Here is a 63,042-nt window from a genome sequence, read left to right as displayed (position 1 = left end):
TTTTTTGTTTTTCGAGACAGAGTTTCTCTGTGGTTTTGGAGCCTGTCCTGGAACTAGCTCTTGTAGACCAGGCTGGTCTCGAACTCACAGAGATCCGCCTGCCTCTGCCTCCCAAGTGCTGGGATTAAAGGCGTGCACCACCACCACCCGTTAAATTTAAATTTTTATAAGTGTATGGATGTTTTGCGTGCCTGTAAGTCTGTACACCACATGCATGCAATACCAGAGATAGCCAGAAGAGGGCACTAGATCCTCTAGAACTGAAGTTAAAATCTGAGCTGTCCTGTAGGTATAGGGACCGGTATGCAGATCCTCTTAACAGCTGAGCCATCTTCTACCCCTTATTTTATTTATTATTGTGTGTTTTGTACATGAGTGTGCCTGCCATGGCTTGCGTGTGGAGGTCAGGATAATTTGTGGAGTCTGTGCTCTCCTTTTACCTTCATGTGGGTCTCAGGGATAGAATTCAGATTGCCAGGTTTCATGGCTCATCTTTACCAGCTGAGCCTTCTCATTGGCATTGTTTCTACTTAAAGAAAGATTTATTTGTGCCCAGCATGGTGGCACACACTTTAATCCCAGCCCTTGGGAGGCAAATGCAAGTGGATGTCTGTGAGTTAGGCTAGCCATGGCTACAGAGTAAGATCCTGTCTCCACAGAATTTTTGTTTGTTTGTTTATGTGTGAGAGGGTACAGGTGTGCTACACAATCCAGGATGGAAGTCAGTTCTCACCCTGCCCCTTGCTAAGCTAGGGCCTCTGCTGTTTCCGGTGCTGTGATGTGTTTTCCGGGCTAGGTGGCCTGAAAGCTGGGAACTGTGTCTCTACATCCAGTCTTGCTTAGAAGTGCTGAAACTACAGATACATACAACCATGTTGGGCTTTTTTGTTTGTTTGTTGTTTTATTTTTATTTAGTTATTTATTTTGAGACAGGATTTCTCTGTGTGTTCCTGGCTGTCCTGGAACTCTCTCATTAGACCAGGCTAGCCTCAAACTCACAGAGATCCACCTGCCTCTGCCTCCCGAGTGCTGGGATTAAAGGCCTGTGTCACCACCGCCTGGCAGCATTGTTTTTTTTTTAGGTGGATTCTGGGAACAGAAAGTTGTTCTCTGCGCTCCACAGTGAGGCCATGGTATGCTCACGCGGCTAGAGCTCCGATCTGCTGAGCCATCTCCCTAACCTGGCTTGATTTAACCTCTTCCGTAGGACTCAGCATTGCTGCAGATTGGGGGTGGAACCTGGAAACTTTCTGACCGCAGCTTCATCCCTGCCCACTTGCCTCCAGCCTGGCCACCTCCGGTGCACACTGGCTTCTACCTCTCCTTCCCCACAGTCAGTTTCTTACCGCGCAGGAGAGAAAGCAAGCTTCCTGACTCACCATGATCCCTGCCTCTCTTCTTCTAGGATACGTGGCAACATCTTCGCCTTCCGTACAGTGCCCAGCAGAAACTCTGGTAGTCTGCGCATGCCCAGGCTCTGTAGCCTCTTCTGGCTGCCATTGTGCTGCTCCTGTTTCTCTGTCTGTCCTTTATTGCACAGGGACAGAGCCTACTGCATGCCAACACTTGGCCGGCTGGGAAGGACGATGTGGCTTGCCAGACGGGATCATTTATGCCGCTATGACTCACATTCTGGCAGAGGAGCATCGCGAGGCAAACAGTGACAAGGAGGTGCTTGGGGTCCTAGGGTGATCCAGGACACCGGGGGCTTAGGAAGCCTCCTAAAGGAAGGGTGAGTTAAGATCTGAGCCAAGCACCGGGGACAGACAGGTGGTGTCCAGTTACAGGGACAGCAAAGGTTTGGAGACTTGGAGGGGAGTCTTTGTGAGCATATGAAGTGTGTGCATATGTGTGTGCAGACACACGCTGTAGCACGTGTGGAGGTCATTTCTTTTTTTCTTTTTTCTTTTTTTTTTTGGTTTTTCGAGACAGAGTTTCTCTGTGGTTTTGGAGCCTGTCCTGGAACTAGCTCTTGTAGACCAGGCTGGTCTCGAACTCACAGAGATCCACCTGCCTTTGCCTCCCGAGTGCTGGGATTGGAGGTCATTTCTTATTGTTCACTTTGTTTGAGACAGGGTCCCTTCCTTGTTCATTCCTGCATATTCCAGAGTAGCTGGTTGGCCGTGAGTTTCCAGGGACCTTCCTGTCTCGGCCTCCACTCTTACCATAAAAGCATTATGATTTTAAATGGATGTTCTACTGTGTTCAGCCTTAGTATGGATTCTGGGGCTTTGAACTCTAGTATCTGATGCTTTCAGGGCAAGCACTTTGCCCATTGAGCTATTGTCCCAGTCCCTGTCCAGGGATCTTGAGTGCAGCATGGTGGGAACACAGGTAAGAAGCCCAAGGATGCTACTCCATCATGCCAGCCTTTTATTCTGAGGGCAGTGAGGATTGTGGGAGGAACCTAAGGAGTGACCCCAGGCATCCTGTGGACGTAGTGCAGAGGCTAGACTGGAGAAGGCCTGGAGCTCTTTCTAGGATGGTAGAATGATGGGTTAGGTGATGACCTCGGAGACAGACTCAGAGCTGAGGTGACACAGGAACAAGGGTGATCCCCTAATCCGGCTTGGGTGGCTAGTGACTTCTGGTCCTGTTCTCTGGAAGGGACTTTCTAAGTTCAGACTTGAGTTAAGGGTTCTGGAAAGACATTCAAGTCAGCCTTTAACCCCAGCACTAGGGAGGCAGAGGCAGGCCAATGTCTAAATCTAAGGCTGGCATGGTCTACATAGTGAGTTCCGGGGTTCCAGGATAGCCAGGAATACACAAAGAAACCATACATCCAGCAGGTAGAGATAACCTATTATATGGACTGGGAATTTTGGGGGGCGGGGTACAGTTGAGACAGAGCCTCAATTGTGGGGCCTGAAATGCTCTTTGTAGACCAGGCTGTCCTGAACTTGCAGAGATCTATTTGCTTCTGTCTCCCGAGTGCTGGGACTAAAGGCGTGTACCACAGTACCTGCCTGGCCTGTTCTTATACAATGGGATTCTATTTGTGGGCTGGTGATATGGCTCAGCAGCTAAAAATGCTCGCTGAGTAAGCCTGGCGACCTCAGTTTGATCCTCAGAATCCATGTAAAGACGAGAAGAATTTTCTTCTCATAAAAGTTCTCTGCCCTTTGTACATGTCTTGGAAAATGTGAATGCTCATGTATGTGTGGCACACACACACAAGTAATAAGCAATTTTTGTTTTGTTTTGTTTTTTTAAGATAGGCTTTCTCTGTGTAGCCCTGGCTGTCCTGGAACACACTCTGTAAACTGGGCTGGCTTTGAACTCACAGAGACCTGCCTGTTCCACAAGGTAAGTTCCAGGGTAGGCTCCAAAACTAAGGAACTCTGTCTCGAAAAAAACTACAGTCAGTATAGCCCAGCCAGGCAGTGGTGGCGCACGCCTTTAATCCCAGCACCTGGGAAGTAGAGGCAGGTGGATCTCTGTTGAGGCTAGCCTGGTCTACAGAGGGAGTTCCAGAACTGGCTCCATAACTGGGAAACCTTGTCTCAAAAAAAAAAAAAAAACCCAAAACAACAAAAAAACCCAAAAACATCCAGGTGGTGGTGGCTCACACCTTTAATCCCAACACTCGGGAGGCAGGGGCAGGCGGATCTCTGTGAGTTCGAGGCCAGCCTGGGCTACAGAGTGAGTGCCAGGACAGGCACCAAAGCTACAGAGAAAAGAAAGAAAGAAAGAAAGAAAGAAAGAAAGAAAGAAAGAAAGAAAGAGAAAAAGCAAAAAACAAAAACAAACAAACAAAAACCCACAGTACAACAAAACAGAGTGAGTTGCTTCTTTGTGCCCAGTGGAGTATCTGTCAGTATTAAGTGGGTTTACAGGGATATGCAAAGGTTAGTGCCTTTGCCCATTGCCAGAGTAGGAGTATAAAGTGTCACAGTTGCTATGCAAAAGGGTACGGCAGTTCCCCAATACATTAAAAATAGAATTGCCATATGATTCAGTAATTCCACTGTTGGATGTATGCCCAAAAGACCTGAAGATCAAGGACTCAAACAGACTCGGGTACCCACGTTCCCAGCTGCACTGTTCTCAGCAGCCAAAGGGGAGGAACAATCCTGTCCACAGAGGAAAGGGAGAGCAAGATGCTACCTCACACCTGAAAAGACTTAAAGAGGAAGGAAATTCCAATATAAGTTACAATATGGCCAAAGTGTGAGCATATTATCCTAAGTGAAATTAACCAGTCAATCTACTTGTCTAAGAAGCCGGAGTTGTCAGGCGGTGGCAGCGCACACCTTTAATCCCAGCACTGGGAAGGCAGAGGCAGGTAATCTCCGAGTTTGAGGCAGCCTGGTCTACAGAGCAAGTTCCAGAACAGTCAAGGTTCCATAGAGAGAGCATGTCTGAAAGACAAAACAAAATAAAAGAAACAACAAAAACGATGGGAAGCTATAGAGGAGACACACGATGTTCTCTGCACTTCTGAACATGTGCCCATGCAGATACATGTACATGTGTGCGAGCACACACACACACACACACAGAGAGAGAGAGAGAGAGAGAGAGAGAGAGAGAGAGAGAGAGAGAGAGAGAGAGAGAGAGAGAGAGAGAGAAAGAGAGAAATCCCCTCCAAAATAAAAAATACAACTACCCCCCCCCCCCAGAAAAAGTTGGGCGTTGGTGGCGCACGCCTTTAATCCCAGTACTCAGGAGGCAGAGGCAGATGGATCTCAGTGAGGCCAGCCTGGTCTACAGTGCGAGTTCCAGGACAGCAGAACTATTACACAGAGAAACCCTGTCTCAAAAAACTAAAGGAAAAGGAATACAACTACCATACGATCTAGCTACACCACTCCTGAGTACAGACACAGGATTCTTGAGTCACACACGGACGGATTTCCACATTCATGTCCTCGCTGCCTTACTCACAAGAGCTAGAAAATGGAGCCAGCCCTGGTGACATCAGCGGATAAAAGGCTGAAGAAAGTGTGGTGCTGGGGCTGGAGAGATGGCTCAGTGGTTAGAGCACTGACTGCCCTTCCAGAGGACGTGGGTTCGCTTCCCAGTACACACATGGCTCAATGTGGTTGCAGACAGTTGTGTGCTGCGTGCAACTCCAGTTCCAAGGGACCTGGTATCCTCATCCATACATGCAAGCAAAACACCAACGCACATAAAACAAAAATAATAAACTTTTGAAAAAAGTGTGGTGCATGGGGAGAGACAGCTCAATAGTTAAGAGTCCTCGCTACTTTTGCAGAGGCCTGGAGGTCACTTGCCAGCCAGCATTCACAAAGAGGCTCACAACTGTTTATAACTCCAGTCCCGGGAATCTGACACCCTTTTCTGACCTCCGAGGGGACCAGGCACACATGGAGGCAAAACACTCATACACAAAAATATTTTTTTAAAAATCGAAATAAAAAGTAAAGATACCACCACCTATCTTTTTAGACAAGTCTTGTATAGCCATGTAGCAGAGGATGATCCCAAGTGCTGAGATTATAGGCATGTATTAATTATCATGCCCAGTTTACGTAGTACTGGGGATCGAACCCGGGGCTTCCTAAGTACTCACTCTATCAGTCCAACCACTTCCCGAGTCCCTCATTGAATCAATCAGGCTTATATAGATACAGGTCAATAGATATTTTCAGCTGGGGAATATAGAAAGGTTGGATGGTGCTCATAGTTGCCCAACAATATGAATACACTTAATGCCAATGGATATACACTCCAAAAATAGTTCAAATGCCAGGCGGTGGTGGCACACGCCTTTAATCCTAGCACTTGGAAGACACAAGCAGGTGAATCTCTGTGAGTTCGAGCCCAGTCTGGTCTACAAAGTGAGTTCCAGGACAGGCTTCAAAGCTACACAGAGGGGGCTGGAGAGATGGCTCAGTGGTTAAGAGCATTGCCTGCTCTTCCAAAGGTCCTGAGTTCAATTCCCGGCAACCACATGGTGGCTCACAACCATCTGTAAAAAGGTCTGGTGCCCTTTTCTGGCTGCAGACATATACACACAGACAGAATATTGTATACATAATAAATAAATAAATATTAAAAAAAAAAAAAGCTACACAGAGAAACCCTGTCTCGAAAAACAAATAGCCAATGGAAAACAACAAAAAGTTCAAACGAGCCAGGCTTGATGGCACAGGCCTTTAATTCCAAGAGACAGCCAGTTCTCTGTGAATTTGAGGTCAGCCTGGTCTATATAGTGATTTCCAGGACAGCCAGGGCTACACAGAGAGACCCTGTCTAAAATAACAAACAAAACAAAAAACAGAAACAAAAAACCTAGGTGTGGTGGTATAAACACAACACTCAGTCATCGGAGGCTGGAGCATCAGAGGTCAGAGGTCATTCCTCGCTATATACTGAGTTCAAACCCAGCCTGGTCTATAAGAGCACCTGTCTGAAACAAAAAAACTCTTATGTAGTTATGTAACTCCATGTAATAAAATAAAAAAGTGAGATAGTTAAGATGAACTCAATATTGTGGCTCACATCTGTAATCCAAGCACTCAGGAGGCAGAGGCAGGAGGATTGTGAGTTTGAGGCCAGCCCATTCTATAGTATATCAAGATATTAGCCTAAAGGTTGGAGGAAAAAAATGATAAAATTGATGTTATGTACTTTTTTTTTCTCATTTGCCACGCTAGAAATGGGACCCAGGACCTCGTGTTGGGTACATACTCTACAGCTAATCTATACCCCAGACAGATAGCTTGTTTAATTTTTGTTCTTTTCTGAGGTCTAGCTATGTAGTCTAGGCTGGCCTTGAACTCACAATTGTGCCTCAACCTCCTGAGTTCTGGGATCACAAACGTGAACCACTGTAACAAAGAACATACCCGAATTTAAAGACATTATTTGGGACAGAGGTGTGAATGGAACACATCTGTAAGTTCAGCTCTTGGGAAAGCAGAAAGATTTCAAATCCAAGATCAAGTTGTGCTACACAGTTAGATTCTGCCTCAAACAAAACAACCAAGGGCTTCGGATGCAGCTCAGTTGAAGAATACACACACACACACACACACACACACACACACACACACACTCCAAATAACATCTTTTTTAAAAGTACTTATTTACGCAGAGTGTGTTATCCCAGCACTTGGGTGGTGGTAGGCCGAGGGAAAGATCAGCAGATCTCTGGGAGTTTGAGGCTAGCCTAGTCTACATAGCAAATTCCATGTTAGCCAGAGCTGCTTACAGTTAGACTGCCTCAAAAAACCAAAACCAGCTAGGTGGTGGTAATGCATGCTTTTAATCCCAGTACTTGGGAGGCAGAGGCAGGCGGATCTCTGTGAGTCTGAGGCCAACTTGGTCTACAGAGTGAGTTCTGGAACAGCCTGGGCTGTTACAGAGAAAAACACTATCTCAAAAAAAAAAAAAGTTTTCCAGACAACTTGTTACTGTTGAGCTGTAGTAACATATAAGTAAGCTTTAAATTAATACGTGTCATTTGAAATGAAAACATTTTAGCTCTCATCCCCTCATGCTGTCCCTGTTTACTCTGAATGACTGTTTAACCTCCGGTGGAAAAGCCAGGTGAGCTCAAAGCGCTCAAATGATTCTAAACGACTGAGATTACTTTGGAAGCAGGAGCTGGGGGCTGGGGAGAGGCTTAGCAGGTACAGGTGTTTTCTGTGCAAGCATGAGGACCTGCGTTCATCCTCAGCACCTCTGTGTGAGGCTGTGGCTGTGCTCACCAGCACCTCCAGCATGGAGAGGTGGCGAAGCGGAGGCAAACAGGTCCTCTGGCCAGTCAGACCAGCCGGGAGGCAAACTCCACATTCAGTGCAGAGGCCCAGATCCCAGAGCTGACTTTTGTCCTTCGTACCTGTACACACAAAGTGTAGACGCGCATAACAGACAGAAACACACACACACACCAATTTCTAAAGCCATTTAGAACCCAGAGCAATAAAATATTCTTTTCAGAGAGAAATAGTTTTATTATTTTATTTACTTATCTTTTGAGATAGTCCCATGTAGACTGGCTTTGTAGTCACGGATGACCTTGAACTCCTGATTCTCTTGCCTCTACCTCCTGAATGTTGGGTTACAGGTGTGTATCCCACACTCATTTCATGTGGTATCGGGGACCAAATCCAGGTCTTCACGTGTACTAGCAAACATTATATCAAGGGAGTTACATCGTCAGCACTTAGGAAGGTATTTTAAAACTGTTTTTATTTTATTTTTTGAAATACAGATCTATGAGTTCAAGGCTAGCTTAGTATACAAAGGGAGCTCCAGGAGGCCAGGGCTCTGCAGAGAAACCCAGTCTCAAAAAACAAAACAATGGGGGGGGAGTGGGGGGGGAGGAAGAGTAGGTGAAGGGAATGGGAGAAGGGGAGAGAGTGGGAACTGGGATTGGTATGTAAAATGAAAAAAAGATAGTTTGTTTTCTTTTTTAAAAAAATAAAATAAAGTGAAAACCACAAAACACCCCAAATTACAAAACCGACACTTATTTATAGACTAGTTCCAGGTGATCATCAAAAAGGGAAGGTAACAGGAGGCTGGAGAGATGGCTCAGCGGTTAAGAGCATTGCCTGCTCTTCCAAAGGTTCTGAGTTCAATTCCCAGCAACCACATGGTGGCTCACAACCATCTGTAATGAGGTCTGGTGCCCTCTTCTGGCCTGAAGACATATACATAGACAGAATATTGTATACATAATAAATAAATATTTAAAAAAAAAGGGAAGGTAACATTTAGGTTTCTGTTTCATTTTGTTTTTGATTTTTGTTTTTCAAGATAGTGTTTCTCTGTATAGCGCTGGCTGTCCTGGAACTCGTTTTGTAGACCAGGCTGGCCTCGAACTCAGCTCAGAGATCTGCCTGCCTCTGCCTACTGGGTGCTGGGATTAAAGGAGTGCGCCACTACTGCCCAGCAATTTAGCAATTTTTATATATGTTCTTTTAATAATTTATTTATTTTATGTACATTGATTATTGACTTGCATGTATGTCTTTGTGAGGGGGTTGGATTCACTAGGATTGGGGTTACAGACAGTTGTGAGCTGCTATGTGGATGCTTGGAATTGAACCCAGGTCCTCTGGAAGGGCAGCTGAGCCATCTCTCCAACCTCCTATATATGTTCTTTTTTACAAAATATTTTTATTATTTGTGTGTGTTTCCCTGAAGAGGACAGAGGCGTCCCCTGGAGCTGGAGTTAGAAGCAGTAATGTCTTACCCCGAGCCGCCATCTCTCCAGCCCCTTGTGTGTGTTCTCAAATTCTAAGGCTATCCTTTCACCACCAATGCCCAGGGCTGACTTTGCCCTTTATCTTATCCTTGGGAGGCACCACTAGCAGCTTGGGATCTAATATGTCCTGGAAACTGCAGACGGGAACTGAACGGCTGAATTCGTCCCCTGGAAAGCATTCAAGTCCTCAGCTCTTGGTTCAAAGTACTTTTTCAGACTCCAATAGGAGGGAGGCCTGTGCCAATCTCCCCTCGGGAATCTGGATAACTGCTCTTCTTTTAGATCCTAGAATACCTCTTGCCTAGTTTTGTTACCAACCCGTCACATCCTAGCATTATATGTTTCTTTCCATTTCTAGGCAGCAAATGAAGTCAAGAACCTGGTCCTACTAATGACAGATTTATGCTCAATGTTCTGGCCAATCAGGGCATTTCTAGTATGGCTGCCCAAGGTCGAGTGATCTGGAGAAGGGGCTGGTGGTACTCAGAGGGGTTGAGGATGTCATGGCCCCTAAAGGTGGGGAGAGGCTTTACAACTAACCAGGGTCACGTGTAGCCCAGGCTGACCTTGAACTCACGAGATCAGCGGTGGTTCATCTTGCACCACAACCCCCAAGGTTGTAGGCATGTGCCACCACACTCAGCTTGCCTCTCAAGGTTTCTACGTATTAGTTCAAGGATGGCTTTCTCCATCACAAGCCCTTATCTGCAGACGAGAAAACAAGCTGACAAAACTAGGGCGCTAGTCTAAAATATCCTGGCAAGAACCTGGATGGTAGGGGCTGGAGAGGTGGCCCAGTGCTTAGAAGCACTGCAGCTCTTCCAGAGGACCTGAGTTCAATTCCCAACACCCATATGGCAGCTCACAACTGTCTGTAACGCCAGTTCCGGGGGATCTGACACCTTCACAACAATGTATATAAAATAAAGTTAAATAAATTATTTTTTTAAAAAAAGAACCTGGATTGGATGGTAGTGTCTGCCACTGTCAATGCTTCCGGCTGTACAAGCATATTTGACCACCAGGAGGCGCCAGGTGCCCATTGATAGGGAGACTCGGGTACCAGCCAAAGGGTTACTGTGAATGTTCTTTTGAGAGCTGCTCGGGGTGGGAGGGCACATCTAGCGAGCCTGGGGAACCCGGGAGCCGCGGCACAGGAAGAGTGTAAGGGTTGGGGGAGGTGTTGTAAGAGAGCCAGGGTTCAGGAACGTTGGCGGCTGGAAGGGGAGCCAAAGGCGTTTTGTGGTCCCTGGCTCTGCCTTGTTCGGCCCTGTTGGAGGAAAAGGGCTGCACCAAGGAAAAGGAGGGTTCTCTAAAGGGGTGGGCCCCTGCTTCCACCTCCCATCTCCTCCGAGGAGCTCAGAGCCTGGAAGAGACCGGACATTCCTAAGTTTTCTGGCAAGGAAACCAGGAAATCAGACCTCGAAGTCAGCCTCCTTTTAGGCCCAGCCAGTTCTGTCGACTAGACCCTTGCCCCAGGACTTCCCGGAAAAGCTCGGCTGTGCCAGGGGAGCCACCCTCAGGCTCCCGAGGAGTCTGCTGCCTCTATGTACCGCGGTGTTGTTCCTCTCCCTGGCTATGGGTCAGATGCATCTTCTAAGCTTGGGTCCTATACAGTGAATGGTTCTCTGTGGGGCACATTTGTGTATCTCTCTAAGCCCTCTTCCAGGTCCATCTTCATGAATGGTTGGATTTGAAAAGTTTGTAATCATCGTTAATCCCCCTGTTCCTTCTTCATTCCCCATGCCCAGTGAGCTAGCGTTTCCACTTCTTGGCTTCCACCACGCCACTGGGCAAAGGGCCCAGCATCTCTTCGCCAGGATCGTTGCTACCAGCTGATGAAGCCCCACTGTCAGCCTCCAATACCTTTTCCAGGTGACTGTCTTGATAACCAGGGTATGTTCCTTACCTGCTGAACCTGTCCAGTAGCTTTCCGGGGTTTCTTTTTAATAAAAAATAAGTTGTTATTATTTCTGCGGAGGGCACACACGTGGTGAGGGCAGAGGCAGCTTCTGGGGTCTGTTCTTTCCTTGCACCTTTACGTGGGTCCTGGGGATTTAGTCCATCAAATTCACACCACAAGTGTTTTACCATCACGCAGTCTCATCCCCGGGGGCTTGACTTCTTCTCCCTGCCCCCCCCATGTTTTTTTTTTTTTAAAAGACAGAGTTTCTCTGTACCTTTGGGGCCTATCCTGAAACTTACTCTGTAGACCAGGCTGGCCTTGAACTCACAGATGTCTGCACGTCTCTGCCTCCTGAGTGCTGGGATTAAGGGCGTGTACCACCACAGCCCTGTGGGGGTTTATTTTTGATTTTTTTTTTTTTCCTTTGAGACAGGGCTTCTTTGAGTAGCCTTGGCTGTCCTGGAACTTGCTCTGTAGACCAGGCTAGCCTCGAACTCACAGAGTTCCAGCTGCCTCTGCCTCTAGAATGCTAGGATTAAAGGTGTGCCACCACCGCCAGCTACTTTTTGGGTTCTTTGAGACAGAGTCTCACTGAGTAGCCAAGGCTGGCCTCGGATTTCTGATTCTTCTGCTTGCCTGCCCCGTGCTGGGATTGTGGGATCATGGGTATGAACCGCCACACAGTGCTTCCATTGTGTTTGCAATAAACATCAGAGTCCTGCATGGCAGGTTTCCTGAATGGGCTGCCCTTCCTAGCTCTGTGGGGCCATGTCCCTCACTTTCTAGGCACCATCTACACTGACCATGCTCACTTCAGGGCCTTTGCCTGGTTTCCTCTACTTGGAACCCCATGCCTTTGCGCTAGGACTCTCCAGGGTCTGAGCTCCAGCACTCCCTTCTCGGGATGCCCTAATTCGTCTTCATGACTAGGTCAGATCCCTTACTCATTTTCTAGTGCCCCATACTTAGCTGCTTACGGGCTGTGAGCTGTAATTATGTGTTTGTTTGTAACTATTTATTAATAGACCTCTGTTAAGGTAAGGACCACATCAAGCTTTGCCCACTTAAAAACCACCTCTGGGGCAGGTGAGGTGAGTGACTTACTTGGTGGGTCATGTGCTGGGGTCTAAACTTGGGGCCCCACGTTTGCAAGGCTAGTGCTTCACCATCGCCCCAGCTCGCACCCAGGCGGTGGTGGCGCATGCCTTTAATCCCAGCGCTTGGGAGGCAGAGGTAGGTGGATCTATGAATTCGAGGCCAGCCTGGTTGACAAGAGCTAGTTCCAGGAAAGGCTCTAAAGCTACAGAGAAACCCTGTCTTGAAAAAACAAACAAACAAAAAAAGTGTCCTAATGGATCTCCAATCTCATCACGTCACCATCCTATTTAACAGTCTTCAGTTCCCCAGGGCCCTGAGAATAGAACCCAAGCTTCCAAGCATGGCCTTCCAAGGCCTTGCCTGTGTGGTTCCCCTCATGCAAACGGTTTCCAGGACCTTGTCTAACTCAACAAAGAGCCAGTGCCTGTTCTGCTGGGCAGTGGGCACCGCTTTCAACCCCAGACTCCTCCATATGTATCCTCCATCTTCTGGATACGGGACACAGCTGTTCCCCACACGGCCCTTCTGGCCTTGCCTACAAAGTACATCATTCTCCTGTCCACCCTCCTGACCTTGCCCAGTCAACACTACCTGCTCACACTCCTGGGACACGCCCTGATGCTGGAGCTCTCACGGCCCCTGAGCACATGCCGTACTCTCACATCTGCTTGTGTGGCTGGTGTCCACCTTCGCTCTCAGGGGCTCAGGAGTGTCGGAGCTTGGTTTCTGCTCACCAGTGTATCCCCCAGGCACTTAGCGGGTACTCCACAGACAATTTATTGACTGAACGAATGAGTAAATGCTTTGCCAAGAGCCCTCAGAGGACACTGAGATGTTGAGGCCTCTGCCTCAGCTGAGAGGGGTGGGGGTGGGAAGCATGTGTGAAGGAGCTTCAATTGTGGCCCAGAATGGCTCACCTCTCCCTGGTCTCCCCAGTCATGACATGCCCGTGACTTGCATCTTGCATCCTGTCGCACCTCCCCAGTCCCTTGCACCTACCCTCTGAAGTACTGTTCACAGTTCCAACAAACCAGCTCCTGCAGGTACCCATGGGGCTTCCCCCACGCGCTGACTCCTTTGACACTCTCCCCTAGGTAGACCATGCCTGCCTTGACCTTCTAAGCCTCCCTCCTCAGCTCCCCTAAGTGCTAGGATTAAGGCCATGCCAACATGTCCAGAACTCATTTCCTCTCCTGTTTCTCAAAAGGGAAACAAATTCATGCATTTATTGTCTGTGTCCCCAGAAAAGTTAGAAGCTTTGGGCCACACAGAAAACTCAGTTTGCCTTGGCCTAAACAATAAGGGGAGTTCGGAGACTGGCTTGCTTAAAAATGTTTTGGCTTTGAATGTATTATTGTGTGTGAGTGCGCACGATGTATGTGTGGGCGGGCATGCGGAGGTCAGAGGGCAGCTTTGTAGAGCCAGTTCTCCCCTGTCAAGCTTGTACTGCAAGCGCATTTGACCAGTGAGCCACTTCATCAGCCTGAGCTAGGCCTGTGTTATGGTCGCTTAATCCAGTGGTGTGCTCAAGGACTGAGATTTGGGGGCTGTAAACTCAGCAGTGGAGCACTTGAACTTAATGTGCATGAAGGGGGCCCAGGTCCAATCCCCAGTACTGCAAAACATAAAAAACACCCGCCGGGCGCTGGTGGCGCACGCCTTTAATCCCAGCACTGGGAGGCAGAGGCAGGCGGATCTCTGTGAGTTCGAGACCAGCCTGATCTACAGAACAAGTTCCAGGACAGGCTCCAAAGCTACAGAGAAACCCTGTCTCAAAAAACCAAAACAAAACAAAACAAAAAAGAAACCCTCAAAACAGCCCTAGCATTCAAGGTTCTCAACACTGCCATCCTTGCTGTGGGCTTTGTTTCCAGGCTGGTTAGTGGGGTGTGTGCTGACTCCAGGCACGACCGTGCAACTTTACATAAGCAGGTTTCTCTCCTCGCGCCACTATTGCAGTGTGGCAAAGAACCACAAAACTCAGCAATTTAAAGCATTATCTCAGTTTTTGGAGGTGGCTAAACTGGCTGGTTCTAGTTCTAGGTGTCCCATAAGGTGATAAGTCACACTGTCAGCCAGGCCTAAAGTGGTCTGAAGGCTGGCCTGGGGCTGAAGCGCCTGTGTCCAAGTTTAGTCTCGTAACTGCTGGCAGCATTTCCAAGTTTAGTCTCATAACTGTTGGCAGGAAGCTTCAGTTTCTGGGTACACAGGTCTTTCACAAGGACTCTTATTTTTACCCAGCCTTCCTCCAACCTGCATGACCCAAAAACAAGACAGAAACCAAGACAACAGCCTCAACTGAGGGAAACACCGTTCTTTCTGCTGTATTCTACTGGCTACTCAGTCTAACCCATTTACAACACTCAGGGCATGCTGGGAGGGCATCTCAAAAACTATCTGCCACACAGGGTTTCTTTTTTAAAAGTGAGACAGCCTTTTCCAGAAGTTTCCAGGAGGCTTCCCTTCACACCTGCCGGCTAGAACTGTGTTACATGTGTGCGCGCACGTACACACACACACACACACACACACACACACACACACACGGCAATCAGTCACTCACAGGGGATGCAGCAGGACCATCATTTTTGGCTCATCACAATCATGATTTACCGCCCCTGCGGCTAGGAGCCACCGCTGCTGAGGTGTGAGTTAGTGCTCGCAGCCTGGTTACCTAGACAGATTCTAGGTAACCTAGCGATTCTGTCAGGAATGTGGAAGCCGTGACAGGGAGCACACAGTCCAGTGTCTATGATGCTCACTGCCTGAGTAGAAACTCCTCAAGCACAAAGTCTATGTGTCTATGTCTTTTCCTACTACTCTACTTCCAGAGTAAAGCCCAGGGACTGTACAGGTTACACGCAGAAATTAATGTCCATTGAAAGAATAAATGAGGCCGGGCAGTGGTGGCGCACACCTTTAATCCCAGCACTCGGGAGGCAGAGGCAGGCGGATCTCTGGGAGTTCGAGGCCAGCCTGGTCTACAAGAGCTAGTTCCGGGACGGGCACCAAAGCTACAGAGAAACCATGTCTCGAAAAACCAAAAAAAAAAAAAAAAAAAAAGAAAGAATAAATGAATTCATAATAAACTAGAAGACCATAGGACAGGGAATCCAGGACTACAACCACCAGTTAGGGGTATACAGCCCCAAGCCCGAGGCTCCTTAAGATCTCAGAACTCAGGTCACCTCCTCCTACCCTCACCCCCAACTCCAAGGAAACACAGATTTGGCAGAATTATTCTCACTTTATTTCCGGAGAAGTTTGATCAGATGGAATAACACTGATTCCAGGCGAGGACAGGGGCCATTACCCCTCAAGCAACCAGTATTCTGTAGCCCAAGGTGTTCCCCCTCTTCCCAGACCTGGGTTCCCCCTCGGTTACAGTTAAATAGAGGAAGACCTTCCCAGGGAGCCTTGGGAAGAGGGACTGCCTCCTGTCCCCGCCTCCTCCACGTAGAGGTGTCTGAACACGGCTATTTACATATTCACATCCACCGTACCCCACCAAACCAAGGCAAATACTATAAGTGGTCCCTCCCCAGGGGAGGCCAGAGAGCTATGAGTGTATGTGTGTATGGGTAAGATGGGTGTCTGAGTGTGTGGCACACGGGTGCACTGAGCGGCAGGGTCTGCTTCCCGCCAGAGACATATCAGTCTATAAGGTGCAGATTAAAAACAACAGTGAGGACCCACCCCCGGGGCCCAGGCCACGTCCATCTTTGTTCTGTCTCTTTCTCTTCCAGACACCCAAGAGCTGATGCAAAGAAACGTTCGCAGTTGCACCCGGGTCCAAGGCAATTGCTTAAAGGACTTCTGAGGGAAAGGAGAGGGGAAAAGGTCAGGGCTGAGAAGTCCCAGCAGGGATGGGTGGGGTACAGCCGGTCCAAGAGCCAGAGTTCCCATAGTCCCTACCTGTGACCTGTGGGGGCTGCACCACTGCTTTCTTGAGGAAGGCTTCTGCCTCTGCAAATGGGAGGAGTCCCTCTGGTGTTCGACCCAGACCTTTATCTCCAGCGGTTCCCTTTGGGGAGAAGCCGTTCTCCTGGTGCGCTGGGAGAGGCTGCAGGCCATTTACCAGGGACCCTGGCATCTCCTTGCTTGGCAGACTGTGGATGTAGGGGTCCAGGGTTAGTAATTCACCTCCCTGAGAAGCCCATAGTCCATAGCTCCAGCCGACAGCTGCCTGCCTGGCTCAGAGTCCCTGGGGTTGGGAGCTGGTACCTCCACTGTGGCTCCTGAGGGGCCAGCTCCTCTTTCTGGACAGAATCCTTCTGTAGCCCGGAGGGCCGGTTCTCTGCAGCTTTCACAGGGTCTATCACAGCGAAGAAATGGCCATCAGTTAGGGGCGGATGAAGGGTGGGGCTGGAGCTCAGGGGTGACCAGAGCAAAGGAAGTGAGAAGAGCGGGGGCGTTACCTGGGCCGGAATTGTTGACCGTGGGCTCCTTTCCATCCCGCTTCTGTTTGAAAGGGAAGCGCTGTCAGGGCTACGTGGACCCATTCTACTGCTCTGCCCTCCCTGCCCAGACACAGACAAGCCTCCCTACCACACTCTTCCTCGACTCTGGAGGCTTTTCGGTAACCTCCTTTCCCCAACGCTCACTCCCCAACCTGAGAATCCTGACCTTGGTTTCAGCAGCTTCTGACTTCCGGGTCCTCTTCATTATCTCCTCCAGCCGCTGTGAGGAGATCCCACAGTAGTTAGCCCACAAACCTCACCCTCAACTTCTCACCAGCTGGCCCTATTCTAGGGCTGGTAGCTCTCAGCTCTGACCAGTTCTTCCTTGTTCTATCTTCTACAAATTCAAGCCCAGGTCTGGGCTACCATTTGCAGGAACTGAGGCCAGCCCCAGGCCCCGCCCCATGAAGGCCCCGCCCCAGACCCCGACCCCGCCCCAGACCCCACTGGCACTACACACCTTTCTTCGCTCTTGTCTCTCCTGCTCCTCCTTCTGGAAGTGCTTTTCCCGCTCCAGGCGCTGGCGCTCAGCTTCTTCCCGGGACCGAGCTTCGGCTTCCTCTTTCTACCAAAGATCACCATAGCTTTGGGTTCCCTCCTGCCCAAACCCACTCAGAGCCAGCCAAGATCAGCCCTCCGACCGGCCTGGGCACCTGCTTCTGCAGCCGCTCCTGCTCCTCCTGCTCAGCCTGCGCCTTCTCTCGAGCCTCCTGCTCCTCCCGTCTCCGGGCCTCAGCCTCGCGTTCAGCCCGGGCCTCCGCCTCCCGTGCCAGCTGCTCCTCCCGCATTCGTCTGGAGAATTCAGAAAATTCAAGCCTGGTTTTCACCTTTTTGGATGCTACAAGGGCCCTCATAGTCCCTGAGGTCACACTTACTTGTCCCTTTCAGCCTGCAGCTTCCGCTCCTGTTCTTCGCGTTCCCTCTGTTCCCGAGCCTGGCGCCGCTTCTCAGCCAGGAGCCGAGTGGCTTCTTCCCGGTCTGTGGTGCCGGCCATAGGTTTGCTAGGGGTCACCGGGGGAGCAGTGGTAGGAGGGGCAGTCTGGACAGTGGTATCTGGAGGAAGATCAAGACCAGGAGTCAGCACACACGGGTGCAGGCACCTCCATCACCCCTGTATACCCATATGCTTTCAGGACCTCAGTGACCCACTCATTCAACCCAATTGCTGCCATCACTGTCTGAGACTTGGCCTGTTACGGGCAGGAGATCCCCCTTCCTGTCCCTCTGCACTAGTGTCTGACACAGGAAAAGATGGCACCTCTGCCCCGCCCACCCTCTCTCTGTGCACCTGCAGGGATCTCTGTTGAGGGCTGCTCCTTCTGAGGCTGGGCTGGGGTCGGGGAGGGCACTGGGGAGGGCGCTGGTGAAGCTGGGGCCGCTGGCTCCTTCTCCTCAATGGTTCTGCTCTTGCTGCGGTTCTTGTCCTCAGGCCCTGATGGGCTGGGGCTCTCTTTTGCCTCCTCCTTCCTCCGAACCCGCCCCTTGGGTGATGCGGTGGTGCTTCGGGGGGATGGTGGTTTTGGAGGAAGGGCATGGCCTGGTCCTGGGCTGGGGCAGGGGGAGGCAGGTCTGTGCCAGGTTGTAGAGGGAGAAGATGGCCGGGCCTTGGACTTAGGGCTAAGAGAGAAGAAAGGGGTTAGAATGGGAGGCAAAGCACCTGGGCGGGCACTCCCTCCCCCAGCATGTCACTTCTTTGGTGACGTATTCCCTTAAAAAAAAGAAAAAGATTACTTGTTGTTATTGTGTGGGGCATGCATGTGTGAGCATGCATGTGTGAGCGTGCTTGTGGAAGTCAGAAGGCAGCTGTGAGGTGGTTCTTTCTTTGCATCTTTCCATGGATTCCAGGGATTTAACTCAGCTCATAATGCTTGCATAGCAAAGGCCTTTACTCATTGCGCCATCTTACCAGCCTCCAATATTACTTTCTGTGGGCTGGGCTGCATCCCCTCCTATCCACTCACAGTGCTATCCTTTCTTCTTAGTGCCTATATCCCAGTTTGCAATTATAAATTCATTGTGAGAGCTTTGCCTAACATCTGCCTCCCCAGCAGCATGCACACTTAGTAGGCCTGGTTTAGCTCAGTGTTCTCAGCACCCAGAACACCACAGGGTAAGTCGGTCACTGATCAAGTACGTTCTGAATTGCTTATCGGGTGCTACTGTCTTAGAAATTGGGGGTGGGGGTGCATGTCCATAATCAAAAAAAGAAAAGAGAGAGAAAAAGGGGGAGGGGGAATAGAGGATAACGGAAATAAAGAAGAGAAAAAGTGAAAGTCCAGGGCAGGAAGACAGCCAGGGGTTTGTGGCCAGCCCAGGCTATACCATTAGTTCAAGGGCAACCTGAGCTACATAAGGAGACCCTGCCTCATAAAAACAAAACAAACAAACCAAGGGGTGGGTGGGTAGAACTCTTGCTGAGCGTGCACACGGCCCTTTAACGCCAGCACGTGAGCGGTGGGGGCAGAGGCTCATAAGTTCAAGGTCATCGTTGGCTATCGAGCTAATTAGAGGTCAGTCTTGGACACATGATGTTCTTGCCCGACAAACAAAAGGGACCAGTGAGATGGCTCAGCAGGCAAAGGGGCTTGCCACCAAGCCTGACAACCTGAGCGCAACTCCTGCAACCTACATGGTTGAGTGAGAACTGATTTCCAAGAGTGGGCTTCTGACACGTGCGCGCACACGCGCACACATATACACACATTGGGAAGGTATGATGGCACAGGTTTGATATAACCCTGGCTACTTTAGAAGAATCACAGGTTCAAGGTTGGGCAACTTAGTGAAACACTGTCTTAAACAAACTACGAAAAAGACTCAGTGATGGGGTGCTTGCCTAGCATGCAGGAGGCTGAGGATTCTATTCCCAGTACTCAGTTTATGAAGTAAGAGTCTGGGGTAGGAGGGTCAAGAGTTGGAGCTTTGTCTCAAAAAAAAAAAAAAAGTGTGTCGGGGCGCGGGAGAGCAAAGAGAAAAGGAAAAACGGGGGGCAAGAAAATGGAAAACCTGCCCTTTAGTAACTTCAAGTATTTGGGAATGATTGACAGAGCGAATGGCCAGGTGAGGCGCGGAGCCCCGCCCACCTGAGCTCAGCACCGGCGGCTGCGGAGAGCCTGGGTCGCACAGAGGCTGGTAGCGATTGCCGCTTCTTGAGGCGCTCCCGGGCTAGGGCGCTCTTTTCTTTCTCGTTTTCCCGCTCCTTGTCCTTCTTCTCCTTTTTCTGCACCTGGAGGCGCGGGATAGGAGCGAGGAGGAGGAGGAGGAGGAGAGGTCAGCCGCGGTCGCGCTCCAGCCCAATCGCGCCTGTCCCCACCGTGAGCTGCGGGCTACTCACCGGTGTGGCTTCCAACCGGCGGCGGGCCAATGCGGGGCTGCCGCCGGCACCGGACTTGCGTCGCTCCGCGCGCTCCCCAGACGGGGTGCAGCGGTGCGCGCTCCGAGGGGCGCTACAAGGCGTTAGCGGGCTGGCGGAGGCTGAGCGAGGGCACACTGGCACGGCTGCAGAGGGATGAGTGCGGTCGGAGTGTGGCCCAGGCGCGAGGCTGGCCCCTGCCCGGCCCCTTGTGGGGCGTCTCCCAGCGCTGCTGCCCCTACCCTGGTCCCGGCCGTTTCTGGGCAGTGTAACCGCGCTGCGACTCCGAGCCAGGAAGGAGAGGGTGGGCGTCATCAGACGATCCACAATGCTGCTCTCCCAAGCGCTCAGCTGCAGGCTGCGATCTGGGGGGGGGGAGAACCACGCAGAGCAGGTCAAGGCAGGCGGAGGCACAGGTGGGGACTAGGAACTGAACCCAAGAAGAGCCCAAGGATTCTCAAGAGGACTGTCAGCCCCACCCCAAGTCACGCAGGGCCACACATTTCTTCCTGAGAAGTGGTCCTCCTTTTGCAGACACAGGCAACAACACACTGAGCAAGGGACTGGGAATATATCTCAGAGGAAGAGCGCTTGGCTGTCATGCAAGAGGCCCTAGGTTCAATTCCCAAAACCGGTGGGGGAGGGGGTCCTAGCCAACGCCCTGCCCTGCATCACTTTAGGAGAGCCACCTACCCTTCTCCCCAGGTGAGAGGGCTCAAAACTGTGAGCAAAGGAAGGAGCCATAGCAGGATCTAGGGACGACCCCGCTGCCCTCTCCCAGGTCCCACAGCAGGGCCTGCCTCTCCTGATCTCATCATGCTGGCCTGGGGGAGGCATGCTTCCTGGATTTGGGGGAGTGAGGGTCCTTGTGCTCCTCCAACCAGCCGTTAGGAGTGTGCCAGAGAGGCTGCTGGAGGGCCCGGTTGCCCTAGGCCACCCTGCTCTGTCCCTTCAGCTGCTGGGTTATTTTTAAGCTTCAGTCAGGTGGGGTTGGTGCAGCAGCTGATTTGGTTGCTAGGCGACAGAACAACCAAATAAAAGCTAGAGAAACTTATAAATAACTTTAGCCATGGTTCTTTCAGATGGAAGCACCAGAGCATGGTGGGAACGCAGGAGCTGTGCCACCTTGGTGGGTCCCTACTTTGGACCCATCCAAGGACAAAGCAGGTGTTCTAGAGGCAGAGATGGCAGGGTTGCATGGCCCTCCAGGGTGGAGCCAGAACAGCCCCACCTTAGTATCCAGGCTAGCCTGACACATGGGGGCAAAGCCACCTGCCTAAGGCTGGCCCCGGCCAGCTGGCTGTGGTTAGAGATGAAGCTGACTGCCCACTGCCACCCCAGCCCTTAGCCCCTGCCAGGCTTTCAGCCCTCTAGGCCATAATCCTTTGTGTCTGTTCTCCTATCCTACAGGACACTACTATGTCCTGGGGTCCAGACCCAAATGCCGGCTCCTCCAAAGGGCACAGAGCCCCGGGTGGGATACAGTAGGGCTGGACCTGGAGTATGAGCGCTCCAGGGATGAGCTCTGGAGGGGGCTGGCTGGCTACAAGGGGCTCTGGAGGGGGAAGGCTGAGCCTCCTCTTACTTCTACTGGGGGAGTTCCAGAGCGTGGCAGAGGACTTTGAGAGCCGCTTGTTGATTATAGAGTCCACGTGTTTGGGCAGGTTTACTGCCGACACGGAGCACCTGCTCCCACCTGGAGGGGAAAAGACACGGCATTAGGGCCGGGCCAGAAGGGAGCCAGGGGGGGCACTGAGGCCTTCCATGCAGGATGCTCTGAGGGCGGGGTGGGAGAGGAAGGAGCGGGCAGGCTAGGATGGATGGGGAAGAGGAGGCTTGACTTGGCCCTGGGAGGGAGAGGGGACAAGGGAGGTGATAGAAACAACCTTGATTGGGGGAGCCAATGAAGATGGAGCAGAGGGAAGAAATGGTGGAAAACTAGAACTACAGCCTTTCTGGCCAGACCAAGGGAAGCCATTGCCTTGGGCTGGGTGCTGCAACCCCTCCCCACAACCACCCAACACTGGCACTTGCTGACACTGCCCAGCCAAGGCGCTATGGATACAACACCCACATCCTGGGACAATGCAAAGACGTTCCTAAACAGAAGACCTACACAGTTTAGAGTTCCACATATTTCTCCAGACACACAAAGACATGCAAACACGGGCATATAGAGAGGTGAATACTTATTCATGCACGTATGTATGTAGACATGCACAGACAGAGGAACACATGTAAGATGCACACAGGCAGAAACAAAATGAAGTGACCTAGCCATGACAGTTATGACAGCTTACCATGGGCCAGGCACTGTGCTGGGCACCACATACATGTTACCTCACTTGATCCTCCAAACATCTACCCACAACCTTGGAGGCCAAGCAGTGCTGTTATCCCCATTTTACACATGAAGAAAGTGAGATTTGACAAGTTAAAGGTCACACAAGTATCAGAGTTTGAACCTAAATCTGACTAAGGAGCCTCCCGGAGGCACACAACCTAAAACACAGCCTCACAGAGTGGGCTACACGCACTTCTATGGGCACACACACTAGGTGAGATACATGAGCTATGGACCTTGTCATTGCATAGACGTCCAAGCGCAGTGGTATGTGCATGCCAGCAAGGAATCCGACCAAAATCCACCACGCGCCTATGCAAAGAAAACTCAGACAAAACTACCTTCCAAACAGAGGATGACAGTTTTTTTTTAAAAGCATCCAGGATCTACAGGGTATTAAAGTCCTCTTTCTACACATCATCAACTAACAGTAATTGGTAGGAGGAAGGCATGTTAAGCAACTCCTAAGATGACACAGGTTTGAGGAGCAAACCCAGGTGACACATTGGGTGGCTTACAGGCCATTCTGGAAGACACATGAAGCAAGACACACCTGCTGCAGGGAATAGCGAGCACCTTGTGTGTAAAATGTTCCTCCCCCATCTCAGCAGGCCCCAGCTCTGCCCAGCCACCCGCCAGCACTTCCAGCCCACTCACTAGTCTTACGTCCAGGGGAGCTGTGGTGCAGGGCCCCTGCCCAGGACCAGCGCTGCTGCCGGATTTCAGCCCAGGTCTTCTTCACTGACCGTTGGATGGCTGCTTCATAGCGTTCCTGGGAGCCAATGAGGAAAAGAGAGGTCTGGACTCAGGATCGGCCACCATATCTGGGAGAAAGTCCTCCCCCATCCTAAGTTCTCCCTGACTCACTGCAGGTAACCAAGGTTACTGACTCTGTCGTGATTCAAGCCCATGTGCAATAGACAGATCCTCTCCACAGTTCTTGAAGAGCTTTTCTTGGCCTTGAGTCACTTCCTGAGATGGGTGGGACTCTCCTTGCCTGGGGTTCCTGGGCAGGGGTTATGTCTCCCTAGCATTGGGGATCTTGATCTTAGATCTGTCCCCCCCCCTTTTTTTTTGTTGGCTGAGGCTACCAGACAGGCTAGGCTCTCGTATCCTTCATAGCCTCAACAATGCTCAAACTAGACTCTACCCATGTGACGGAAGTAGGATTGTTCCCAGACACACATCTCCATACGTAGACCAGAGCCTTGGGCCTGTCACAAACACATGTGGGAGCCAGCGCAACTGCATGGACACACGGGGGCAGGGCCACAGAGGTGGATGCAGAAGGGACTGCCTAGGCACAGAGCACATGGGGACATGTGTGGATGTGTGGATGTACTTTTCTACTACACAGACCACCAGAGGACATACATCTATGCAGACCTGCGGATCTGTGTGAACTCTGTTGGGCCTGCCAAGAACAAACCTTGTTTTTCTCAAGCTTCTGCCTCTGCCGCTCCTCCAGGGCAGCCCGGCGCTGCTCGGCTTTAAGCCGCTGCTCCTCCAATCGTCGTCGGCGCTCCTGGAGCTGCTTCTCCCGAAGCGCCTTGGCCTTCTCCTCCTTCTCCAGCCACACTGCCTTCTTGGCCGCTGGGGTAGAGATGAGGGGGCATGACCTAGGGGGTTCTGCGGCAGGCCTGAGCCTGAAGCAGCTCCCAGCAGCAGTCTGCCACCCCAGTCCTGGACCATCCCTTTTCAGCCTGCCTCTATGAAGTTCCCTTCGTAGTTCAGAGCTTCCTGAAGGCAGGTCTAGGGAAACCTGCTGCCCCCACTGAACTCACATCTCTCAGGCTGGAGGGCAAGGGAGTCCACCAGCGTGAGACTCTCCTGCACATGACTTGGGGGCTACTAGACAGATTTCAGCACATGATAGTATATTCAGAGCAGCGGTTCTCAACCTTCCTAAGGTTGTGACCCTTGAATACAGTGCCTCATCCTATGGTGAGCCTCAACCACACAATTATTTTGTCACTATTTCATAACTGTAATTTTGCTACAGTCATGAATCATAATAGAAATATTTGATATGCAGGATATCAGATATACGACCCCATGGGGGTCATGGCCCACAGGTTGAGATCTACTGTAAGATACAGGGTCTGTCTGGGTCTGATCTCAACTACCCACTAGCTCTCAGGCAAGTGATGTCATCTCTTCAAACCTGATTCCTCCTCAAACTATGCTGAGGATTTCGTGAGGCCAGCACACACACAGTATTCTAGAAGGGTCTGTAGTATTTATTCACAGGAGGCTGGGGAATGTCGATGAAGATGATAATGCTACCCAAACACTCACCCAGGTACTTGGCCCGCTCTTCTCGTCGCTCTTTGGCAAGCTTGTGTCTCTCTCCTGCCTTCTTTACATCTGAGCAGAGGGAAGAACAGAGAGGGTCAGATGGTTTCCTGGGGCAAATGGCTTCAGTGTTCCCTCTGGCCCCACCTCATCTTCCTGGCCTCATCCTGCATGGCAAAGAAGACTCCAGATGACCAACCCACGGCTCAGCACTAGGGACATCACAAATACCTTGCTTGGTGGGAGGGCTGTCAGAGGCTGGTACTGCTGTTGGGGATGGCTGGCTACTTCTTCGAGAAGGCCTGGCGTCCCGTGGGCCTGAGGCTGGTGGGGTGGGTCCCCTGCTCTTTGCTTCTGAGGATGGGGAGTCTTCCTGTGGAGGAGCTGGCCGAGGCGAGATCTGCCCGGTGGGAGTCTCTGGTTCCAATGGGAGCTGCTTAGGACTAGTGGCATTCTTCAAGGCAGGAGGGGTGTCTGGGGGAGTGTCAGGAACCAAGGCTGACATCGGTGTTGGTGGTGGTGGAGGGGAGGGGTCGCCTTCTGGAGAAGGTCTTGGCTCTGCGGGAATCCTGGCTATCATAGCTGAAAGATCATAAGAGAGAGGAAAGGAGGGTCAGACTGAACACATGTACTGATGATCGCACAGCAATCTCTCCGATGGATTTATTCATTCATTCGTGGATATTCGATCCATGTGCCAGGCCTACTATCCCAGATATTAATGACATAATGGTGAGGGGACAGCCAGGATTTCTGCCCCTAGGGAGCTCACCCTCCAGTAGGGCAGACAGACAAATGCCAGCAGAGAGGAAGTACCGCGTCCAGCACCGCACAGCAGCCATGGTTAACCTACACATGGAGAAATGATCTGAAGGATAAGCAGGAGTTGGCAAAGCAAAGAAAGGGTCTGGCAGGGAAGAGCAGGCTGCAAAGGGGCAGATGGAGCACGGTATGCTGGGAGACTGAGAAGAAATTTGTAGCACCAAATGGTGATCACTGGCTCCTATGTCTGTCTCCCTTACCTCCTTTTCTTCCCTTTAAAAAAAAATTACATTTATTCACCTACGTGTATGTGGGTGTGTGTATGTATGGGAGGACACATGCCACGGTGTATATGTGAATGTCAGAGAACTTGTGAGAACTGGCTCTCTCCTTTCACCATGCAGATCCTGGGGACAGAACTCAGGTCATCAGGCTCCGAGGCTGATGATTTACCCGTTGAGACGCCCTGCTGCCCCTTCATCATCTTTCTGCTCTGCCTCTGGTCACACTGTCCAACCCAAAGGCTGGTTGGTTCACAGAGTACGTCAGGGCTGGGCACATGGGGCCAACCAAGAGGAAGGGCAACAGCATGGTACCTCTAGGATATCTGCATGGCCAAAGGCATCAGTGAGATAGGTAACCATCTATAGACTGTCGGTGTGTAACCCTTAGACTTAGTCTTTAAAGCTATGAATATCAGCGGCTAGAGAGATAGCTCAATGGCTAAGAGCACTTATTATTGCAGAGGACCTGGTTCAGTTCCTAGCACTCTCATGGTAGCCCACAATCATATGTAATGCCAGTCTCTGACACCCTCTTCTGGTTTCTTCTGCCATTAGACAAGCATGTGTTGCACATAGACAAAATACTCACACACAGACACATGTATATATAAATGAATCTTTTTAAAAAGTATGAATATTGCTAGACGTGGTGGTGGCACACACCTCTAGTTTTAGCCCTAGGAGAGCTAAGACAGGAGGACTGCTGTGAGTTTAAGGCCAGTCGGACGCTGTAACAAGTCTGAAGTAAGACAATGCGCCCCCCTCCCAGCATAACTATTCATCCATGCATGGTGGTACACACTTGTTAATTTCAGCACTTGGGAGGCTGAGGGAGAAGGAGTGCTGTGAGTTCGAGGTCAACCTAGCTACACAACAAATTCTAGACCAGCTTGTCACAAAAAAGAGAACGTGTATGCATTCACATGTGCATGTCACACCAAAGGACAGATTAAAACCAGACATCAGGCTAATGGCCTGTTCTAATTGTGCTGTCTCAGGACAGGGAGGCAAGCCACTCAAATCCAAACTTCTGTTTTCTCACGTGTGGAATGGGTACAACGAACCTAGTGTCGCACTTCTACCTCCCTTTCCCTGCAGGACTTGGGTCAACTGCTCTCCTAGAGAGAATTCTTCTCATGGTGAGCCCTTATGCCATCTGCAGGGGACCTCTGGCCACTTAGGGAGTCAGTGAGGACACAGCACTGATAGATAGGACTAGGCAGTATCATGGGTAACATTTTCACTCTTCCTGGGGCCCTCTGCCATGTTGAGTCCTCTGTTCTGGGAACTCTGGCTCTCTCAGGACACACAAACTCCCCATTCCTGGGAAAGGTTTTGTGTGCAGGGAGGAGACACCCAGGGAACTGTCTTTGGTTCTCTAAAGACCCTCTTCTGGGAGGAAGGCTTCTGATGGTTTGGGCTCAAAGCCCGACGACGATGCAAGCATGGATCCCAGCCTCCCTGCAGACTGAGTGACCTTGGACAATTGTAGACCTGCTCTGTGCTACAGCTGCTCATACTACCTACGACACAGCATTGTGAGATTAGATATAGCCACTGACGTTCGCACATGCATGAAGACTGGCTCTCTATGCAGCCCTAGCTGTCCTAGAACTGCTATGTAGATCAGGCTGTCCCCAATCGGACAAGAGACCCAGCTGCCTCTGCCTCCCAGGTGCTAAGACTAAAGGCAGGCACCGCCACCGACACTCGTATTTTACTGAGTGCTCCCTACATGTAAAGCCAAATGCTCTAGTTCTATCCTCGTTGTTTATGAAGGAGACGTTATAAAGACATACTACACATAGAAAAGACATATAAAGACGTGTTCATAAAGACAAGAAAGTAAAGCACAGCCAGGTGGTGATGGCATTCACCTTTAATCCCAGCCTTGGGAGGCAGAGGCAGGTGGATCTCTGTGAATTTGAGGCCAGCCTGGTCTACAGAGCAAGTTCCAGGACACGCTCTAAAGCTACACAGAGAAACCCTGTAGTGGCATTTTACTTGTATTTTAATAAGTTAAACTTGCCTGAGGATCAGAAAAGTAAAACAGCCACACTGGTCACCCTTATAGACCAGGCAGTGGTGACACACACCTTTAATCCCAGTAGCCACACTAATTTGCCATAGAAACCAGGCAGTAGTGGCACATGCCTTTAATCCCAGAACTAGAGAGGATTATAAAACAGAAGGAGACAGCTCTCAGACATAGTCTCATTCTGAGATTTCTGGAGGCAGGATTGCCATTTCAGACTGAGGTAGAGGTAAGAGCCAGTGACTGGCTGCTTTGCCTTTTGGATCTTCAGGTTGAACCCCAATTTCTCTCCCTGAGTTTTTATTAATCGTGCCTCAAAACCCTGTCTTTAAAAAAAAATCAGAAAAGAAAGTAAAGAGACGGACAGACTAGGGGGAGTCCTTTTTGTTTCCTCTGAGACAAGGACTCACTATGAGGGCTAGCCTGGCCTGGGAGAACTGGTGTGCTCTTGCCTCCTTCTGAGTGCTAGGATTCTGAGCACCTGCCACCACACCCAGCTTGAGAATATGAGGCTAGGAAGTGACCCAACCTGGATTTGAACCCGGTATCATCAGCAGAGTCTAGGCTAGTGGTTCTCAGCAAGTGAGTCACAAACCCACACAGGGGTCGCATATCAGACATTTACATTACGATTCACAATAGTAGCAAAATTAAAGTTGTGAAGTAGCAATGGTATAATCTAGCTGGGGTCTGTATGAGGAACTGTATTAAAGGCTCACAGCACAGGAAAGCTGAGAACCAAGGCTCTAGGCCCTTCTCCACAGACTCTAGCATCAAGGTAAACAGTGTGGACGTTAGGCAATTACACCACCCCAGGTTTTTACTTTTACTCCTTCCTGTCCCAGCTTCCTGGGCTGCAGGCAAGAGCCCAAGCTGAGGCCTTGTCTTCTCTCATGACCCTCAACCCTGACAGCTCCTTAACAGGTGACCCAGCTCTTCATACCAGCCAGAGCTGTGCCTAGTCACCTCCCAGCCAGGTGCAAATTCCTGAACTGACTTCGCCAGGCAACACTAGTGGCAGCCACTGAGTGAAGGCCTGCTATTCACTGGGGGATACCATCTTCCCCCATTCCACAGACGAGGCAAACAAAGCTCATTCCATGAAAGGATTTGTTCAGGGTTATAAAAAACAGTATTTGGTGGAACGGGATTTGAACCCAAGTTGCCTGAGTCCAAAATTTAGGTGTGTAAAGTCTTATTTTAAAAGCTGAGGGCGAGGCTTTGTGTGGTGCCCTTCCTCAAGCACCTGTGTGTGCTAACAGGTGTTGCAAGGAAACTGGTAGGCGGGTGTTTGTCTACACCCAGGCAAATCACACCCACCAGGTAAGACGGTGAGTGTCTAAGTAGGGCTCGACTACCGAGACGGAGAGAAGCTGGGAGGAGCGGGGCATATGGCATCAGATGTTGTCAAGGCCTGGCTGTGGCGATGACACCATCACAGACACAGATGGTTACTGGGGACACCATCACTGGCCTCCTCGAGCAGCACCCGTCCTGAAGAAGCCATCCACACCCCCTCTGCCAGACCTCCTCCAGGTCAGCAGGGCCCCCAGGACGTTAATCTCGGAGCTGGCTATTCGTTTCGTGCTTACCTGACCCACCAGCCACACTGACACGGCCGGCCCTGGGATGCTTTGCTCCGCTTTGGAGAAGACAGACTTCAGGTGGGGCTTCCCTTCTGCTTTGCCGGCTGGGACTTGTGTCGCTCTGCCACCCCTCCCTGACTTCCTAACCTCTCCACAGTGCTGTGTGCCCCAGGGCTGCCAGGAGTTCACTTCTTCTCTGGCCCCACATTCCGTGGTGACGTCACCCAGACTCACAGCCCTAAAAACCATCCCTGTGCTGACAGCAACCAAATTTGTTTCTCCAGCCCAGACTTCTCCCTGGAGGACCAGTTTCACCCCTGTACCTCCCTACCTGACACCCCAGATGTCTCATAGATGTCACAAAGGTAACCACTCCTCCTGCTTCAGTTTTTCCCAGCACAGCTGTGGCAACTTCCCAGACCTCGGAGTCATTTCGGATCGGCTAATCTGAGCCAATCTTCTGGGATTTTTTTTTTTCACGACGTACCCCAAATCCAATCACTTTTCACTACTTCCATTTCTCTCTCTTTCTCCCTCCCTCCCTCCCTTCCTTCCTTCCTTTTTTGAGACAGGACTTCTCTGTAGACCAGGCTGGCCTCAATTTAGAGAGATCCACCTGCCTCCGCCTCCCGAGTGCTGGGATTAAAGGCATGCGCCTCCACCGCCCAGCACTACCTCAGTTCCCATCACCTTGGCCCACCCCTTTCCATTTCTTGCCCTGGTCCCTTGCTCTTTTCTCAACGCAGCAGCTGGAGGGATCAATTAACAATGAGTCACACCACGTCATTCTTTCCTGAAATCCCCGGAACATACCCCCATCTCATGAAGATGAAACCCAAAGAGGCCACAATGGAGCACAGACTCTCCAGCCTGTAACTTCTCAGACATCATCTTCCCAATTCCCTTTCTCCGGAGTTCAGCCCCTCCAGCCACCCTCCCTAGGTCCCTCCGCATTGGGCTGCAACTTGCAAGTCCTGTAGGAATATCTTTGTCCCCAGCTTCAGCCAGGCTCACTCCCTCACCCCCTGCAGGTCTCGTTTCTCAGTGAGGCCTGCCTTGATTTAAAACTACAAACTGGAGTGCCAGTGAGATGGCTCAGTGCGTAAAAACACTTGCTGTGCAAGCCTGATAACCTGAATCTATCCCTGGATCCCACACCATGCTGTGTCGGTGCACACCTGTACACACACACATACACACACCACATATAACAGTAAATTTAAAACCAAAGACCATAATTAAATCTCCCTCTCCTCTGTTCTATTGTCCTTTACCAGTCACTCTAGATAAGCACCAACCTCATTTTTGTTTGCTTTTCAGTACTAGGGCTGGGCTTGACCCCAGAGCCTCTGACATCCTAAGCCAATACCAATATTCTACCACCGAGCTGTAACCTCAGCTTTTGCCACTTTTATGCCCGCCCTGACTCAGGACTCACTCTAGAGTCCAGCCAGGCCTTGAAACCTCAGTCCTCCTGTCCCACCTGGCTGAGCAGCTGGGCTTACCAAGCTTTTCTTCATTTCCTTTTTGAGATCTCTCTTTCGTTTATGGTGTGTGTGTGCACTTGCGCCACGTGTCCATAGGCCGTAGAGGGCACTGGATCCCCTGGAGCTCCCTGGAGCTGGAGTTCCTGGCAACTGCAGGCCAGCTGACGTGGGTACTGGGAACCAAACTCTGGTCCTCCAGAAGAGCAGCACGGGGAATTTTCCCCTGTGCAATCTCTTCAGCCCTTTGTTTTCTTTATTTATATTTGTCTAATGTTTAGTGGTAAAATCACTTATTTGGAGGCTTGACGTTGGAGGGGGCAGAGGCCAATGGAATCTGACATCACTGGCAAAGCAGCACCTTCTAGAACTGGTCACCACCAAAGCCTCTTTTTAGAAACAGGGTTCTGATATGTTGCCTAGGCTGTGTCAACTCCTAGAGCTCCAGCTATTCTCCTGAAAACCTGGGGTGACAGCTGTGTGCCACCACGTTTGGTTCACAAATCCCATCTTACAGTGTCCCCACTGTTAGCCTATGGTCCCCAGGGCTACAACTGTTCCTCTCATTTTATCCTTAGCACCAACAGAGATGGGGACATAAATGCCCCATAAATAAGTACCTGGGAAATGAAGCCCCACCCTGGCAGAGAGCATCACCATTCCTTACCTGGAGGACTTCAGAGTCCTGCTCTGCCACACCCAATTCCTACTCTGCTCTCCACTGAAACCTGAAACTTCGATGGTGTCATCTGCTCTGAGGACAGAACTGAGACACCAGAGCTGAGGTCCCAGCTCTGGCATAGGCTAAAGGCCCGGTCTCCCTTCACCACTTGTCTTCAATCTCTACCTTCCCTGATCCCTGCTTGTCCCCTGAACTCTAACTCTCCCGACCTTCCTTTCCATTCTGATAACTACCCAAGCTCCTCTTGCCACAGGGCCTTTGCTCATGCTCTTTCCCTTCTTCTCTTCGCTAACTCTTCCTTCTCCTCTGGTTTAGTCACCTTTTCCTCAGACAGGCATTCCTTGGCTTCTCCAATTGTCACAAAATTCTTTATGATACACAGTTGTTGCTCCAGGAGCTTCTCTTGGGAGCACTGTCCTAGACTGTCAAGCTTCTCTGTGTCGTTCCTTCCTCCTCGACAGTGAGAAACAGTGAGGAAGCCCTCCAAGGGCTGGGTCATCACATCTGCTCGGCTCAGCTCTGCCTCAGCAGCAGCTACCACAATGCCACGCCACATCCACGTCCAAGGAGACAGTCAAAAAGTACTGACAAGAGAATGCCACGCAGTGAAGCCACCCTAGCCTGAAGCAGGTGTATAGGAAGGAAAAAGTTTCCTCTCATAAAGAACAGATCTGTTGGGTGTGGTGCCACAGGCCTTTAATCCGTCACTAGGGAGGATTTCTGTGAGTTCGAGGCCAACCTGGTGGTCTACATAGAGAAGTCAGGACTACACAGCAAGTTCAGGACAGTCAGAGCTATATAACAGAGAGATCCTGTTGAGAGAGAGAGAGAGACAGAGACAGAGAGAGAGAGACAAAGAGAGAGAGAGAAACTGCGTGGCTATGTATTCTGAAGTGCTAAACACTTGAAAGGAAGAAAGGACCTCCATCTCAGCGGAGTTTGGGTGGGACCCTGGACAAAGGTACTCAGGTAGACATTAATAAAAACAATAATGAGTGTTTGCTCCAGCAGCTGAACAAGAAAAATTTCTCAAGAGGCAAACAGGACGCTTGGAACTACTTTTGTGACCTGGCAGGCTACTGACCCTGAACACAAATATTCCCTCAGAATTACGCCAACGCTGACAAAATGCCATCAGGATGGCATTACCTGAGACAGCTTGTGTTAATCCAAATGAATTCCCAGCTTAATTCTCTATACAAATATGGTTGATTCTTTTCTGATTATTCAACTCAGTCAAATATGATCCTTAGCTTACTTAATTTTATCTTGCTTTTGGACTGTGCCAGACTGGGAGGGTTTACCCGCTGCCAGTTTTCTTCTGCTATGTTGCTGTCCAGCAGAAGTGTTTGCTAAGAACTGGATAAGCAGAGATAATTTGTATTTATTCCTTGGCACGAAGAACACTTGCAGGGCAAAGGTGCAGGAACTGGTTACGAGGTAGTGTCGCAAAGTCCTGCCTTTTCAAGAGCTCTTAAAAGGCCTGCATCTGGGGTCTGCTAAGGGAAGGGGGCCAAGCCCCTCCATGAGCCTGCCACACGGCTGCTGTCTCCTGGCAGTCCTTACATGCAGGTTTCTCTCTTCTGCCGCCCCAGCTCCTACTGGGCCAGTGGCCCCTCACAGCACTGATAATTTGCCCGCCATGCCGCCCCATGGAAAAACTATCACTAAGAGAAGAAATCAGGCCTTAGTCTTTTCTGTAGCACACACAGACCATGCTCACAGTAGAAACCTATGTCTGATCAGTGAATACCTAAGTAGATGGATGGATAGATAGACAGACATGGAAAACCACTTATATAGTGTGTTGTAAGCTAGGCATGATGGTATACACCATGTTCCGGTACTTGATAGGTGAAGGCAGGAGAATCAAGTTCAAGGCTAGCCTCAGCTACATGAAATCCTACCTTAAAAAACAAAGAAAAAGAGAGAGTACATAGTAGGACCTCCAAAGTGCTCCCAGGCATGGCTGTTTCTTTAAATTTGAAATGTCATGACTGTACCAAGACCCTGCTGTCCTCTGCCAACTCCTAAGCCATGTCCTCGCATGTCACTCGATTCTGATAACCACCCTAAAGGGAAAGTATCATACATCCCCCCCCCCCCCCCCCCCCCCGCCTCCTTCACAGGTAAGATAACTGTTACTCACATTAATAGACTGTTCAAGCCAGGGGCGGGGTTTGAACCCCAGTGTTGCTTGATGACAAAATCTTATGTCATGCTGTTCCTGTCAGCTGTACGTCATCATTCCCTCAGGCTCCCACCAGTGCCTTAAGAAGGAAGTGATTCGGTGGCTCCCCCAGGGTGGTTCCCCACAAAAGTGAAGGGTGCAGGTGGGGCAGACAGGCCTTGAGCTAAGAGCTCAGGAATGCAGGATAGGCAGGCTCCTGCCCAGGCTGGCCAACAGGCGGCCGGAAGGGAGGTCCATCTCCAAGGCAGAGCTGAGTCTCTCCAGGTGGGAGCTCAGGGGAGCAGCAGGGACGCAGAGGCGTGATACAGACAGGACACAGGACAGATAAGTACCTCCGTTCTTGCTATGGCACCTGAGGTGTCAACATTAGACCACAGAGAAGACAGGAGGACAGACGTATGGAGACAGAGAGGTACACATCAGAGAGAGACCAAAAGCGAGCACCCGAGAGCGGAAGCAGACAACATAGACAAGAGCACGCACAATGAGACAGGACATTCTTGTGTCTCCCTCACGGAATAGACTTGGATTGATACCACACATGCACAGAAACACAGATACTCAAACAGACAGAAGTACCCACATAGGCACGCCCACAAGCAGCCAGGTCCTCCCTCTGAACCACAGCAAACAGAGAGCCAGTTTCCCCTGCATACTTCTCTAGCCTTGTCCCCGTGGCTTCTGCTCTCCCCCCTCAGGGCATTCCTTTACCTGGGGCTAGAGGAAGTCTGATTCATAACAGCAGCTAAGGCTTCTGGCTGGCCCAGCTAAGTATATAACCTCATTAGTTCATTCAATCTTTGATACGATCCTAAGGGGGGGGGATACTGTTACCCCACTTTACAAATCAGGAAAACAAATTCTGAGATGGAGACACTTGCTAAAGCCACACAGCTAGGGAAGGGTAAAGGTGGGGTTTGGACAGGCTCAGCTTAAAGTCTCCATGACCCTCACTCTGCTATCAGATGGGTCTGCCTGGGTCTCTTCGCCTGGAGAGATCTGGGCTGGGAGAATGAGGATGGTTAGGAAGGACAAAGCCCGAGGGATGCCTGACCGGGCCAGGACAGGTGTTTCTTGATGTTTCCTAAAAGCAGCATTAGGTCTGACCTGGAGGAACTTAGCAGTCATAATAAGCAGTGCACTGAGAAAGGCCAGCCTCCCAGGAGGTAGGAGGCAGGGTCCTGAAGCTAGGCTGAAGCTTCCGTAGTCCTAGGGAGACAGGCTCTGAAGGAGCTCCCTGGCAGGACCAGCGGCCATTGTTTCCTAGCCTCCAATCAGGAGCACCCACTTCCTGTTATTTTAGGCGGCAGGAAATGACCCCATCCCGCAGCTCAGGCTCCACCAGGTCCCTCCCTCAGCCGCAGCCCAATGTCTGAGGAATGGGCATTTAGCTAGGCTGTCGTCACCACGAGAGTCCAATGTGCTTGGTTCCCAGCTGATGGTCTTCACAGGGAACCCAAGGGCTAGCTGCCTCTACCAGTGTCTTCAAGAAAACATGACCGGGGTCCCCTGAACCACGATGACCACTGAAGTAAATTTTGGGAACGTGGCGGTCCAGACCCTGTCACTGGCTTGCTTGGTCATAATTCTGTAGAAAGATTTGGTGCCTAAGCTTCAAATCTTGCCTCTGCCAGCTCCTAGCTGTGTGGCTTTAGGCAAGCAACCTTGCCTCTCTGGGTCTCATTCATAAAATGGGCAGAGAATTAGTCCCTACTCATGGGATTGTCATGAGGAGCAAATGAGAGAGTACACGTGATATACTGCCTGCCACGGTGAAGGCCATGAACAAATGGCAGGTTCGGGGGACAATAACAATAAATTTGGAGAGCCAAGGAATCACTTCCTTCCCCAGGTCTCCTCTGACAGCTGGGGAGGAACAGCAATATCAGCTTCCTACCCCAAGCTCCCACTCCCCTGGGGAAGAGCTGCAGCTGAGAGGTGATGTTGGACGCTGTGCCCAGGGGGTGCCAGGCAGAGCCACCACCAGTCAACAAAGCTGCATTATTTAAGCCTGCCTCTCTGACTCCCTCCCTGTCCCAGAGGGGACCCAAGGACATGATTCCCAGCTGCTTATGACCTCTGGTCTAGCTCAGTCAGATTTGAGACCTGCTCCAACAGCCCTCAAAGGCCACCACTCTAGTCTAGAGCCCTGCTTTCGGCTTCCTGCTCCTTTCTTCACCTCTGTCCCACAATAGCCAGCGGGCGTCCTTAGTGGGAAAAGGGCTAAGCTGGCCTAGCGCCCTTACTCATTTGCATATGCGTGACTGCACATTAGAGGCTCATTAAAGGCCTCAAACTGAGCCCACCAGTCCAGGGAGGGGGAACTGTCAGTAGGAGGTGTCAGTCAAGCAGGCTGCTGCACATACACCTGTGGCCCATTGGGCCAGTCTCCCCAATTTCTACTTAGTGTTTTAGGTCCGTCCACTCCAGGGCTTCCTCCTGCTCTGTGAGGCGGTCCACAAACAAATCCCATGCTCTGCAGCACTCTGCGGGCTGGCACACACCCCTTCAGAGAACACATCTGCCTTCTTCCTCACTAAATCGGTAGGTAGCGGTCAATGTTTACCGCCTCAGCACCACCAGCACCATGCTGTCATGGTGGGGCCACCGGACAATCTGTTTTCTCTCCTGTCACTGCCTTATATCGCGTCTGGCAACCCACCTTCCCTCCTCCAGATACACTCCAGCTCCCTCACAGCTCTCTAGAAGTCCCGAAGTCCCTCCTCTGGTATTCTGCCCTGCTCACCCTCACACCATTCTAATGGTGCTCCGTCTCTGGGCCTCAGACTCCTGACAGAATTAGGAATGATATCAGAAATAAACAAACCTAATCCAGGCACTGGTGGCCTTTAATCCCCGCACTCAGGAGGCAGAGGCAGGCCGATCTCTGTGAGTTAGAAGCCAGCCTGGTCTACAGAGTGAGTTCCAGGGCAGCCAAGGCTACACAAAGAAACCCGGTTTCTAAAACCAAAACCAACCAACCTAGGCTGGTACCAGGGGCTAAGAGTGTATGTGTGCATCTCTTTTGAAGAGTCTGATACCTCTGAGGGATCATTTCTAGCAGATGGGAAAGCGTGAGAGTCGGGTTTAGAAATGCCCCCATCACACAGTGGAGGTCATGACATAGAGCTCGAACTGACTCTGGAGTCTAGGCTCTAAGCTGCTTCCCAGTTCCCGCCCTGCCCTCCGCCATAGTTCACGCCTCCCTGCTGGCACCAGTTCTAATGAGCCTAACCACAATCACGGTGATCACACTTTATTGAGGGTGTCTGGTGCCTGCGTGCCAGGTTCCTTCGGTTCAGCATCTCTGCCCCTCACATCAACCTCATGAGGCTCACAGGCAAACCCTGTCCCCTGTTTTCCAGGGGCGGAATACTGGCTCCACCGCAGGAGCCAGGAAACAGCTGCCTGCGATTTCCATCCAGGTCCTCTGACTCTGACGTGGGTGCCACCCTTGTCCCCTGCCCCATGCTGTCTGCCGTTTGTTACTGCTCACCATACAAGTACACAAAAGGTACCTGAAGTCAGCAGGGTCATGTCACCAACGTTCAGAAGACAGGCTACTGTCCCAAACTCTCCGGTACACACTATGGGCACATCATTTACTCCCAAGACGTCATTGGTCCGGTCACTTTTAGATTCTCACTAAGTAGGGACAAGCCACCATCCCGACCCAGCTTCTCATGTAACTCCATCTAGACTCTTGTGAGTAGAAGAGTCGTCCCAACCCAGGCCCCTGCAGGTGACCCTCCACCCTCAGCTAGGCCCTCACTAAAGCCACGCATCCCACCCCTGCCCTCATACTCAGTCTGGGTCACCCATCCAAGTGCCCTAATTATAAACCATCCAGTGCTGAGGCTGTGTTACTGCCCTGGTTCAGGCTTTTGTGCACCAAGTGCCAAGGACTCTCAGGTGCAGAATGCCAGTAAGCAGATGGATAGACCAGGCTGGGCCTCCCTAGGTGGTCCCTCTCAGGCTCTATGGAGCCAGGACAAACCCCTCCACCCTTGTTGCCAACACAGTCTTTAAACCTCCAGAAACCCACCACTCTTCTGTCCTCTTAGGCCATCATCGGTCCCCTCCAAGTACCCACGCTGACACGGGGAGGAGCCCACCCACGGCCAAGCAACCCCACCTCATCCCGGGTGCTCTCCACACCCATAGCCACTCTTTCATCCTGGGTCCACACCCCAGAGGGGCAGGGAGGTGGCAGGATTAGTCTAGGGACTTGCTGGGGGTGTGGGTGGGAGATGGGGCCACCTCCCCCCAACTGCGTCAGTGGGTCAGGAATTGGGTCCTCAGTGTTCATGTTTTTTCCCTCCCCTTCCAGGAAGAAAGAGTCCTGCCTTCAACACCAGGCCCAACCAGAATTCTGTCCCCACCCCCTCATCAGCTGCTCCCAGATCGAATGGGATTTGCAGAAGTTCAGGGCACTGGTGGTTGGTGGGGTGAGGGGTGAAAAGGAGAGCTTTGGTGTCCAGGGCCTGGAAGTTGTGTGTGTGTGTGTGTGTGTGTGTTAGCATCCAAAAACCTCAGTCTGGGGAATGATGTGGCATGCCGGGAGTGCCATCCCTGAGCCTTCGCCTCATTCTACAGTACGACTCTCGCCCCAAAGAAGTGAAGTGGTGCCGGCAGGGCCAGCAGATCTACCTCTGTCACTCCTGTCCCAAATCGGACTGGGTGGGCTTCCAAGTAGGCCTGGCTTCAGGGAAGGCGGCCCACTCCCCAGCTCCCGCCCGCGCCCCAAACAATACCGCCTCCCCCTCCCCCTCGCCTTTATCCGGCGGGTTACTTGGCAGCCACTGCTAAAGACCTCCCCCTCGTCTCCCTCCCCTCCTGGTCGGCCGGCAACAGCAGCAGGCCCTTTGCGCGGCAGCTGGACGGATGGGGTGGGGGCGAGGTCTGGGCCAGGGCCTGGGCGTGGGGGTACAGGGGCCTAGCTTCGGCATGTAGGGTTCCAGACCTGAGAATCTGAGCCCCCCAACACACACATTCAGGCTAAGGTCACACGTGCCCATGGAGGATGGAGAGAGGGACAGCAGCTCCAGCTCAGTAAAAGAGGATCTTCAGAGTCTGGGGTGGATCTCCAAGGAGAGTGGGGGTGGGGAAGAGAGGATGGCACCGGGCTGCGGCAGAAGGGTCACCCCATCGATTCCCTAGCCGGGTCCCCACGGATCCCGATGCCCTGTGCGTCCCGGCGCCGAGGTTGGGGGAGGAGGCAGCTGTCAGAAGATGCGTCCGTGGCCCAGAGCCGCGGCCGCCGCAGCCTTTATTTTTAAACTTCTAAGTGGTCAGAGGGCGCGGCGGGGGAGGGGTCCCCGCCCAGCCGCCAGCCTCATCCTTGGCCGCCCCGAGGCTGCTCGGCCTCCCTCCGGGCTCTCTCTTGCGTGGCTCCCGGCTTACCTGCGGGTGCTCCCGGCCCGGGCTCTGCACGCGGGCCGTTCTCCATGGTTGTGGCGTCAATGGAGGTTTTGGGGGGTCTCAGCGGCGGCGGCGGCGACGGCCCGAGGCCAGGACGGGGGTCCCGCGGCGCATCCCGCCCGGCCCGCCCGGCGGGCAACGACTTAGAGGCGGCCGCGCTCGGTGTGGAAGAGGTCGAAGCTGGTGGCCAGTGAAGCTATGAGTTGCCGGCTACCCGTTGTCGGTCCTCCGCAATCGCGATCCTGCTCCTTTGCCCCGCGCCGGCCCAGTCCTGGTCGCGGCCCAACCCTATTGTACAGCCCGGGCTGGGCCTGGCCTCTCCGCACGTACCAAGTGCGCGGGGGACGTCCACCCCCGCTGTGATGGAGTACGGAGCCACCTCGGGCACAACCCGAGGGCCCCGACCCCGCCCTGCAGTGCAATAAGGCTAACCACACTATGCTCCTCCTGTACCCGCGGCAGAGCGGACGCCGAGCTGGGAGACCGATGCCGGTTACGCTGTCTCCCCCTGTGGCCGCGCGATGGTACGCGCCGCGCGCCTGAAGACTATGTAGGGAGCTCTGGGGTGACTCACCCGCCGCTGGAACTGGGGGAGTGGGGAGCGGGGTTGGGATCCCCCATTCCCACCCTGGATGCTGAAGGCTCCGGGCATCAAGTCTAAATTCTCTCCCAAGCCTGCTTCAGACAAAATCTTCCTAGGGAACGTTGCAGGGTCTGAAGAACGGTTTCAAGGAAACCCCTCAAAGGGCTATCCTTTCTCTATTCTGGTGATGGCTGCGAAGGCGCCTTTCCATTTGCACCCTAGGGTTGATGTCTTCTCCGCTTCTCTGGGGTAATTACAGCCCTGCAGGGCTGCTTTACTCAGGTCTCTAATCTACTGGGGCCCTCCCAGGTCCAAACTGGGTGGTCCTAGCCTTGAACCTCCCCTCCCCTCCCTTCATCAGAAGACCCCTACCCCTTTGCATCTCTCCAAAAGGACCCCCCCTCCCCCATGGCATGTCGCGTTAAAGGGTAGTAAGCCTCTCTTCACCCTCCTCCCCCCAAATGTCCCTGCCCAACGCTCTGGAGTGGACTGTCCTATCCCCTGGTTCATGCCAGCTGAGATGAGGGCCTCAAGCCAAGCCAGGCCTGGCCTGGGACAGGGTGCAGAGAACTTGCTGGGAAAGTGGATCGATACTGGCGGTGCAGCAGCTGCAGGGAGGACCAGTCTGGAGGGAGGGGCAGCTGGGCTCTGCCTACCCTGGCCCTGCTCTTTGTCCTGACCTGGAGGTCAGTTCTCTAGTTCTCTAGTTGTTCACAGATTAGGGCCAGTGAGGCACTGTCTTCCCTTCCCCTCCTTCTCCTCCCCACGTGACCCTCCTTCCTTATAGCAGCTCCTCCACGGAGCAGTCATTCAAAGAGAGAGGGTGTGTGAACAAGATGAGATGGTAGAGGTTTTAGGCAACCTAGGAGCGGTGGCCTCTAGAACTGTATCGTGCCTGGAGCCTTGAACCCTGTGTGTGTGTGTGTACCCGAGACTGAGAGTGACCTTCGGAAAGGATGATGCTCAGGCTGACAGCTAGAGCTAATCTTAACTAAGTGACAACTTTGCTGAAACCCTGAAGTCAAGAAAATAATAGTCGTGGGGCTTGGGGTGTAGCTGAGTTGACAGTGTCTGCCTAGCATGCACAAAGCCCTGGGTTTGACCTACAGCATCGTATAAACCACGTAGGATGGCACGGGCCTGAAATCTCAGCACTTGGAAGGTGGACGCAGGAGGATCAGAAGTCCTGGATCTGCTTCTGGGAGATGCTCCGTAGGTAAACGCTCTTTCAGCCAGTCCTGAAGGTCTGAATTGGATCCCTGGGACCCACGTGGTAGAAGAAGAGAACCAATTTCTGAGAGTTGTTTTCTGATCTCTACACTCGTATGTGGGAATATGTTGGAGACAGCGTCTTACTATGTAGCCCTGACTGGCTTGGAACTCACTACGTAGACTTGGCTGGCCTTGAAATGCACAGAGATCTCCACCTTCCTCTTAGTGCTGGGGTTAGAGGCATATGACACCAATTTTTTAAAAGTATGGAGCATAATAAAGAAAAGTTCCTTCAAACAGCATTATAATAGCAGGCAGTGGTGGCGCACACCTTTAATTCCAGGACTCTGGAGGCAGAGGCAGGAGGATCTCTGTGAGTTTGAGGCCAGCCTGGTCTACAGAGCAAGTTCCAGGACAGCTGGGGCTACACAGAGAAATTCGGCCTCAAAAAAAAAAAAAAAAAAAGCATTATAATAAATAAAAATCCCTGGCTAGGGGCAACTTTGAGGACAGCTTGGGATGCATGAGATTTGCTTCACTAAAAATAAATAATTAAAAAAAAACAGTGACATGAGGTGTTTTGGAGGTCATTTTAAGAATTAGATAAGACTAAACAAATGAAATCATATTTAACAAAGAGCCTGGTATCTAGGAAGTGCTGAGTAAATATGATGGTAATGATGATGGTTTTGATGATGAGGGGAATTCAAATGTAAAAGAGAATTAGAAAAACCTCCACATTTGCCGCTAGTCATCCCATCTGGGGGAGAAGATGACCATATGGATGATGGAATCCATGACTATCCTTTCTGAGGTCAGAGGTCTAAAGGTCGCCATCATCCAGTGCTGGACCTAGGCCTGCACTGAGCCCTGCAGAGTTTATACTGAATAATTCAGGAGCAGAACCCAGCAAGGGACCAAACCCCCGGGTGGTTCTTCTACCTCTCAACCCAGGGCCTGAGGTTATTACTTGAATAAAGGTGGGCGTAGTGCCAGGCAGTAGTGGCACACGCCTGCAATCCCATCACTCAAGAGGGGAAGCAGAGGCAGGGGGATCTCTGTGAGTTCGAGACCAGCCTGATCTACAGAGTGAGTTCCAGGACAGCCAAGGTTACACAGAGAAATCCTGTCTCAAAAAACCACCACTACCAAGAACAAAATAAAGTTAGGAGTGGTAAAATTCTCACAGTGGTAAGAGTTCCAGAATAAAGGAGGGGACGATGGACTCAAATGGGGTGGGGGGAGGTCATAAATGCCACTGACTTGCAGATACAGATCTTGGGGAGCTGTTGGAGATCAAGAGATTCTAAGCTGGGGAAAGATATGAGAACTGGGAATCTGCAGCTGTATCTAACCATCTAGGATTGACATTGGGAAGTTCTGTGAATCGGGCCGCTCTGGTGCCTGGTGGCCTGGCATTAGAGACTACATCAATGGTCCTCCACCAAAGGCAGCTTTGCATGCACACAGACGCTCTAGAGCCATTTGTCAATGTTTAATGACATTTGGTTGTTACAACTGAGGGTGCTACTTGCATCCAGTGAATGGAATACAAGAATATGACTTAACCATTTTATAGCACACAGTCTGTCACTTGCAACAAAAAGTTGCAACAGAATGTTCAGGGTACCAAAGTTGAGGAGCCCTTGACTTCCAGATTCCCTATTCCTGTACCCCTACACAATCTTTGGTACTTCGGACTAGCAGGGTATCTGGGAGTTAGGCAATGGGAGGGGCAGGTTTCCTGGCTAGGGTTTCTGACACTGCTGATGGGCCCATGGGGAGCCTGGGGGGATGCCTTGCAGGAACCAGAGCAGAGCTGCTTATTGCATTGCAGTTGGGGTAGGCAAGTGGCGTAGACATTTCTCTTTTCCCCCTGTGTGACTGATCAGGATCCCAAGTCCAGCAACTGAGGATTAGCGATGCTTTATTTATTTATTTGTTAAATAAAGACTTGCTGGACCTGGTAGCATATGCCTTTAATCTCAGCATTTGGGAGGCGGAGGCAGGCGAATCTCTGAGTTTAAGGCCAGCCTGGTCTCCAAAGCTAATTCCAGGACAATCAGAATTGTTAAATAGAGGAACCTTGTCTCACAAATAAAGACTGATATCTTGATGTTTGGGGTTAGGTGTCTGGGGGGTTTCACATGCCTTCTGGGAGAAGCAGCAAGGGTGGGTATGTGTAACATCTAGGGCTGAAGCCCCAAGAGGATACCCTGCCCATTCAGCGAGGGGCAGGGGACTTAGTCCTCCCTGCTGCCCAGGACAGTCTCCTCCCTCTCCACGGAAACAGGCAAGAGTGAGTGAGTCTTTATTATCTCCACAAGGCCGGGCTGGGGTGAGTCTGATTGGAGATCGGGACGATGTCCCCTTGCAGAGCGTCCATCGTTGCGGGAAGCTGGAGCAAAAGCATCCCGATCTCCTAAGTTTGCCAGGGCAGAGCCCAGGATGAACCCACTGAGCACTGAAGAAAATGGCTGGGAGATTTGACTCAGAGACACAAATCTCAGGACAGAGGCCTGGGACTTTACCTCCACCCCCACAAAATAGGAAGTGGGAGGAGCTTTTTGGGGGCCAGCGGAAAGTACAGCCACCAGATTCTCACTCCCACTCCACCCCCCACTTCACACCACAAAGAAGAGGAGGGGCTGTAGAAGTTAGTTTAGACTGCCTCTCCAAGGGAGCCTCCAGGGCCTGGGCCTGGGAAATGTCCTTCAGGGTAGTGGTGACCAGCTGCCTCTCTCCCTTCAGTTCTGGAGGAGGAGAAAGAGCAGAGGTTTGGAGACAGGAGGAACTAAACTTCAGTACTACAGAGGTCAAGCTTTTGGGTGCCTTGGAGGAAGTCTTTCTTCAAAGCTCCTAGTAGGGATAAGAAATCGGCCCTGGCCTGAAGCCTTGTCCTGTCCTTCCACTTACTTACTTACTTTCTTTCTTTCTTTCTTTCTTTCTTTCTTTCTTTCTTTCTTTCTTTCTTTCTCTTTTCTTTTTTCTTTTTCTTTCTTTCTTTCTTTCTTTCTTTCTTTTTTTTCTTTTTTTTTTTTTTTTTTGAGGCAGGGTTTCTCTGAAGCTTTGGAGCCTGTTCTGGAACTCGCTCTGAAGACCAGGCTGGCTTAGAACTCAAAGAGATCTACCTGTCTCTGTCTCCTGAGTATGCCACCACTGCCTGGCCCTGGCTCTCTCTCTCTCTCTCTCTTTTTTTTTCTCAAGACAGGGCCTCTTGTAGCCCAGGTTGGCCTTGAACACACTGTGTAGCTGAGGATGGCCTTGAGTTCCTTATATTCCTGCTGCCTCCTTTTCTATGGACCAGGAGATGAGGATAGGGAAGGGCTGTCTGGTTTCCCAAATGTCTTACTCCCTAGAGGCGATGGGGAGGGGATGAAGTTCAAGAATAATAGAAACAGTACTGAGAACTTGGGGCCTGCTGTGTAGGGAGTTTTGTTTGGTTTGGTTTGTGCAGGAGATGAAACCCAGGGCCTTGCCCATACAAAGCATGCATCCACTCCTGAGCCATCCCCCCTCCCCAAGGAGTTTTTAGATTTCAGCCTGAGCAGGGATGAGACCTAATAGATCAATACACAAGCCCCACCCCCACCCTTAATTCAAAACTGATGACTGAGGAGATGAGTCCCAAGAGTCCCAAAGCGAAAGCAGGGCCGAGTGCTGGAATCACAGGCAAAGAGATGAATAACCAGAAGGCTGTGAGATAGGCAGGGAGAGGCTCCACCTCCAGTCAGTCCAGAACCGCCCTGCCTGACTGGGTGGGGTCAGGCGGCTGGCCGTGACTGTGACTCAGGTTTCTGTGGGCAGCCAAGGCAGCCTGCTGGGAGGAGCCCAGACCGACAGACGGGCCGGCCAAATGCGGTCTTCACCTCAGCTGTCCCCTCTCCTGGGAATGGAAGAGGCTCTCTCTAGCTGCGCTGGCCTCCCAAGGCTACAGACCCCTGCCTCTGCCCTCTTCCCAGACCCTCACGTCCCCAGACCCTCACTTTTTAACTCTCTCCTGAGGTCATGGCACAGGATGGAGAGTCAGAGATCTCTGCCTCTAGGGAGGGCCCCAGAGTGTCTGTGCCACAGGGAGAAGGGTATAATAATGATTGGCCCTCTACCCTCAGGGAGACACTGGAAGAACCCTGTGCCCCTCCAGTCTTCTCCGAGCTTGGCTCGCTCAGTATCTGGATAGACCAGTCAGTTGTCATGGTGAAGGCCGGGTGGTGGGGCACACCGTAGTATACAGGTGGGTCAGGCAAGCAGGCTGAAATGAGAAGGCCCTAATCCCCAACACAGTACCTTCAGGGTTGACCACTAAGAAGAGATGGCTGGAGCCAAACCCAAAGGGCTGTGGGCAGTGATTATAGGACTTGGCCGGGGTGATGGGAGAGGAGGATTTGGTCAGCTAGCACATTCCTCAACGTTTGTTGGGCTGTGTTTTGATGTGTTAGGCTGTGTTTTGATAGCGTAGCTAGAAGGGAATCCCATTTACTCTGCCTTTTCTGTGCCCAGGATCTGTGCTCGTATCTTTGCAGGCACCTGGCCTCAGATGGCAAGCCTGGGATTAGAACTCGGCACTGACTGGCCTCTTTGGTTTCTGGGAACTAGGCAGTGTAGCTGTTTTAGGGAAGGGAGCGTGAGAAAGTGACAAGTGGGCTTTATTTCAAAGACCGGCTCATTAGGCCACAGGTGGTAGGATGCAGGAGCGCGCTGCGTTTGGGGCTTGGGAACAGATGGCAGTTTAAAGAGAAAGTCATTAACTAGCTGACACAGAGGATGCGGTCATTCAAACTTATTATAATGAACTTAGATCTCTGTGTGAGCCATTGCTAGTTTTCCAGGACGTCCTGGGAGCTTCTGGAGCTGAACTGCAGTGACAGACGAAGCCAGTTCAAAACAGGGACTTTCCAAGACCAATCCGGGAGAGAGGAATTCGCAGCCTCTCAGAGCCAGTCGTGGGGGAGGGAAGTAAGGACACGCTGTGGACAATTAGGACTATCATAAGGTGCGGATGCCACCTAGCGGCCAGAATGGCACAGCCAGGCCGGAGCCCGAGGCTCTCGGGGAGCTGCAGCGCTCTCTGAACAATGGGCGGGACTTCCGGTAGGACAGTCGGGTGCCGTTGTCGGACTTTGGTCGGCCGAACCACAAGTCCCATAGTGCTCCGCGCCAGACTGCGCAGGCGCGGTGAGGCGGGGCCGGTCAGTCCCAGAGGCTTAGGGGCCGCGGCTGGGTTGAATCAGTGTCTGCTGGGGTCTGGGATCTGGGCTGTGACGACGGGAGGCGAGGCGGCGTTGCGCAGTGGACACCATGTCGAGGCAGGCGAACCGTGGCACCGAGAGCAAGAAAATGGTAACTCTGAGCGCGTGACCCGGTGGGCCGGGCGGAATTGAAGCTTCCTGGGAAAGGGCCTGGTGCTGGCGCTCCGAGTGATTGTCAGAGGGTCCTGGTGTGAACTGTGGGATGGGATGATCCCTAGCCGGGGCAGGTTGGAGGACCCCTGAGTTTCCTCCCCTGCTCGAGGTCGAATGCAACTCGGTGCTAGACCAACAACAACGACAGCAATCAGTAACAGACTGATCTCTTCCTGAGTGATTTAACCCTACCAGGTGGATAATGTTATGGCCTATCACAGCTCGGGAAGGTTGTGTAATGCCCAATTTTACACCGAGGAAGGGTTAGGATTTGAATCCATGCCTCTCCACCTCCAGAGTAAATATTTCAGACTACCGAGTACACAGTTTCTCACTGTGCCCTGGACTAGCTTAGGTAGTGGCCTTGTCAGAAGGGAACTTTCCGTCTGACACATTAAGGGGTGGCCCCTCTAATGGCTGAGAGGAGAAGGGGGGATTACTGTGCTTCCTTTCCCATGCTGGGAGTAGTGGGACAAAATATAATCCCCAAAGGCTGGGCTGGGTCTAGAGAGTAAGGTAGATAGCAGTTTTCGCCAAGCTAAGAGCCTTTCTTAGCATATGTTCCTTTTCTTTATTGTACCCATCCCCTCCCTCCCCCGGGTTTCTCTGGGTAGCCCTGGCTGTCCTAGAACTAGCTCTGTAGATCAGGCTGGCCTTAAACTCAGAGATCCTCTTGCCTCTGCCTCTTGAGTGCTGGGATTAAAGTTGCACCACCATCACTGGTTTCTTTATTTTACAGAACATTCCATGCCATGGCTTTGTTTTGGAATTGAAAACTGAGCATTCATTGGTGTTGGTATGTCTGTGTGAGGTTGTCAGGTTCCCTGGAACTGGAGTTACAGACAGTTGTGAGCTGCCATGTGGATCCTGGGAATTGAATCTGGGTCTTGTGGAAGAGCAGTCAGTGCTCTTAACCACTGAGCCATCTCTCCAGCCTTCCAGACCTGTTTTTTTGTTTGTTTGTTTTGTTTTTGAAACAGGGTTTCTATGTCTTTGGAACCTGTCCTGGAACTTGCTCTGTAGACCAGGCTGGCCTTGAACTCACAAAGATCCACCTGTCTCTACCTCCCGAGTGCTGGGATTAAAGATGTGTGCCACCACCACCTGGCTCCAGGATAATTCTTAACCTTTCCTCTCTCAGACCACTTTTGAGAAACCAATGGTAGCAATGAATCTTTTCTACACAAATATTAAATACACAAATTTAGTGATGGAAGCTGCGTTTGATCCTAGCACTGTAAACACAAAATGCAAAAAACTTACATCATATAAATACATTTGTTTGCATCTTCCAGGGATTTGTGGGTCTCTTAATATACTCTGTGGATTACAACTTGAAAATTGCTTTCAGGGGACTGAGGATGTATATATACAGAGAGAGAGAGAGAGAGAGAGAGAGAGAGAGAGAGAGAGAGAGAGAGAGAGATTGATTGATTCCTGGAAGAAGTAACAATAGTTAAGAGAGTGTTGAGCTAGAAAACAATGTCAAGTTGGAAGAAGTACATATGTGTTCCTTGACATTCTTTGTTGGTCATTAGTTTCCTTCGCTGGACATGGGGACAGTGGTACTAAGATTAGACGAGATAGTGTTAAATTTAAGGGATGGTGTTTCTTTGGTAGATAGGAGCAGAGATATGTATATCTCTGTATAGCCCTGGCGGACCATAAACTCCCTCTGTAGACCAAACTGGCCTGGAACCCACAGAGATTCAGCTGCCTCTGCCTCCCAAGTGCTGGGATTAAAGGTGTGCGTCACCACCTGTGTGTGTGTACTTGAAACAAGGTTTTCCTATCCCAGGCTTGCTTCCAACTCCTGTTTCTCCTGCCTCAATTTCCCAAGTGCTAAGGTTGCAGGCATGTGCCCCCATACCTAGCTATTACCTTTCTTTTCTTGCATGGGTTTACTTATTTACTGGGGGATGTCTTAGTTAGGGTTACTATTGCTATGATGAAACACCATGACCAAAAGCAACTTGGGGAGGAAAAAAGGGTTTATTTCACGAACAGTTCATCATCAGAAGTAGTGAGGGCAAGAACTTAGAGGCAGGAAGGAGCTGATGCAGAGGTCATGGAGGGGCGCTGTTTACTGGCTTGCTCATCATGGCTTGCTTGCTCAGCCTGTTCGTTTTTTAGAATCCAGGACCACCAGCCCAGGGATGGCATCACCTACCATGGGCTGGACCCTCCCTCGTCAACCGTTAATCAAGAAAATGCCCAATAGTGAGATCTTAGGGAGACATTTTCCCAGTTGAGGTTCCCTCCTTTCAGATGCCTCTAGATTATGTCAAGTTGATATAAAATTCGCCAGCATGGGGGCTGAGCCACAGTCTTTGTGTGGAGGTCAGAGGACAGCCTGAAGTAGTCAGTCTTTCTCTTTTCACCATGTGGGTTTGGGGGAATCTAACTCAGGTAATCAGGCATGGCAGCAGGTGCTTCTGCCTATTGAGCCACCGTACCTAGAAGTGATGTGCTCCTCTTTTCTCTGTTGGGGAGCAGAACCCCTCTAGTTGCCCTCTTCCAGGTAGCCCAGCCTTGAGCACGTAATTACTGTATTTCATATAAACCTTCAGATGTCAGATGCCTGCTGTTTTTAGTCCACGCTAACAGAAACGGTCCATCTGAGCTGGGTGGTGGTGGCACACACCTTTAATCCCAGCACTCGGGAGGCAAAGGCAGGTGGATCTCTGTGAGTTGGAGGCCAGCCTGGTCTACAGAGCTAGTTCAGGACAGTCAAGACTCTTACGTAGTAAAAACCCTGTCTCCAAACAAACAAACAAATGAAACAGTCTATCTGTCCAGCAAACTTTCCCTGAGCCCCAGCTATGTACAAAGCTCCTTGTTAGGTGCTGTGGTAGATAACGGAGAAGAAGCCCTAGACCCCACCACTGGTAAGCATGTGTGACATGGACTGAAATGTTCTCCACAACAGGGATATTGTGCTGCCTGGGACTGGGGCCTGTTTTATTGCTTCTTTGCTCTCTCATGCACACACATGTGTGCACGTGCACACACATGCATACATGCATCACACACACAGTGCTGAGGACTGAGCTCAGGGCCTAAGCACATGCTGGGCCAGGGCCCACCACTGAGCCCCATCTTCAGTTTCTTCATTGTTCTGAGCACCAGCTTCACATCTTTTGAAAGTTTTTTACTTTAATAAGGTAGTAGTAGACACGCTGACATCATAGGGCTGTTCTGAGGATTAATTGAAAATGTATGTAGCCGGGGCGGTGGTGGTGCACGCCTTTAATCCAGCACTCAGGAGGCAGAGGCAGGTGTGAATCTCTGGGAGTATGAGGCCAGCCTGGTCACAGAGCTAGTTCCAGGACAGCTAGAGCTGTTACACAGAGAAACCCTGTCTCCAGGGAAAAGAAAATGTGTTCAACGCTGACAGTAGACAAGTGATGTTGTCGGCTGGCTGTCTTTGCGTACAGTCGGGTCTTCACACAAATGCCACCTTAGTGAGCCTTCCCTGACATACCACAGCCCCACTTCTAATTTATTTTATTTATTTTATGTGTGTGTGTTGCCAGCGCGTATGTCTGCATACCCTGTGTCGTGTGTCTGGTGCCTGAGGAGGCATTGGATCCCCTGGGACTGGAGCTATAGACAGTGTGAGCCTCCAAGCCTCCACGTAGGAGTTGAACTCAGGACCTCTGGAAGAGCAGCTGTTGTTCTTAACCACTGAGCCATCTCTCCAGCTCTGTACCACTTCTGTTTTAGGAGTATAAAGACCTTGAAGTTATACATTCATGTTACTCGTCGTTCTAGGCTAGGTTCATAACTGAGGCTGGAGACAGACTTGCGTATTAATAGAAGATGTGGAGACCCTGAGTCGGGACCCCATTCCCAGATTCCAGGCACACCTGTGTTGTGGACCCTCCCTGCCTTTTCTTACCGGTGAAGGGGGGGAGCGGCACATTAGTGTGATTTGCATATGATTTGGCAATCATGGTGGGTGGAGGCTCTTGGAGTTCATCCAAGGACCCATTAATAGTGGAAGGAAAGCTCTCCTGATTTAATGCACTTGCCGACTCTCCGGACTGGTAACTGCTGGAGGGCCTCCATCCATTCATGCTCAGGCTGGTCTAGTGCCAAACCCTTGACTTTACTAAAAAATCATTCCTCCTTAATAGCTTCCTTTCAGTTGCCATATTTGGCAAATGATCTCCTGGAGATGCCCTGGTCTGCCTGTTTCAGCTGAATTCAGAGAGCCTCCTGCTCCCCACATTGATTTTCTTTGCCTCTAGTGCGTCTAAGACTTGTTTTAATTGAGGGGGCTTATTAATATTGCAGTCGTGGGATAGAGTGGATAGTGTGCTGGGATACCTTTAGGTGTTGTCCCCCCAGATTCCTTTTTCAGTACTTAGCTGTTTAACCTTGAGCTGATGGTTCCTCATTCTGGTCTCAGTATCTCTTCTGGATTGATTACTACCGTCCTGCATGACTGAGTTTTTACGAGATAATGAAAGGCAGGCTGTTCTGGATAGGCGTGGTGACTGATACTTTGGGTTCTTCTCTCACCCCTGACAAGCCTCTCTTCAGAACTTACTTTCCAAGCTTGTCTTCTGACCTGGCACACATGTCCTCTGCACACTTGAGTATGTGCACGCACACACATATAATGTAATTAAAATTTTTATTATATTGTTATTATTTTCAAGATAGGTTTTTCTGTGTAGCCCTGGCTGTCCTGGAACTTGTTCTGTAGATCAGGCTGGTCTTGAACTAACAGTTCCGCCTTTCTCTGCCTCCCAAGTGCTGGGATTAAGGCATGCACCACCACCACCCGCTTGTTTATGTGTGCGTGCCTGATTGAGTCTATGTGCACCATGTGCATGCAGGTGCCTGCTGAGACCAGAGGGTGTAGGACCCCTGGAAATGAAGTTATAGGTGGTTGTGAGCTACCAGATATGGGCCCTACCTAAGGAACAAAATCTGGGTGCTCTGGAGAAGCGGTAGGAATTAATGAGGTAGTCCCCCCTCCCTCCAATATTGTATTCTTATTTGTTAAAATTTATTTATTATGTTTACAGTGTTCTGCCTGCATGATAGGAGAGGGCACCAGATCTCATTACAGATGGTTGTGAGCCACCATGCGGTTACTGGAAATTTAACTCAGGTCCTCTGGAAGAGCAGCCAGTGCTCCTAACCTTTGAGCCATCTCTCCAGCCCATATTGTATTCTTTTAAATTTATGCACTTTTTAGAAATATTTTAGCAGTGTGTCAAAAGGATCATTAATTTCTCCCCATGTTGGTGACTTTGAGGAGAGACTGTCTCCAGAGTAACGGGCTCTCTAGGACTTCCTTCCCTGCCAACCCAGTCTGTCCCTCAGTCGCCAGCTCTTCCCATGAGCATCAGAGAACCCAACCCTTGGTTACAACTTACCCTCATGCCAGAACCCTCCAAGGCCTGGTTCTCAACCTTCCTAATGCTGTGACCCTTGTTGTGGGGACCCCCAACCATAAAATTATTTTCATTGCTACTTTATAACTAATTTTGTTACTATTATGAATCATAATGTCAATATCTGTTTTTTCCAATGGTCTTAGGCCACCCCTGTGAAAGGGTATTTGACCCCAAAGGGGCCATGATTCACAGGTTGAGAACAATTGCTCTAAGGCTTGGGGAAGCCATTGGTCACACCTTTTACAGAATCCAGTGAGTGGCTGTTCTTCCCTTTCTGGGTTCAGGTGGCCCCACCTGTGGCAGACTGCGTTGGCAGAGGCCGCCTTTGGTGTTAGAAGATGTGCCACCCCTAGCCAGTTTGTAGTGGGTGTGGGTGCAGTCCTGTCACGCTGGCCACTCCACAGGCGTGATATCCTCCAGACATAGGCACCGGGTGGCCTTTGCTTGGCATCCAGGAGTTGTGGCCAGGCTGGTCCAGACCCTCACTGACCTTCTCCTCGTGCTGCCGGGTCCTGATGGCCTTCTGGATCTCTTTCAGAGTTCTGAGCTGTTCACCCTGACCTATGGCGCTCTTGTCACCCAGCTGTGCAAGGACTATGAAAATGACGAGGACGTGAATAAGCAGCTGGACAGAATGTGAGTGAGCCTCACCCCAAGAGGCAGCCCAGGCCCCCAGCACACCGAGTACATTTGGTACAGGTTCTTCTGAACTCATTTATGAGGGCGTTTGGGCATTATCCCCATTTTCTTTAACCTACAACAGTCTTAGGTTTAGATATAAGATAATTTGTTTATATGTAAGACATTATGTAAGACATTTTGACCCTCTTAATGGTCTGTTCTCTGATTTCCTTCCAAGGGGTTATAACATTGGAGTCCGACTAATTGAAGATTTTTTGGCACGCTCAAATGTTGGAAGATGTCATGACTTTCGGGAAACTGCGGATGTCATTGCTAAGGTCGTTTACCTGGGCCACCTGTCCCCGCTGAAGCTTGCCTTTGGGAGACACTACCTAACTCTCTCCCTGCTCCCTAATCTCCCGAGAGGCTGATTAGGCAGCTCTCTGGACCAAAGAAGCCTTTCTGGTGGTTTGGAAATAACATTATGAAAGAGGCGAGAGTGGTTGGGGTCTCTCTTGGGCGCTACAGCCCCGCTGTAGTGGAGTAGTGGCATGTACCTGTGACCCCATCTGGTCATCTACGTACTGAATTCTCCATCAGTCATCGCTATGTAGCAAGACCTACCTACAGACAGACAGAACCAGCAGGTCTGTCTGTCTCACTTAAACTACAGTCCGAATTCCTCCATTTTGAAAGTGTAGCAGAGTATCCAGGAGGTTTAAGAGTATGAATTTTGGGCCAGATATGACCTAGGCCTCTAATCCTAGCACTGAGAAGATACAGGTAGGATGATCACTGTAAATTCAAGGCCAGTGTAGGCTGCATAGTCAGCTCCAGGCCAGCCTGAGTTACATTGTGGGACCCTGTCTCCAGGAAATAGAAATAAAGCAAAAATAACTCCTTATTCAGATCCCAGTTAAAGGCAGCTGCCCTTCCTGTGAGACACGCAGGTGGACAGTGACTTAGCTTCTCATTGTGTGATGCCTGAGGGGAGAGATGGAGCCCTACCTGGGCACTTCTCTTCCCCAGATCCCGATAGAGATTCAGAGGCCACAGTTGCGTCCTGAGTGACTTTCTGCCGACTCCTTCCCAGGTGTGTAGTTCTGTCGCCCTTCCCCATAGAGCTGTGTGTTCCCTGACAGGTGGCATTCAAGATGTACTTGGGCATCACGCCAAGTATCACAAATTGGAGCCCAGCTGGCGATGAATTCTCCCTCATCCTGGAAAATAACCCATTGGTGGACTTCGTGGAACTTCCCGATAGCCACTCGTCCCTTATTTACTCGAACCTGCTGTGTGGGGTGCTGCGGGGAGCCTTGGAGATGGTGAGTGCAGCTCTCTCCGAGCTTGGTGCTGTGTGGTCAGTGCTTGTCTGAAAGGCTTTGGCTTCCCCAGCCCCTTGCTGTCCGAGGACATAGTGCAGCTGAGACAGGATCCAAGGCAGACACCTTCCTTCCCGTCACGCTCAGTGGAGAGCAGCCATTCCAGGGGTTTCCTGGGCCACAGTCCTAAGTGGACCGAGACCTTTTTCTTTTCCTTCTTTTCCTTCCCTCCCTCCCTCCCTCCCTGAGACAGCCTCACACCAATCCTAATTAGCTCAATATGTGGACCAGGCTGTCTTCAATTTGCCTCCAGCCCCTTCCTGTCAAGTGCTGGGATTACAGGTCAGTGACATCACATCCAGTTTGAGGTCACTGTCTTCTGTGTTAGAATATTAGGGCCGGCAACCCTGTCCCTGTGGGAATCTGTCATTTCAAATAAATTGGAACTGGGCAGTGGTGGCCACACCTTTAATCCCAGCACTTGGGAGGTACAGGCAGGCAGATCTCTATGAGTTCAAGGCCAGCCTGGTCTGCAGAGGGAGTTCCAGGACAACCAGGACTACACAGAGAAACCTTGTCTCAAAAAACAGACAACAAAACAAAAAGTTTGGAAGTTTCATACATTTACATAGTTTATATAGTGAATTTTTGTCATTTTCATACACGCACATACACACACACACACACACACACACACACACACACGTCCATGGGCATTTCTGATCTAGCCTCACCCTGAAGTTTCCTCAGGCTGTGTGGTTAGACATCCATCTATGTTCCTCAGGTCCAGATGGCTGTGGAGGCCAAGTTTGTCCAGGACACTCTGAAGGGAGATGGTGTGACAGAAATCAGGATGAGGTTCATCAGGCGGATTGAAGACAATCTCCCGGCTGGAGAAGAATAAGCAGCTCTAGGACTTTGGGGCACCCGGGAGCAGTGCCTGCAGGGATGAGCAAGGTGGGCGCTCCCTCAGCCTCGGAACTCAGTGACTTTGAAGCCGATGTTATATATTCTTCTGACCTTATTTCCATTCTCCATGCTAATAAAGAACGGACTGGTAGTTTGCTTGCCGTACAAGTATGCACCTCAGAAGGGGGATTCTCTGCTCGCTTCCCTTCAGAGGGGCAGGAGGTACCTGCCCTTGACTGGACTACGAGAGTTTGAACCATTTTACATTCCTGTGAATTTTCCAAAGCAAAACCCACTTTGACCCCATGAAGAGCCGAGCCTGACACATCTAACGCTGAACGGACACGACCCCATTGGCAAATGGCTGCAGGGAGCCTTGGGTTGTAGGGGAGGGAGAACGCTGGGAAGGGGTGAGTAGGAATTGTTGGCTGTAGTGACACGCTGTAGTCTTGCCAGGCCACGGAAGCCAGTCATGCCGGAAGCACCGGCTTCTGGGAAGCCACCCAGGTCTCATTCCTCCCTGCTGTTTGGAGGCAACATCTCCTCTTTTTACAGAGGGTCCATCCTTTTTTCTTACAAATTCATCAATAAAGACACATTCTTGAGTGAAATCCCAGTCCTGTCATGTTTTCCTTCTGCTCAGCATGTGGAGTTTGAGGAGAAAAGAGCATGTGAGCCCTGGTGCCGGGTCCTGCTCACAGCACTCGGGCAGATGCTGGATCTGCTCTAAGTACATTCTGATTGGTAGTTCTGTTTCATGGGGGAGCCAAAGTCAGGCTGCTTGAGGTCACAAAGTTGTCAAGTAGAGGGACACCAGGCTTTGAAGCGAGGACAGACAAAGGCCCTGTTTTTGACTTGTTCTGAAGCCTAATGGTTAGCACCCGGGGTTAGCTCCAGGGTAGCACTCAGGGTTAGCACTCGGGGTTAGCTCTCGGGTTAGCACTTGGGTTAGTTCCAGGGTAGCACTGGGGTTAACTCTCGGGTTAGCACTCGGGGTTAGCTCTCGGGGTTAGCACTTGGGGTTAGCTCTTGGGTTAGCTTTAGAGTAGCACTCGGGGTTAGCACTTGTAGCTTGGGATAGCTTTATTTTGGATGCTATCTCAAGAAATAAATAAAAACCAAAACAACAAAAAAACCTCAAACAAAAAACCTTGTTTACAAGAAGATCTAAGTTGCCCAGGCTGGTCTTGAACTGTGATCCTCCTGCTTCAATCTGCTGAGTAGCTGGATATAGACATATTTCACCAGAGCTAAATGGGTGTTAAAAGTATCGTGTGCGTGCATGTGTTCACTGACATGCTGTGATCTGCTGTGAAGATCAGAGCACAACTTTATAGAGTTGGTTTCTCTCACCCCCTGGGTTCTGGAGATCAAATGACTGTCAGGTGTGTGTGGTATCAGGTGTTTTTATCCCCTGAGTCATCTTGTTGACCCCAGATATGTTTGTGGGTTTTTTTTTTTTTTTAGTGCTTTAAAACTGATTTTTGTGTATAGGTGTTTTGTCTGCATGTGAGCCACACTGGGTTCTTGGAATCAAACTGCAAGCCTCTGGAAGACCACCCAATGGTCTTGACCTCTAAGCCTCTCCAGACCACAGGTAGCTTTTAAAGGAAAGAGGCAAAGGTTGTCTTAGGCCGGTTCTTTGGGACAGCCTAGGCCCTGAACTTGGAGTTATTGGGAAACCGGACTCAAGGCTTCCCTCAGCAGACCTGAAGAGAGCCAGTTACAGGTGCACAGGGCTGGAAACATGGCTGGATTCATGAGGACAGGATCTGGGTTCTAGGCCCTCGGCAAGGAGGTGGTTTGCACAAGACTTGGCTCCCAGCTGGGCCAGGCCCAGGGAGTGATATCATGGTTATTTCCCTAAGTTGAGGGAGGAGGGTTAGCTTCTACGATCCCATCCTTGAGGCCTCTTCCCTGCTTCCCGCAGACACGGCTGGGAGCTTTGTTTTGGCAGCTGGAATGCCCACACTCAGCATACACAACGCTGGGGCCTGTCATTCCACATTCGAATGAATGAATGAATGAATGAATGAATGAATGAATGAAAGGGGTGAGGAGATGACATTGGGACGGCAGGAAGAGCTCTGTATGGTACACATCAACTGCCCTGCCCTTTTCCTTGGCCAGGGGCTCTCTGTTCCTTTCCATGTGCTGTGTTCTGCTTCCCAACAACCTGAGGTTCCCAACAATCTGAGGTTTTGGATATTTCCTTTCCCAGGAATAACTTAAACATCATGGGGCTTACAAGCTGTGGGGGGAGCAAGGCGTCCTCAGTGGTCTTTCCCACCGACAGCCCCGCAGTTGAGTGGTGTGCACACCAGGGGTACTAGAGGAGAGAGAGGGGGCTGCTCCCACAGAATAGCTGCCTAACTCCCCTCACCTGGTGTTCACCCCTGTAGGGAATGGACTGTTTTTCGGGCACCCTCAGCTATTCCTCTCGCCCTCCCGCCCCCAGTGCACCGTACAGTCTCTTCCAGCAAGAAGAGACACAATGGAGGGCTCTTGCAGGAAATGCTGGCCAGTCGGGGCAGTTCTGGGGCTAAAGGACAGCCTGTAGGTCAGGCTGGTTGGGCAGAGCTTTGCAGGAGTCACACTTTGCAGTCTTTAGCCACCAGAGGTCTCCAGATCACCACCTCACTGGCCTGGGAAGTGATTGTTTGGACTCTTGTTTTTGTTTTAATTTGCTAGAAGATGCACCTGATGGAATAAATCTTGGAGGCTTGCCAGAGCTTGGAGTAGCCTCCTTCTCTAGTTAACCCCAGGGCCCAACAACAAAGCTCACGTGGCCGCTAGGCTAATCGGCTGCCTGCTAAATTCAAGGCATTGGAAGAATCTACTGGCCAAGGCTGTCTGGCAGCTCACACTCCAAAGTCAGGCTGGCCTCCTGAATTGTACAAGCTGTCTCTGAGCCCTCCCTTAACCAGTCCCCCTTACTTCCTGAGTGGAGTCCAGGGCCCCAACCCGGGACCCTGATGTAACAGTCCACTTCCTGCCCCAGACCCCACCTCAGTGAAGTCTCCAAATTTAGGCTACACCTCCTGGGAGCTTGGCTTCCCTTCCATTTGTGCTGGTCATCCAGGTCCAAGAAGTGACGGCAGCAGAGGCCTCAGGAGCTGAATCGCATTAAGTAAAATTAAAATAGTCTCCTAACAAGTAGTTCATTGTGGCTGGTGGGAGGTGGGGGTGTAGGGAAAGCATCCTCCGTCCTCCTGGAGCTTAAGTGCTACCATGTGCTGTTCCTTGGAAGCCAGTGCTGGTGGGAGGGGAGGGTGGTGGCAGGCGGAGACACGCTCTTACTGCTGTTACCGCTCCTGAGCCTTTGATGTAGGGCCAGGCCTGACCCCAGGACAGCCGCTGGCCACTGCTAGGGGAGCAGTGGGGTGCAGCACATTCCTGGGGGCAATTTACACTCTGGCAGGAGTGGAGGAAAGTTTCTACTGTGGGGAAGGGAGGGGGTACTGCAGTAAAGTTTGGGGGGAAAGTGTTGTCAAGAGCCCTGGAGGGAACCAACACACAGGGCACAGGGCAGCGTCCTCTTGCTTGTACCTGTCTCTCTTACCTGGCTTAGGTGGCGGCCTCCTCCAGGAAGCTTTGGATGGTGTTCAAAGCCCATTCTTAGCATACAGGCTAGCCCAGGTTAGCCCAGGGAGTGCAGGGAATCAACCGTTCTTTTCTGATGGTTTTGGCCGGGACTGTCAGCTAAGCCAGCATCACCAAATGAGTTGGACCAGAGGAAGGGCTGAGAAGAGAGAGAGCACACGCGAACATGGACAAACATGGCCTATAACACTTATTATTCTTTTAAAAACGGCGGGTGGGGTGTGTAGACGAACATAGGATAGATGAGACACGCGCAAAAGGAGGAGACAAGACACGCAGCTCCCACATGGGTGCACTTTAATGGGGGGAGGGAGACACGATAAGGAATGGGTATGTGAGACACACAAGGGTAGGGGACAAGAGAGCGAGACCTCGTGGAAGCTCACTTTTTAACGGGAAGCGCAAGGTTATCTGGGAGAAATGACCCGCACCTGAGCACGCCAGCGTGCGCAGGTATTGGTAATCCAGGAGGAGTCTGGGGGCTGTAGTTTCCAAAGGAACAACAACACTTGCTACCATGTATGCCAGTGCTGGATAGGCCTGTCCCCCGAGCATTAGGACAACCTAATCACTATTCCATGTCGCAATAAGAAACTGAGGTACACGCTGATACATGGTAGTTGCAGGACTTGAACGTTTCACTGTCTAGTACATGTCTCTTATGTGTTTGTGTTTCCTTCTGCTTGTTTGTATGTGAACCTTTTAAAATTTAGTTTGTATCTTACTGCGGCAGGGTTTCATGTAGCTCAGGATGGCTCCAGGCCTTAGACTCACCATGCTGCAGGGATGACCCTGAACTCCTGGTCCTTCTGCCCTCACCTTTCAAGTGCTACGATTACAGACATGTGCCGCCACACTCAGTTTGAATATTTCCATTTAATAAAAATGTAACCTGGGGGCTGGAGAGATGGCTCAGTGGCCTGCTCTTCCAAAGGTCCTGAGTTCAATTCCCAGCAACCACATGGTGGCTCACAACCATCTGTAAAGAGGTCTGGCCTTCAGGCATACAGACAGAATATTGTATACATAATAAATAAATAAGTAAATAAATAAATAAATATTTTAAAAAAATGTAATCTGGGCAGAGGTGGCACATTCCATTAATCCCAGCGCTCAGGAGGCAGAGGCAGACAGATCTCTGAGTTTGAGACCAGCCCGCTCTACAGAGTGAGTTCCAGGACAGCCTCTGGTCTATACAGAGAAGCCCTGTCTCAAAAACAACAAACAAACAAAGAGACTAGGAAAAGGGATGGAGATATGGCTCAAAGGTTAAGAGCACAGACTACTCTTCCAGAGGTCCTGAGTTCAATTCCCAGCAACCACATGGTGATTCACATCATCTATAATGAGATCTGGTGCCCTCATACATACAGGCAGAACACTGTATACATAATAAAAAATAAATCTTTAAATAAAATTAGACTGGAGAAAATGAAGATTCAGGCCAGCAAAATAGTTCCGTGTGCATAGACACCCTGCCACCTGCTAGCCTGAGTTTGACCCCTGGAACTCACATGCTAAGAGAATCAGTTCCTGAAAGTTGTTCTCCGACCTCTACACATGCGCTGTGACACATAGGAGTGTGCAATGCATGTATGTGTACACACACAATAAAGAAATGTAAAGGCCAGAGGGCCGGAGAGAGGGCTCAGTCATCCAGAGGGCTGGAGAGATGGCTCAGTGATCCAGAGGGCTGGAGAGAGGGCTCAGTCATCCAGAGGGCCGGAGAGATTGCTCAGTGATCCAGAGGGCTGGAGAGATGGCTCAGTGATCCAGAGCTCTGGCTGCTCCTCCCGAGGACTTGGATCCAGTTCCCAGCACCTTCATGGCAGCTCACAACTGCAGCTCCATTTCTGAAGAGGTAAATCCCTTTTCTGGCTTCCACAGGCACCACTTATGCCCACAGCACACAGATTTACATGTAAGCAAAATACTATGCACTAAAAAAAAAAATAACAGAGCAGTGGTGGCAAACACTTTTAATCCAAAACTTGGGGATCAAGGCTACACAGAGAAGCCCTGTCTCAAACAAAACAAAATAAAACAAACAAACAAAAACCAGGAGTTAGGTACGGGAGTTCTCTTTCCCATCACCTGTATTGTGTGGTTTACAATAGTCTACAACTCTAGTCAGTGAATCCAGTTCCTGGCCACCAAGAGCACCTACACATGTATAGCTTTCATTTACAGACTGACTGACAGACAGACAGACAGACACACACACAAATAGATGAAAATAGGGGATGGAGAGATGGGTCAGTAGTTAAGAGCACCTACTACTCTTCTAGAGGACCTGGATTCAGTTCTTAGCACCCACAGAGTGACTTGCAACCATCTATAACTCTAGTCCTAAAGGAGTCTGATGCCCTCTTCTGGCCTCCTTGGGTACTGTATTCAACTGCACAGGCATATATGTAGACAAACCACCCATACACATAAAATTAAACAAACAAACAAAAATTGAACCAGGCAATAGTGGCACACACCTTTAATCCCGGCACTTGGGAGGCAGAGGCGGGTGGATCTCTGTGAGTTCGAGGCCAGCCTGGTCTATAGAGTGAGTTCCATGACAGGCTCCAAAGCTACACAAGAGAAACCCTGTCTCAAAAACAAAAAAATTGTTGGGTGTTAGTGGTAAACACCTTTGATCCCAGCATTTGGGAGACAGAGGCAGGTGGATCATCTCTGTGAGTTCGGGGCCAGCCTAGTCTAAAGAGTTCCAGGGCTACCCAGAGAAACCCTGCCTCAAAAAACCAAAACCAAAACAAGCAAAGCAAGTGATAAACAAGTTCTAGTTCTGCCATTGGTAGCCACTGGACTGCACATCTGGTGTGCATGCTGGGCCTCTGTGTTTTCAGGGCAAGTGGGAATGAAAACACCTACCTTGCTGTTTGGGAGGGGAAACAGAAAATACCTGGGCTTTTGGCATATACAGAGCCTTCCCTAGTTGGCAGTTATTACTGCAGGCGTCACAGGGGAAGTGTCTCGCAAAGTCACTCTGGATATAAGCGTGTGGCGGGGTTGTGAGAGGGCAGTCTTGTGAAGATGCTGTATCTGTCTGTGTTGCTCATCACGGTATCCCCAGCACCTTGCCTAGCTTCTCAGTGCAAAGTATGCACTCGGCAAACACCCACTGACTGGGTGCTGCTTGCACGGCTGTGGAAAAGGTTCTCAGAAAGGGGAGCGTGTGGGTATAGGTTCACAGTGGTGGTGGAAGGTGACCTTGGTGGGTTGGAGCCAAGGGGCCCCACAGAGTCACACCATCCACAGAGCTCACGTGGGAGGTTTATTGGGGGGAGGTGCAGAGGCAGCCTCTGAGGAGAGCAGAAGGAAGGGCTTGCCTTTGATCAGGGACACAGCACATGCACACCGGGAGAGTGCTTTACGTGGTGGCTGCGGTAGCTAGTGTCGCATCTTGGCTGCTGCTGCTGCTGCGTCCTGCTTGGTTCCCGAGAGCAGGCCCGTAAAACGCCTGATTGCTAGCACACAGGACCAGGTGCATAGTTCGGGGGACTCGGTCCAAAATGCAGATGCCGGAGCCAGGGAGATGCCGCAGTGGATAAGGCCCTCACATTTCCGTGGGAAGCCCACATAAATCCAGATGGTGCGGGCCTGATAGTCCGGGGTAGATAATGACAAGCAGCAGGAGACCCTGTTTCGAGCAAGGTGGAAGGCAAGGACTGGTACCAGAGTTATCCTTGGGCTTCTATTCCACACCAAGGCATATGTACATATGAGACGTGCGCGCGCGCGCGCACACACACAGAGACAGAGAGAGACAGAGACAGAGACACAGAGAGAGAGAGAGAATACTTTGTTCAGAAGTTGTTTTACTCAAGAATACATCTCTAACCTCCACCTGTCTGTAGGACATCACCTGGCCCCTTCCCCTGGAACAATTGCCAACTTGTGAGAGAGTAGAGGGCCTGCCCCAGGGAGCATGAAGAGAGAGGAAGGCTGCTCAGTGTGGGCATGTTGGGAGAGAGCAGAAGACAGACGCAGTGGCCATGAGATCCCCCACCCCCGAAAGGCCCTCCAGAGCCAGGCCCATGCCTGGGAGCCTCTCTTTGCCTTCTGTCCCAACTCACCCCCCACCATCACCCACACCACTGGGTGGTCTGGGCACATGTGGTCACAGTTAGATGTTGATTGAAGCAAAATTGTTATAAGATTAGGATGGTTAAGGTAACTTTAATTTCCACGGCATTACTGGGATTTTTGAAGCTGGACCTAAGCGATCCCCTGGGGTGAAAGCTGGGAGAATGTGGTAGGTGTACAAGGGGGTCTCCATTTTCCCCAGCTGTGGAGAAACAGGCTCCTCGCAACCGAAATGGCTGAAAGCAGCGTGCAGGAGGAGAACTTCCTAGGAACCTCGGAACCAGGAGTTCGGTCCTCCAGCAGACTGTGGGAGTCTGGGGTGGGCTCTGGTGGAACAGGAATTTACCAGCGCCACACCCCTTTCCTCAGACTATTTGCACGCCCCGGGCCACACATCTGTGCAAACATCCCTCCCCTCAGTTTGCCAGACAGAAGGGTGGCAGAGGGAAAGTCTCCCTCAGGTCCTCCGCAGGCTCCAGCTGGAATGGCTGGAGATGGGGGGGGTTTACGTTGGTAAAACAGAGCAAATTTAGAAGGAATGGGAGCGATGGTCATGGAAATGAGGGACCCTAACACGAACTGTTATTAAATGTTGGTGATAACAATTCCTGACATTTATTGCAATTCAGTGCTTGATTATTTCTGAACCATTACTATGAACTAAATTTTTATTAAACCCTTTATTATTCTCTCTTCTTCTTCTTCTTCTTCTTCTTCTTCTTCTTCTTCTTCTTCTTCTTCTTCTTCTTCTTCTTCCTCCTCCTCCTCCTCCTCCTCCTCCTCCTCCTCCTCCT

The 63,042-nt window shown here is 50.9% G+C and overlaps 2 protein-coding genes across 9 annotated transcripts; one reads left to right on the top strand and one right to left on the bottom strand.

Annotated features, from left to right (window-relative positions):
* Positions 1–15,415: 15,415 nt before the first annotated feature.
* Positions 15,416–39,371, bottom strand: Map7d1 (MAP7 domain containing 1). 8 transcript variants are annotated; one of them, XM_050153748.1, is made up of 18 exons: positions 39,067–39,371; positions 24,871–25,221; positions 24,643–24,711; positions 23,774–23,937; positions 23,002–23,116; positions 21,586–21,696; positions 20,243–20,365; positions 19,983–20,146; positions 19,732–19,874; positions 17,937–18,265; positions 17,524–17,701; positions 17,302–17,440; positions 17,109–17,213; positions 16,815–16,868; positions 16,607–16,649; positions 16,413–16,503; positions 16,104–16,297; positions 15,416–16,004 (listed from the first exon to the last, which is right to left on the bottom strand). In XM_050153748.1, the coding sequence occupies exons 1-18, from the start codon at positions 39,110–39,112 to the stop codon at positions 15,994–15,996; spliced, it is 2,430 nt and encodes an 809-aa protein (XP_050009705.1). In that variant the 5' UTR covers positions 39,113–39,371; the 3' UTR covers positions 15,416–15,993. The 8 variants fall into 8 exon arrangements, with proteins under 8 accessions (XP_050009705.1, XP_050009712.1, XP_050009689.1 ...); XM_050153755.1 differs by having other exon boundaries at positions 23,011–23,116; XM_050153732.1 differs by having other exon boundaries at positions 19,983–20,365.
* A 6,680-nt stretch (positions 39,372–46,051) lies between these two features.
* On the top strand, positions 46,052–55,158 carry Trappc3 (trafficking protein particle complex subunit 3). The gene is made up of 5 exons (XM_050155601.1): positions 46,052–46,219; positions 52,234–52,331; positions 52,555–52,654; positions 53,459–53,641; positions 54,423–55,158. Exons 1-5 carry the CDS (start codon positions 46,178–46,180, stop codon positions 54,540–54,542), a joined length of 543 nt encoding a protein of 180 aa, XP_050011558.1. The 5' UTR covers positions 46,052–46,177; the 3' UTR covers positions 54,543–55,158.
* The last annotated feature ends 7,884 nt before the right edge of the window (positions 55,159–63,042 follow it).

This window comes from Alexandromys fortis, unplaced genomic scaffold (genome assembly GCF_014885135.2).
Source record: "Alexandromys fortis isolate MF-2015 unplaced genomic scaffold, M_Fortis_MF-2015_v1.1 scaffold_26, whole genome shotgun sequence".
Lineage (NCBI taxonomy): Eukaryota > Metazoa > Chordata > Mammalia > Rodentia > Cricetidae > Alexandromys > Alexandromys fortis.
This window is presented reverse-complemented; position numbering and strand designations above follow the sequence as displayed.

Coding starts and splice junctions, on each gene's coding strand:
- Map7d1 (XM_050153732.1), bottom strand. CDS start 39,112: ATGGAGAACGGCCCGCGTGCAGAGCCCGGGCCGGGAGCACCCGCAG. Junction 23,938..24,642: donor AGAGCGGGCCAAGTACCTGG/GTGAGTGTTTGG, acceptor TCTCTACCCCAG/CGGCCAAGAAGGCAGTGTGG. Junction 21,697..23,001: donor CTCCCCTGGACGTAAGACTA/GTGAGTGGGCTG, acceptor TTTCCCCTCCAG/GTGGGAGCAGGTGCTCCGTG.
- Trappc3 (XM_050155601.1), top strand. CDS start 46,178: ATGTCGAGGCAGGCGAACCGTGGCACCGAGAGCAAGAAAATG. Junction 52,332..52,554: donor AATAAGCAGCTGGACAGAAT/GTGAGTGAGCCT, acceptor TTTCCTTCCAAG/GGGTTATAACATTGGAGTCC. Junction 53,642..54,422: donor TGCGGGGAGCCTTGGAGATG/GTGAGTGCAGCT, acceptor TATGTTCCTCAG/GTCCAGATGGCTGTGGAGGC.